The sequence below is a fragment of the Onychomys torridus genome, chromosome 8, assembly GCF_903995425.1.
Source record: "Onychomys torridus chromosome 8, mOncTor1.1, whole genome shotgun sequence".
Taxonomy (NCBI): Eukaryota; Metazoa; Chordata; class Mammalia; order Rodentia; family Cricetidae; genus Onychomys; species Onychomys torridus.
This window is the reverse complement of record NC_050450.1, coordinates 61,447,003-61,509,393: the sequence shown is the minus strand read 5'-3', so window position 1 is coordinate 61,509,393 and position 62,391 is coordinate 61,447,003. Positions and strand designations below refer to the sequence as shown.

General features: G+C 51.3%; 1 protein-coding gene across 2 annotated transcripts; it reads right to left on the bottom strand.

Annotated features, from left to right (window-relative positions):
• Window positions 1–1,922: 1,922 nt before the first annotated feature.
• On the bottom strand, window positions 1,923–33,278 carry Atp2a3 (ATPase sarcoplasmic/endoplasmic reticulum Ca2+ transporting 3). 2 transcript variants are annotated; one of them, XM_036197137.1, is made up of 21 exons: window positions 32,958–33,278; window positions 24,731–24,748; window positions 24,390–24,472; window positions 22,948–23,052; window positions 22,654–22,792; window positions 22,301–22,381; window positions 22,124–22,209; window positions 19,920–20,384; window positions 18,272–18,360; window positions 18,014–18,116; window positions 17,084–17,215; window positions 16,606–16,731; window positions 14,942–15,160; window positions 14,510–14,845; window positions 13,179–13,399; window positions 12,276–12,478; window positions 11,572–11,657; window positions 7,402–7,535; window positions 6,884–7,001; window positions 6,339–6,456; window positions 1,923–3,383 (listed from the first exon to the last, which is right to left on the bottom strand). In XM_036197137.1, exons 1-21 carry the CDS (start codon window positions 33,073–33,075, stop codon window positions 3,364–3,366), a joined length of 3,000 nt encoding a protein of 999 aa, XP_036053030.1. In that variant the 5' UTR covers window positions 33,076–33,278; the 3' UTR covers window positions 1,923–3,363. The 2 variants fall into 2 exon arrangements, with proteins under 2 accessions (XP_036053030.1, XP_036053031.1); XM_036197138.1 differs by having other exon boundaries at window positions 24,426–24,472.
• Window positions 33,279–62,391: the final 29,113 nt, after the last annotated feature.

The window sequence follows — 62,391 nt, the reverse complement described above, 5'->3', positions numbered from 1 at the left end:
CGATGATTATTTCTTTGTTTGAGAGAGGATTTCACTTTGTCGCCTAGGCTGGCCCAGACCTTGCTGCAATGCCCCTGCTCCAGCCTTCTCTAGTGCTGAGATTTTTAGATGTGCACTACCATAGCTGACTTATCACAGTGGTTATAAGCTACGTGGTTCTATATGTATATGGTCATGTGTGCCTTTGTTGCTGAAGATTTTCTGTTGTACAGACATATTATGGGTGGTTCATCCATCTATAGATGGACTCTGTAGTCCTGTAGTATCCAGCCTTTTGGGCTCAGATCTCTGGATGTCTATATTCCCTTCTCTGCTCTGTCTTTCATTTTGTTCTTCCATGTCTCGTAACACAGCTCCAACCTGCTCCCTCCCCTTGTAGAGGGGGCCTGGAGAGCACAAAGTCCTGGTTTCCAGAGAAGCAAGGGGACCCCGGGGCATCTTGGCAGCTGCCACCTTGGAGCCAGAGAGGAGTATGCCGGGATTGCCTGGGAATTCCCTCCTGGGTGAGGTGAGGAAACCTCTCTGTTTACCTTGGCTGCCCAGACTTGGGTTGTAGACTCCATGCTGTGTGCTCAACAGAGATGGATTTGGGCAGGCCCTGGTGGGGGTGGAGGCAAAATGGACCAAGCTACCATGCTCCAGAGATTGCTAGGGACTCTGGAGCCACACACTTCTTCTGAAAGTACCCTTAGGGCTTAGGCTATCTCATTTCCACATCCTGTCACCATGATGACAGCCAGATAGGCCCTCCCATGGGTTCCTCATTTGTTAGTTGGAGCCCCAGCCCTCGGCCTGCCCCTGTCATGGGCCTCCTTTAAGACCCTAGGAGTGCAGGGTTTTATATTTGAGAGGCCTTACAGAGGTCTGTGTGGCCAAGGATACTTCTAACTATTCTGCTGGAAAAATAAATCCTTGGGAGCTCCTCAGGGCGTGAGCTGTCTCCTCAGTCACAACTAGCTTCACAGATGTGTAATTTGGATAACTGCACCAGCCCCGCATGTAGAAAATCCCTGCACATGTAGAAAATCCCTGCATTCAGCACTGGAATTCTGGGATTCTTCCTTCCCCGCAACCCTAGGGCCTCAAACTGCTCTACCACTGGCTTCTATTCCCATCCCAGTAGTACCTTGGGCTTTTATTATTATTATTATTATTATTATTATTATTATTATTATTATTATTATTTGTTTTGTTCCTGCTGGCTGGAGCCCAGTCCAGTTCAGTGAGTAATCTGGGAGCCCCAGGTTTTCACCTTGCAATGGGCTCTGCAAATGATGTCCTGCCTCCTTCCCTGTACAACAGGGCCCGGGTATCTGGGTCTCCATCCCAGGACAGCCAGATAGAGGATAGATGCTAAACTTTCATGGTGAGCCTTCCCTTTAGAGACATGGTTAGTCCCTTCCTACAGCTTCTTCCCAGGACCACTTGCAGAGGCTGGTTCATATTAGATTGCTGGGGGCCTGAGGAGATAAAAACATAACAAGCAAGAAAGCCCAGGGAGAGTAACAGGAACCACAGCATTGCCAGGGCAGGCATTTGCCCAGGGATTCGGAGGTACAAGGGCTCCTGAATTGCAGGCCCAGCTCTGTCTCACCCCACCTCCAGCTCCTTTTCCTTTGAGGTGACATGTTATTCATAAAACATGTGATTAAACTGTTGAGCACTGTTCTTAAACTGCCAACCAGTAGAGCAGTAAGCAGGCTGCCCATTAAGGTTCAGGCTCGCCCCACTTCTGCTACTGGGGTGTGGTTCTGGTCTTGTGATTCCAACTTAGTGTTTCTCAAAGTCCCATCTTCGAGGAAGAGGTGGACTCTGGCAACGTGGGGATCCCAGACTTTGACTTTGCTGGTTCTGGGTGGATGGGCCCCTGGTAGCCACAGAGATAGAAGGCCACAGTTCAGACAAGATGCTGACAGCTCCAATCCCTCAGACACACATCTTTATTCCTCTACCAGAAGAAAGCATGTCAGCAGGTGGGCACAGGGCTCTGTCCCTGCCAAGCCATCCCTCCAACTCTGTTTCTCTCTAAGGCCCCTCCAGAACCCGCCAGAGGGAAGGGAGGATGTGCAGGAGAGTAGGCTGCCAAACATGGAGTTCATCTGTCTGCAAGGCAGGCTGAGGGGGCTTTTGTTACCGGGGGGTTAGGACAGTGACGGGAATCTTGATTTACATATAAAATAATCACACTGTACACACTCAAGGGAAGAGCTAAGTCACGCAGATCAACACTTCCTCTGTTTTCTGGGACACCTAGCTAGTTTTTGTCAAAGGAGCGACAGCAGTGTTAAGAGGAACATCAACAACAGAAAAAAAATAAAACCAAGTAACACCCAAACCAGTCCTTCTGATAGATCCCCATGAGATGCTTTCTTTCAGTGGGGAGGTAGGGGTAGGCAGTCCCTCGTGGAGTATCCGTCCTAGTGACGTCTCTTTGACTCAAAGATGTACAGTGGGAGGAAAGAGAGAGGCAGAGTAACACCAGCAGTTCAGGAGATTCAGAACCACCCAGCCCTGCAGCAAGTGACATGGCCTCCCACCATGGGTGGCAGAACACGCGGACACAGACCTAGGGGTGTCTGGAGTCTTAGGCACCAGGGACATGGACAGTAAAGCTGGCCTCGGCTTCACAGACCTGGTCACCCTAAGCCAACCTGAGCTGAGGCAGTAAGCCGAGAGGTGGGAATAGGGCTGAGCCCAGTCAGCTAGCCCAGGCTGCCTCCTGGGAAAGGGAGTCCTAGTCCGGCCTCTCCTCCTGCTTCTTGAGTTCCTATCTGTCTGTGATCCCTCAATCCCCTAGGGCCGGCACATATATAAACAGACACAGGCTCCTGCTCTCAGAAGTGGACTTGGTGGAGGCAGAGCCAAGTGGAAGGGGCTGCCCCTCCTTGTGGTCACAGCTGGGCCCAGATGGTCCCCTCCAAGTCCTCCTTCCCACAGCTGATCAGGCTCCAGACCCAAACTAAGCAAGAGGTCAGAGTCCGTAAGAAGGCCCCCGTGAGTCCTCCATCAGGGCAGAGGCACCAGTTACCAAGCAAACCAAGTGAGCAAAACGTCCAGCCTCCAAGCAGGGAAAAGGTTGTAGAGCTGTGGGGGAATGTGTGGTGGCCCTGCAGCCAGCTCTGGCTTCTTAGCCGCCCCTCCTGGGCTCAACTTCTGGGCCAGAGCTGTAGGGAGGTATGGAAATGGAGACAGGAACCTGGGATTGGGCCTAGAGGTGGTCATTCTTGTTTCAGGCCTGTTATGTCCAGCAGGGTCCAATAGACAGGTGGCTGAGTGCGGTTGGCAAGGGGTGGGAATGGGGACAAATGCTTGGACACTATCAGTCTGACGGCCATACTGGAGACTCCTCTCTGATCCCAGGACTTACTTCGGGTCCTTTTTTTCTGGAGGAAAAGAAAATGAGAAATCATATTAAAACAAAGAGTCAGATATGTAGGCTGCTCTTTTCAGCTCCCCTTTCAGCCTCTTACCCTTCATTTCTCCAGGCCAGCCCCCACTTTCCGTGGCCTGGGACCTTCCATACCTGGTCTATCCCTGGCCTCACTGAGTCCTAGCCCCAGGAATCTGGCTGCTCTCTCTGTGTCCCCCAATACTCCCAGAGAAAACGCTCATATTTCTTTTTTTGGAAAACGCCCCTATCACTGTTAGGTCCATAAGCGGGGGATCCTCCCTGCCTCCTCCCTAATCCACGTGGTCCGATTTCAACTGAACACGCTCAAGCTGACCTTTACCTTTGCAGCCCATAGAAGGACTGAGGCCCCACTCCAGTCTGTCCTGCTTAACTACCTCCTTCTGTTGTTGGCATCATACAAATGCCCCAATCTGGCCCCACCATCCTTTCCGTGGCTCCACTGTCCTTAGATGAATTCTGGATCTGCCTTGGACTCTCCCAGATCCATTCCCTCTCAGCTTCTCCATCCCAGCCTCCGGGCTTCCTGACAGCCCCTCAGTCACACCTGAACAGCGCCAAGGGTGGAGAGAGAGGACCCCCAGTCCCAGGGCTGACCCTACATCCACAATTCTCCCCAGGACACATCCTCGTAAATCACAGAGAAACCACAAGAGTCAGGCCTCAGCAAAACTTCCCTAAAAGGCCACTCAGCTGGCTTGGGAACGTAAAGGGTCCCCTCTCTCACCCCCGCCCTGTCCGGCTTTAGGAGGCCCAAGGGATTGTGGCCGCCTGCCGGCTGAAGGCAGAGCCGTCTGGACTTCCAGCAAGCACATCAGTCCCCAGGGGCAGCCACAGGTGCCCAGCCCAGGTCCCTCCTGAAGACCTGTGGTCACTCCTTTTCAAATCAAACTTCTCCGAGACCATGGTGGTCAGCATTCCGGGTCAAGAAGGTTGGTAAAGGTATGGCTTGGGGCCGTTCACTCTGGGTTAGGATTTGGTTTCTTCCTCAGACCACCTTAGCATCCCTTTTGTTTCTATTTCAGAATCACTTCAGTATGTTTCTAGTTGTCAGAGCCCTCCCAGATGCTTACACACCTTTTGTGGTCCCCACTCCCTGAGAATAGCCAGGGCCTTGTCTTGGCATTCCAGGCTTTCCGCATCCTCTGGGCTCCCTTTCACACTCCGGGTACCAGCTCCATCACAGACACCCCCAGCTGCCAGATTCTACTCTGTCTATGGAATCTCATCTAGAATCTTCTAGCAATTTCCCTTAGCTCCAACTGGGCGGCCCTCTAATCTCCCCCATCTAGCATGCCCCCCTCCCATTGGGCCCAGGAATCCAGTGTGGAATTGTATCCCAGACACAGGGTTTCCCCCAAGGGAATGAGAAATTTTAGCCATGGGGAGAAAATTTTCATTTTTAAATTTCCTCAAGAAAATATGCTGAACTCCATGGCTGCTGTGGTCACCAGGGATGAGAGGTGTCTCACAAGACAAAACAGCCTCCAGATGCTCAGATGTCTAGGGAGCAGGCTTCACAAGTGAGTTTTTGTGATTGGGGCTGAGTGCGGAAGGAGAGGATTCCTGGAGACTCTCCTGTGCTGTCTGGCCACAGCTGGATTTCTTTCTTTCTTTTTTTTCCCCCCCCTTTATTTTTGGTTTTTTGAAATAGGTTTCTCTGTGTAGTCCTGGCTGTCCTAGAACACACTCTGTAGGCGAGGTTGGCCTCAAACACAGAGATCTGCCTCTCTTTAGGATCTTTCAGAGAAAACCAAGATAAAACATTATGTAAATATTTTAGAGAAGAGACAAGCTTTCATTGCATTGCCCAAATGGGTCTTGAACTCTTGTTCAAGTGATGCTCTGGTTCAGTCTGGTATACATGAATACAGACAGCTGCCCTATGTCTAGCTGATATGGTCTACCTGGCACATGTGGTGTGGGGATGCTGGGATTAAAAGAGTATGCCACCCCTGCATAGACAGAGCTGGAATTCCGACATTCTAGTACCATACCTATTTCTTTGAGGCCTCTCCCAGGTCTACCCAGGGTGAGCCCGAAAGAACCATATATGGAGGGGCAGAACGGCCTAGTCCAGCTGCCCTCAGCCCCACTCATGGGCTCTTTGAGGGCACCCATTCCCTGTACAGACCTCTGAGAGGCCAGCTTCTCTAGAGAAGAAGGAACGGTTCATGGAGACCCTTGTAAAAAGACAATTATTTTCAGTACCCAGTAGATTTGGTTAGCATGGGGGTGTAGGGACCTTTATGGAATGACAGGCATGGGATTTATTTATAGCTTCCACTATTTCCTGGATCAGGGGTCACATTCCAGCTAGAAGTGGCCCCCAAAGTCCCAGCTGCCCAAAGCAAGTCTTAGCTGGTTGCTGGGCCCAACCTCTCCACAGCAGCCTAGCTTTCTTCTCTGCACCCAGCCCTGCTACTGTCCATCACTCCTGGATGAAGACAGACCCTCCCCTTGTTCCCACCCATAAGGTGACCCCAAGAAGCCAACCCGGTGTGGTATGGGGTCCTGGAAGTGGTCGGCGGCTGCCTACTCTAGGCCTGCCCAATTGTCCTGAGAATACGTGGATAAAGACAACAGGCCAGTACAGGAAGGTCAAAGGCCAAGGCCAGTACTACATCAGCACCTTCTCCACATTATATGTGTGTAAGACGGTGGGGGTGGAGTGGAGTGGGGGGTTATAGCAAGTGAGGAGAGTGAGGCAGCGTGGCCCTGAGCAGTGTTCCCAATAAGCCTGGTGCGAGACACCTCCCAGCAAGACCTTGGGTTCTAGCCACCAGGACCCTGTATGTCCTTCATTTCATGATCCAAAAACAGCTCTCCTCCCACGCACCTTGCATCCACTGAAGCATGGGGTCGAGGGAGCAGAGGCAGGCTGGAGAGAGCTGGTGAGGATGTGGAAGGGTCTGGGCCTCTCACTTACCATCCATGTGGTTCCTGGACAGATACTTGAGGGCCTCGTCCAGCAGGATGACAGGCAGAGACATTTGGAGCACCACCCCCCACTGCCGACCACTCAGTGGGGTCACCTGGAAAATGAGCTGGTGGGGGCAGGGAGGCCTGGTTACAGGGTGCCAGCTGTGTATCCATGTCACCTACCTAGACTCCAGTGGGCTCTTCATGGGCATGTCCTTGGAAGCCCTCCTGTCACACCTCACCCACTAGGTTCCCCCAAGATAAAGTGCTCTCCTCTGCCCACCTAATCCTTCCTAGGCCCTGACTAACACTCAGGCCCAGGCAGTATCTTCAGTGAGAGGGCTCCACCTTTTCTGTCCCCTGAAGGTGGGGATCTATCGGGGGATGATGGCTAGCCACATCTCTCCCTGTTGTCTCTCTTGTGCTTCAGGTGGCTTCCATTAGAGAGACCTAGGAAGGCCCAGCAGCCAGTTGGTTTCCCTAGTGTCCAAGGACTGCTTGATGCCCATAACCCAAGAAACTAAGGAAGGAGGAGGCATGGGAGCAACTCACAGGCAGGGGAGGCACCAGAAGGATGAGGAAGTGCAGGGCCATGGACATGACCACAGCCCCCAGCAGCCAAGGGTTCAGCCAGGGTGGCATGCGCAGCAGTGACTGGTTCTCTGAGACGCTACCAAAGGCACAGGGATTCACTCAGGACAGGATGTCAGGCCATGGTGGTCCCACCCACCTCAGCAACCACCTCTCTACCTAGGCTGTAGAGCCAGCGTGGATATTTCTTCTGTACACCCCATTCACCCTAGAGGCCTGTCTCAGGGCTTGGGTCCACTTTCTCTGTCCCTCAGATTCAGTCCTGGACCTCCATTTCATCATGCCCCAGGCCTTTCTCTCCTGGATCCCAATTCTGGCCCTACTGACTCTCAGAACCCATTATGGGCCTCTATGATCTGTAGACCTCAATCTTCAATCCACTTGGATCTCAATCCCGGTCCCTTTTGACCTTAGTCTCCAGTCTGTCTTGGACTCCTCTGACCCTTAATACCAGCCCAGGATCCCTTTGCCCAGCTCACCTGTTGAGGGCGTTGCACATTTCAATGGTCACAAGCACAGACAAGGCCATGGTAGTGGGGAAGCGGGACTCAAAGACCTCACAGTCGATACCAGCAAAGAGTGGGTTGTCTTCAGAGCACTTCAGGAAGTTCCTCTGAGGACAAGGTGACAGGGCCCAGGAGAACAGCTGTTACTGAGGTGCTGGACAGAGGAAAGGGAATCCTCGCCCCAACTTTGGACACAACTGGGGGTGAGCACTAGTAAGACAGAGAGCACTGCCAGGGACGGGTCCAAGAGTGACCGTCCTGGGGTGGTTGTTGTGGATCACGGGAGCAGCTGGCATTAGGCTGGGGAAGGCACTGGGAAGCCAAGGGGTTGGGACTCCTGGGTCTCTGAAGTGCAGGAGGTGGGGGCGGTGAGTGATCAAAACAGACCTCGTAAATACACAAATGCATGTCAAGATGGATACAACACAATTATGCTTAAATAGAACTGACCCCAGAAGTAGACAAAACCCATGTGTGCCCTCTTCCAATGTCATTACGCAAGGCTCCATTCCTACCTCACTCCCTGCTCCTTGCTTTCTGCTTATGACATAGAGAATGAATTGCCAGGGCTCAGCCCTAACACACACTTCCTCTGAAATTAGCAAACTATTAGCACCATAAGAAAGCTCCCCCCACCCCACACATTTCCAGGGAGCTTTCTTTCTGCTCACTGGCCTTGCTCAGAGTCTCTTGTAGTAAAATGCCAAACTGAGGATGTCTGGGAGAACCAACTTGTTCTCTCCCATACCACAGGGATAAGTGCAACCATTCACAACTGTTTGTTAGTCTGCCTGGGTCTCTCACACTCCCACAAGAACAATTCTACTCTTACAAGTCTCCTCCGAACCTGAAGATCTTTAAGGCCAGGGCTTAGTAATAGGCATTGTACTGTAGAGATAAATCCTTCAAGAGACCTCTGTCTAGGGGCAGGTGGTCTGACCTAGCAGTAAATACAATGTTGTTGGCTCTGTTCATAAGCCCCTGCCATCACACAGGAGAGAAACTATTGACAGCTATGGCTTGCCTAGATCCCTCCTAAAAGCTGAGATTACATGCATGTGTCCCCCACACTTAGTTTACAGAGTGCTGTCAACCCAGAGTGTCATACATGTTAGGTAAACACTCTACCAACTGAGCTACACCAGCCCAGCTTTGGAAACTGAGTTGGACCCTTTATGGGGTCACATGAGTATGGGTGTGGTTGTTAATTTTAACTGTCAACTTGACGAAACTTAGAATTATCTTGAGGGAATCTGTAGACCAGGTTGGCTTGTGGATATGTCTGTAGGGTACTGACTTGATTATGTTAATTAATGTGGGAGCCCCAGCCTGAAACCAGGCAACATCATTCCCTGGCTCTGGGTCCTAGACCATATAAAAGCAGAGAAAGTGAGTGCCTCCAGCTCATTAGCGTGCACTTCACTTTCCTCTTTAGTGGTGAAATGATATGTATACCAAAGACATGGGTTTTGTTGCTGGTTCTGATATATATATAATTTTATGTGTATGGGTGTTTTGCCTGCATGCCTGTCTGTGCACCGTGAGTGCCTGATCCCTCAGAGGCAATCAGATCCCCTGGATCTGGAGTTACAGACAGTTGTGAGCTGTTACACGTTCACTGAGAATCTGACCCAGGCCTCTGCAAGAGCAATCAGTGTTCTTAACTGCTGAGCCATTTTTCTAGCCTGTTTTTGTTTTGAGACAGGGTCTCACTATATGTCTCTGTCTGGCCTACAGCATGCTATATAGACTAGACTAGCCTTGAACTCACAGGAATCCACCTGCCTCTGCCTCCTTGGTGCTGGGATTAAGGTCCCATCTGGTAGAATTGTTTTAAAATATATTCCTTAAGATATATTATTAATAAATAATTGACTTGTGAATGTATTTTAATACCTATATACTTGAGGTCATATATAAATTTCTTGGGTGAGAACAGGCTGCAAATAGAAAAAGTTTAGGAAGTCATGAAACAGGGGGCTGGAGGGATATCTTGGTGGCTAAGAGCACTTGCTGCTCTTCAGAGACGCTAGGTTCGATTCCTAGCATCCACAGGAGAGTTTACAATTGTAACTACAGTTCTAGGAATCTGACTCCCTCTTCTGGCCTTTGCAGGCACCAGGGACACATGTAGCATACAGACAGACATACAAGCAACCAAAACACTCCTACACATAAAATTAAAAACAAACAGTGCCAGGTGGTCATGGAGCACACCTTTAATCCCAGCACTCGGAGGTAGAGGAGGCAGAACTCTGTGAGTTTGAGACCAGCCTGGTCTATAGATCAAGTTCCAGGACTGCCAGGGCTACATAGAGAAACCCTGTCACAAACAAACAAACAAACAAACAAACAAACAACAACAAAAAAAACCAACCCTTACCCACTTCCCCCAAAAAATAAAAAACAAACAAACACTTTTTTAAAAGTCATGAATCAGAGTGTTCTCTTTCAGGAGCTTCCTCAAGGATCCCTCTCCTGAAACTTGACAACTTGAGGCTAAAAAGAAGGCAGAGACAGGTAGATCCCTGGAGCTCAGTGGCCAGCTAGCTTAGCTGAATCTATGTATCTGTGAGCTCCAGGTTCAGTAAGAGACCTTGTCTCAAAAAAATAGAGTTGAGGGTAATCAAGGAAGACACCCAATGTCAACCTCTGGCCTATACATACATGTGCACATGTACCACACACACACACACACACACACACACACACACACACAGAGAGAGAGAGAGAGAGAGAGAGAGAGAGAGAGAGAGAGACAGACAGACAGACAGACAGACAGACAGACACAGAGAGAAACAAACACAGAGTGGGGAGAGACACCAGTGACTCTAGCCTAAAGTTCCACCTAAACCTCCCACTAAAGCACTTCCCACCCTGAATAGGATTCCCCATTCCCACAGCCCCTCCCCAGACTGCCAGTTCATAGAGACCCCCTGACCAGCAATCCCATAGCCTCAGTAATTCGTGCCCAGGCCACAGTGAGTGTTTGGTGGATATTTCCTGACCAAGTGGCTGGATGAGGAAAGGAATGACCTAAGGAGAATCGAGAAGAAGGCATCACACCAGGCTGACGAAGTTTAAGGAGATGGCTAATGTGACTCCTAGGTGTCAGCTGGAGTGACCAGGCAGACAGTGCATCTAAGATGAAAGAGAAATCAGTGGGGGGGAAGGAGGCATGGTGTGGGCCTTATGGTTTGCATGGGACCTATGAAAACTGCAGAGGAGGTAAACAGCATTTATGAGGTGGGATCTCAGAAGAAAGGAAGGAAATCCCTGGAAAGCTAGGAATCCTTGGCCTAAAGCAGTGGTCATGACCTACAGGTCATGACCCCTGGCCGAACAGCTCTTTCAAAGGGGCCACCTAAGACCATCTGCACATCGGATATTTACATTATGACTCATAAGAGTAGCAAAATTAAAGTTATAAAGTGGCAACAAAAATAATTTTATGGTTGGGGGTCACCGCAACACGAAGAATGGTATTAAGGTGTCGTAGCATTAGGAAGGTTGAGAACCACTGGTCTAAAGGATGGATGTAGACACAGGGATGGGTGGAGGCACAGTCCCATGTTCTAATCCAAAGCTATCAGGGGAGCCAGAGGTGCCGAGGTGATCAAGGATGATCCCTGGCTGAGGACAGGAAGGGAGGGATGTTAGCCTTCGAAGGAGCCTGGACTATGTTCTGTATTATGGTGAACTGGAAGAGATGGTCTCTGGGCTTGAGAGCTGCTGGGTGCCAGAACATGGCCCTGCGGCTACCTCCTCTCCAATAATGCAGGTGGCATCCATCAAGGAAGGGCCCCACCTCCCTCAGCTACCCTTGTCCACGGTTCTGTGATGTCTGCTGCAAGCTAAGGGCCAAAAGGACAGACAGCAGCCGAGAGATGGTCTGGCTTGTTTCCAGAGTCGAACTAAGCTAAGGTTGTTCCACACTGTGCTGTGTAGTGTTTCCTTGAGCTGGGGGCCATACTGGCCCCTGTGGGCTTCCAGGGCCAACCAAGCTACCTCCCTGGAGGATGGTATTCATACCTGAGGATGGGAAAGGACAGCTGCAGGCCAGCCATGGAGGCTGAGTCTCTCTCTGGAACTCCCTCAACCACAGAATCTGTAAGCCCACCTGCCTGGCCTCTACTTGCTCACCAGCTGATAGAAGGTGACTTGAGGTCCCTCAGCGTCATACAGGAACCACCAGGTGGCGGCAGCCACCGTAGCCAGGCCTACATACACTGTGGGCAGAGGAAGAGGAGACATTGCAGCCCGCAGCTGAGGTTCTTAGCCATCCCTGTCCCCTTCCCAACCATCCCTGAATGTTCCCCTCCCTCCATAAGCCATGGCCTACTAACATCTACTCTGTGCCAATGGTGCCCCTGAGTGGCAACCTCATCTGCCACACTCTTAGGCACAGTGACTAATCTAATTTGTACTAATAAAAACAGGCCAGAGATTTTTTATAAAAAATAAAATCTCCCTGGGCTGTGGAGATGACTCAGTGGACATAAGCATGAAGATCTGAACTTGGATCACCCATGTAAAGGCTGGATGTGGCCGTATGTGTCTGTAGTCCTAGCACATGGGGTTTGTAGGGATATAGACAGGAGGATCACTGGAGCTTGCTGGCCAGTCAGTCTATCCAGTACCTCCCCTCCCCGCAAAAAAAAAGGCAAGCTCCAGGTTAGTGAGAGACCGTATCTGAAGGGAATAGGCAGAGTGATAGACCAGCCATACCCTGTGCCTAGTCTTTTCTGTCACACAAGCCCACAGAATCTGTTAGCAGAAGCTGATTGAGTTGCACTGTCTGCAGTCTGCAAACCTAGGATGCTCCTGAGGGCTGGAGCCCTGCTCACCTCCAATAGCCAAGTACCGGAAAAAAAGCCAGCCACTGATGAGAGCCTCACGGGGGTTCCGAGGCAGCTTCTCCATGATGTCCAGATCTGGTGGGTTGAAGCCAAGTGCTGTGGCAGGGAGGCCATCTGTCACCAGGTTCACCCAGAGCAGTTGCACAGGGATCAGGGCTTCGGGCAGGCCCAGAATTGCTGTGAGGAAGATACTAAAACCAGAGTCACGGGCTCTAGCCTGAGCAGGCCAGCCACCAGCAGAGAGCCCAGCTCCACCTCTCACCCCAGGCTGGAGGAGGGGCCCTCCACAGCTTCCTCTGCAGCCCAAGAGTGATGTGAGTACACTGGGTACTTTTGTCCTTTAGGTATAACAAGGACAGTTGGGTGTGTGCACACATACCACATGCCCAAGCATCAGACATGGGCAAACACCTGACACCTGTCACACAATCACATAAACACACAGACACAAGCAATCACCCATGTGCTGGCCCCAATGTGTAATGGTGCAGAATCCACATGCATTGAGTACATACAAGCTCATAGCATCCAACAGGCATCTCTCCCATGCAAACAGAAATGTGAACATAGGCACACTCCAGTATACATTCTGTTTGTGTTTATGTCCAATGACTCTTAAAAGCACACGTGCATTCCTAAGCATAGACCTTTCACCTGAACATACTATACATACACACACAGATCAATGCATGCATACATATAGACACCCTGTTGCCCTGTGGTGAAGCAGCTTCTCCAGTCTTATGGGTCTCAAGGTTGAAAAGTGATGAAGAGAAAAGACCATGACTGGAGGGATGGTAGAGGATGCCGAAATGGACCACAATTCAGGAGTAGCCTTCTCAGGGACATAGAAGGTACAGGGGCTTGGGAGGAGGGAGCATGGAGCCTCACCAGACAACCTCGCCAACATTGGAGGAGATGAGGTAGCGGATGAATTGCTTCATGTTGTTGTAAATGGCCCGGCCCTCCTCTACTGCAGCCACAATGGAGGCAAAGTTGTCATCGGACAGTACCATCTCTGCTGCTGACTTGGCCACAGCGGTACCTGAGCCCATGGCGATGCCAATCTCTGCCTTCTTCAGGGCTGGTGCATCATTCACCCCATCGCCAGTCTGTGGGCCGGGCCAGGTAGGACATACCTGAGAAATCTATTTTCCTCTTATCCCAAGCAATCCTACTATTAGGGGATGGTCCCAAGGACTCAGACAGATAGACAGAAGAAATGGTGGAGTTAAGAATGAGCTTAGAGAGCCTGTAGTCCCAGCCACTCATAAAACAGAAGCTGGAGGAATACAAGTTCAAGACCAGCCTTGGTAACTTATGGAAACCTGTCTTGAAATGAAAGTGAAAAAAGGGGAGGGGATGTGGCTCAGTGATAGAGTGAGGGCCCTGAGTTCTTCTACCCCCTGCAACAGCATCCCCAAACCCCCATTCGAGCATGCATGTGTGTGCGTGCGTGCGTGCGTGCGTGCGTGCGTGCGTGCGTGCGTGCGTGTGTGTGTGTGTGTGTGTGTGTGTAAGGAAGGAAGGAAGGAAGGGAAAAATGAGCATGATCTTATATATTGGGTTAAAGATGAGATTAGAGAAGACAAGGGATGTGGGCTAGGGTAAAATTGGACAAGACCAAGCCTAAGTCCCGAGAAGATGATGAGGCAGCGACAGAGATGAGGTGGACCACACCAAGGATGGGTGTGAAATTCAGGTTGGATACGGAGTCGACATCAAACTGAGATTAGGGAGAAAGCTGATGTCAATTCAGAGATGACATCATGGTTGCATGCAGCCCAAGTCAAGGGCTGGGTACATACTAGAGTCAGGGTGAGCACAGAATCTAGATAGGACTCAGGCTGAAGGTAAACAATACAAACTAAAGTAGAGGCCAGAGTCCTCATGATCAGTGACATCATAGCCACGTTTGGAGTTGTAAGGTCAGGATTGGAGACCAGGTTAAAACTGAAATCAGCATAAAGTTGAACAGTGTTGGAGAATCAGAGTCAATGTCTGCAATCCGTTCTGGACGGGGTCAAGGCTTAAACGCATATCAGAATTAAGCCCAATGTGAACAAATTAAGAGGGTCTCAATGGTAAAGCACGTGATTAACGAAACAAGTTGAAGACCAAGGTCAGTGTAAGAGTCGAAGGTGAGGGTACGAACACGGTTACAGCTGTAATCGATTTAAGCAGCTCCCAGGCTCTACCCTCCCACTCGCTAGTAGCCTCACCATGGCAGTGACCTCATTAAAGGACTGCAGGTTCTCCACGATGCGAGACTTGTGTGCGGGTTCCACCCGCGCAAAGCAGCAGGCAGTGCGGCAAGCCTGGCGCTGCTGCTCTGGGCTGAGGTCATCAAATTCACGGCCTGTGTAGGCCTTGCCCAGCACGTCCTCTGTGTCCCCAAAGATGCCAAGTCGACGACAGATGGCCACAGCTGTGCCTTTGTTGTCTCCTGTGATCATGACCACCCGAATGCCCGCCCGGGAGCAGCGTGTGATACAGGCAGCCACCTCCGGTCTCGGTGGGTCTAACATGCCCACACAGCCCACGAAGGTCAGGTCTGTCTGTGGGGTAGGGGCAGAGGCAAGCACAGTGTGAGTCTATACTTGAGCTCGTTTGTACCCAGCCACTGCGAGAAGAACCTGGCTCTCAGCACCCACCTCGTACTGTACAAACTGACTGCAGTCATCCAATCGCATGTCCTCCTTCCTTGGGGGCGTGTCCCTAGTGGCCAAGGCTAAGCAGCGCAGTGTGTCAGAGCCTGAGCCCCAATCCCGGATCTTGGCCAGAATATGTTCTCTGGAGGTGGTGTTCAGGGGTACTGTACGGCTCCCCACTCGGACTAAGCTACAGCGCTCAATTACACTCTCGGGAGCTCCCTGCAGAGGGAAGGGATGAAGAGTCAACTCTGCCAGCCAGGACCCTGGCCCTCCTTGCTGCTGGGTAAAGGAAAGTGCAAGCCTCTGTGGAGAAAGGCCAACCAAGACCTCAGATAGAAGGGAAGAGCCATTCTTTGTAAGCTCAGAGGGGGAAACCTGGTGGGCTTCACTGTGAGAAAACCTGAAGGGATGGGAAGGTGAGGTCAAAGACACACACTGGGTGGCTCTACCAGCCCCCAACTGAGAAGGCTTGCTGCAACATTTGGAGGTCTGATTGGGATCTGCATCTCCCATGGGGACCCATGTCCCTCCCTGCTTGCCTGGTACCACTGGAATTCCCATTTTATAACGGCTCCACAGTAGCAAATAGGCATGCTGAGCCCCACCAGGGAGGGCACTAGAAAGAGGCATGCAGTGTGGCAGGTGTGGCCCTGGCAAGGTGGCTTTTGGTGGAGGGGTGACTGACTCATTTCATCAGGGTCTCACCTGGGCCTAGGATTGGTTTCTGGCTAGTGCATCAGTGGCAGGCATCTTCCTCTCCCTTAGCCTAAAACCTCAGGAGCTACCTTCTCTAAGAGGCCAAGGTTCCCAGGATCGAAGTCCTGTCATTTCATAGGCACTAAGATCTCCACTGTGGGATAAAGCTAGGGATGGGATTCCTGGAGAGCTGGGATGGGAGCTGCTCCTTTCCCTCCTCAGGTTTCAGCTTCCAAAAAATAGGAGCACCAACCACATCACCACCAGTGATCAGAAGCACAGGACTTCTGAGAGCTTTTAGCCCAACTTTGTCATCCTCATGGGGTGCCCAAGACCACAGAGAAGCACCGATGACCCCAGAGTCCTGTGGCAAGACAGTAACCCTCAGGCCAGAGTAGGGACCATGGTCCCTTAGATACTGGATGCTGCTCTCAGTGTCCTATGGGTGTTGACCAACCTTGCTCCAGAGCCATGGCTTTGACAATGGGCCTCCCAGCTTCCTGAGCCTCCCTACTACTGCAGTCTGTGGGGCTTTTATTTGTTTTTTTGTTCATCTGTTTTTTTCTTTTCTTTTTTCTTTCTCTTCTTTTCTTTTCCTTCCTTCCTTCCTTTTCTTTCTTTCTTCCTTCTTTCTTTCTTTCTTTCTTTCTTTCTTTCTTTCTTTCTTTCTTTCTTTCTTTTTTTTTTTTTTTGAGTTAGGGTCTCATATAGCCCAGACTCATGAACCCAATCTCACTTACATAGCAGATGCTCCTATCTCTACTTCCTCAAGAGCTGAGACTAGAAGCATAAGCCAATACACCTGGTTTTTGTCATTCTAGGGAACAAACTTATAGCCTCTTGCACTCTAGGCAAACACTCTACCTGGTGTTCTAGAGACTGGAGACCAGATAGCGCCCTGCTCCCTGCCCTTCCCCCCCCCCCCAGATCCCAGAAATAACCCCCAGGCCTCACAGGCAGGCCCCCACCTTCACAAACATCTTGCTGCCCTGGGCCTTGGGATCAGAACGAGTAGGTGTGCAGTACACAGACATGGACTTCCGGTCCCTGGAGAACTCGAGGGTAAACTCCTTCCGCATGAGTTGCTTGATGACCTGCAGGGTCCAGGTAGGTCAGGGCATGAAGGACAGAGTTCACAACTCTTGCCTGCTTCTCACTAGCCACTCAGGAGAAGATTCTTGTTCCTTGTGGTCTACTAACCTATACTCCTCTGACTCTGGCATTCAAGGTTCCCACCTTCTTCTCCCAAGACGTATTCATTTCCCATCTGGAAGCCTGTGCCTACATTCAGCCGTTTCCTCTCTCTGCTCCATGGATACATCTTGCAAGCTTGAGTTCCTCCATTCTTCTTTGAAGCCCCCCCAAGCCTATGCTTTTGTCTTCCCCATCTGCAGATACTCCAGAACTCCTGGCTCTGCAGCCAAGGCTAAGCCCCGTTCTACTCACCGAGTTGCAGGCGCCAGCACGCTCCACCCGGGACAATGCTGCCAGGTCCGTGTCAAACACATTCATCTTCTCTACCAGGCAAGTCAGGGCTGTCTCCGTGGCCTCTCCTACCTTCTCGTACACGCCCTTGGACTGGGGGGTCACAGTGCATAGGGAGTGAGGGCCTTCTGCTGTCTTTATTGATTACTTTTGAGATAGGATCCTGCTATGAGCCTAGGATGGCCTCAGATTCACAACTGACCCTCCTGCCTCAGCCTCCTAAGTGCCAAGATTATATGAGCACTTCAGCACACAAGGCTTCCGGGTTCTTCTTGCTGAGCCTCAACCCTGTTCCTTCACCTCATAGGGCTCCCTGGCTCCTGTGTTGTTATCTGTCTATGCTACTGTACATACAGAGCATCTTTGGGGGAGGCAATGTAGTCACACTGGTCCCCTGTTCAAAACCCTCTGGTGGCTCTCTGCTTGCCCTTGGCTTGGCAGGAGAGCTGACTTGGTCTGGCCAAGGGGTCCTGGAAGACTGGGGTATCCTCCAGTATGTTCCAGTTTCCTGCTTCAGTCAAACGAATAGCAGCATTCAAGGTGTGTCAAATCTAGCTTTTGCAGGATGAGCCTTTCCCACATCATGCCTTCTGCTTTAAATGTCCACATTTGCCCTGTCCCCCACCCAGTGTCTTCCCAAAGCATCCCCGGCCTTCTAGCTTCTTACATGGCAGTCTCTCAGGGGGCAAGGTTACACAAACGATCTGAGCAGAGTGAGGAGGAGGGTTGGAAGGGAGGGTGTACACAGTACAGGGTGTACCATGCTCCTGAAGTGTGGCTCTCTGAAGCAGCAAGGAACACCAACCTGAAACAATGAGACTCTGGACAAAGGAAAAGGGTCTGTCCTCAGAAACAGAACCTAGGGAGGCCATGGAAAGGAGGGGGGCCCACCTCATTGTAGTCCAGTGCTGAATCATTGCAAAGGGCACAGATGGTCGCTAGCTCCACAAGTCCATCAAACTGCCCACAACGCACAGGCTGCTCCCTTTGTCGCCTACAGAGAGAAAGTGGTCAGCACAGAGCCTGGCCCTGCCCCTGAGAGGCGTCCTGCATTGACCCCTCCCCCAGGAAAGCACCCCCATGGACCCCTCTGGTATCCCACGGAGCTCCACCCACTGGACCCCACAATACCCTTGCTCCCACACTCACACTTCGCCCTCTGGGGTATACGTGGTACCCGAGATGGTGAATTCATGCAAACGACAGGAGCCTGCCTCTGCTTCAGCTACCACGAACATCTGCAAGCGAGCGCAAGGGCGGGTTCAGGCTGCTGGATGGCTTCCTTTCTCTCTGCCATCAGCTTAAAAATCGTCTGCCCCAGGAGGATATTTGAGGCACCATCCCCGAGAGTCACTGAAGGGCCTTCTTTCCCCACTAGAGTGAAGAAGTGAGCCCAGGCTAGGTCCAGGCTAGGCACCCAGAGACTCTGCTCTGTCCAGTGGCATCTGGCACTCACTGGCCGTTGCTCAGGACTCCTGAGGGTTCTGTAGCCCATTTTTCGGTGCCTGAGATGTCTGCCAAGATGACAGGGCCCTGAGTTGAGCAGGATACCTGGGCCCTTGTTCATCTCTCTGTGTGACCCCTTTCAAGCACATAAGCCTCAGTTTCTCTCCTGGTAACAGAGGGAGAAAGTGAGCCCAGAGCCCAATGGCGAGGGTTGAATTCTCTGTCTTCAGGGAAGAAACCCATATCTTGCACTGAGGCAGTTCCCTCCAACCCAGAGGTGACCCTAGAGAATGAGCTTCTGCTCTCAGGGCCTGTTGGGTCATCCAGCCCCTACCTGCACTCTCCCCTACCAGGGAAGCCCATTTCCTAGTCCATCAGCCCCACTGAAAGCCCACTTCTTACAGCTCATTCTTAAGCCAGTGGCCAGTCTAGCATCCCAAAGGTACTCCGAACTAGCTCTTCCTTCTTGTCCTTTCTGTTCTGGGGCAGTCTTCCAATGAGCATAGTCCATTACCCAGCATGCTTAGCCACCGCCACTTCCTCACACCACGCTTTTCAAATCTTTAGTTAAGGAACACTGAACAGATACAATCCCGCTAGGGATTTCACCAAGTCAGAGGATGCAGGGCAGCAGAGCTTGCCCATGCCTCTCCCCTGCGTCAGACTCTGAAGCACTTCCAGGGGGCTGTAAGGTCTCAAGAACCCTAAGCCAGCTCCTAGGGCCTACTAGGCAGACTGTGGGAGCAGAGGCAAAAGGGGCATGACAGGGGCCTGAGGTATGAAACCCACCGCTGTCTCCATCTCCCCAGCTACCTCTCTGCTAAGGCAGAATGGGCTTTTGTCCCTTGGAATTCCAGCCAGAATCCCTGGCACATGCGGACAGTGGACCCAGGATGTGGGATCAAGTGCCCTGGAATGAATAATTGCTGCCCTAGCCTTTCCCAGGTCACTGGAGCTAGCATATCTGGTGACAGGCGTCAGGTGAACAGTCAGGACAGAGCAGGATAGAACTTGGGTCCAATGACATGGGGACTACACTTGACCCTCTCTTGGATCCCATAAGGTAGTTACTGGCAGGGCTCATACCTAGCTTTCAGATGAGGAGACTATGATTCACAGACTGGAAACAACCTGCCCAGGACGCTGAATGACACTGGGCCCCAGTGATGTTTCTAGACAGGCACTGATGCAGCCTGCTTTACACACGGAAGACCTCAGTCTGCTGCTCCCCACTGCCAACTGGGAGACAGCACCCAGGTTCTCCATTCCTTACCGAGAAGGAGGTCAGGGAGCCAACCCAGCCACCCAGCATCACCTAACACCAGTGGGCCCCAACCCAGCTGCCACTCACCCTGCAGACAGACATCTGATTGGTGGTGAGGGTCCCTGTCTTGTCAGAGCAGATGACTGAGGTGCAGCCCAGGGTCTCCACAGAGGGCAGGCTCCGCACAATGGCATTCTTGCGTGCCATACGCCTTGTGCCCAGTGCCAGGCATGTAGTGATAACTGCTGGGAGACCCTCGGGAATAGCAGCCACAGCCAGGGCCACAGCAATTTTGAAGTAGTAGACTGCACCACGGAGCCAGGATCCACCGTGGGCTGGGTCAGCAAAATGGCCAATGTTGATGACCCACACAGCCACACAGATCACAGAGATGGCATGGGACAGCTGCCTCCCAAACTCATCCAGCTTGCGCTGCAGTGGCGTCCTCTCAGGTTCCACAGCTGCCATCTGGCTCCGAATCTTGCCCAGCTCTGTGTGCAAGCCTGTGGCCACGGCCACACCCAAGGCTTTGCCTGATGCAATATTGGTGCCCTAGCCAGAGAAAGACAAGGAAGTACAGCTCAGCCTCTGGCCAGGGTCGGGAATCCCTGACTCCAAGCCAAAAGAGGCTCTTCTGTGTGGCCAGTGTTTCCAGACTTACATAGTCTGGTATTTATTGGATTGTTGTTCAATAAGGCAGGGATTTAGAGGATCACCACATGTCCTGTGCCTAGCATAGTGCTTGACACAGAGGAGGCGTCAGGACTGATATCAGCCACATGTCTCAAGTCCAACCCATAAACCCCATCAAAACAGGACTCATAAACAGCCACTATGGCCACACAGGAAGGAGTGTGGCTGACAACGATCTCAGGCAAGTAGTTTGTAAACAGTTACTGAATCCACAAAACCTGAGACTCGGCACTCCCAATTCCCAAGGCCCCGGGGGGCAAAAGACCCAACTCCTAGGGTAGAGGACAGGTGGCCTCATACCCCAGTGTCCTGGTCTGCAAAATGTCCCCACAGACCCAAGATGCAGTCTCCTTCCAGGCTGCCTGGTGTCCCTTCAGATGGGTGTGGAGGGGAGCTGGTAAACATGGGTGCTAGTGGCAGCTCTGCCTCTCCTTCAGCCAGAGCAATGTAGCTTCGCCCCCGCTAGCTGCACCCCCAAACTGAGGCAAAGGCCCACAGCAGGCCACCTCCCTTCCGTGGGTGTCATGCCTCCCTCCCCACCCAAAGCAGCTCATCTGCCCATGCACTCAGCAGGGTTCTCTGCAGAGGCTCCGAGGACTCATGGCATTATCCGTTCCGTTCACTTCCAGGGAGGCTCTTCAGCCGCCTCTGCCTGGGTGTGCTGGGGCATGGTCTAGCTGAACTGCAGCTAGCTCTACCACTTCTGTACCCTCTCCTGCCTCCCATCTTCCAGTGAGTGACCTAAGGCAAGCCCTGTACCTCTCTAGCTGGAAGCACAGTATCCTAGCAGGAAAGAGAAATCCTCAAGACCTAGATGTCTGAACTTCCATCTCAACTCTGCTGCTTGTTCACTGTGACCTTGGACACTTGACTTGACCTCTCCTAGCCTGTTTCCTAACATAGATAACAAGATATGGACAACCTTATTCAATGGCTTGTTGTGGGGATTAAATAAACTATCAAGTTTAAAGGGCTTAGACCAATGCCAAGCAAGCAGTCCTCAGAAAACACAAGCTATTATGATTACTAAAAATTTGCATGTATTATTGGTAACCAAAAGACCCATTCCCATAGGACTTTGAAAATGGTAAAAAAAAAAAAAAAAAAAAAAAAAAATTTACATGTCAGGAGTTGTGGTACATGCCTTAATCCCAGCACTCAGGAGGCAAAGGCAGGTGGCTCTCTGAGTGAAGAGGCCAGCCTGGCTTACATAGGGAGTTCCAGGCTAGCCAGCACTACACAGTGAGACCCTGTCTCAAAAAAGTAAATAAAAATAAATTTTTAAAAATGACAGACAATAAAGGTTTTTTTTTAATTACATTTTTGTGTGTGGAGTGGTGGTGGTGGTGGTGGTGGTGGTGGTGGTGGTGGTGGTGGTGGTGGTGGTGGTGAGCATGCATATGCCACCATGTGAGTGTGGAGGCTGGAGGACAACCTATGGGAATCAGTTCTCTCCTTTAAGACTGTGAGCCCTGGGGACCAAACTCAGGTCTTCAGGCTTGGTGGTAAGTACCTTTATCAGCTGAGTCATCCCACCAGCACACCTATAGGACTATTATTACTATCCAGGCTGAGCCCCGAGCATCCCAAGAACTTACAGAAAACAGCATATTCTTCTTGTCCTGGTTCACGGCTCTAGGGTCTGGGATGGCGTCTGTGTGCTTGGTCACAGACACAGACTCCCCTGATTACAAGATGAGATATGAGTCAAGCCCCACCTGGAGACAAGCCCATCACCTGGACCCACCTACTCTACCGGAGCCCTTGGGCCTCACCTGTCAGGATGGACTGGTCCACTCGAAGTGTGGTGGACTTGATCTCAATGAGGCGGAGGTCAGCAGGCACCTTGTCTCCCACTGCACAGGGAGAATGGCAGGGCTGGCTGAGAGGGGCCCTAATCCCAGCAAAGCCAGAAAGGCTCCCAGAGGCAAGGCTAAGACTAGAGGCAGGGTCCTGAGCTATGATCCCTCAGGCAGATCCCAGCCACTCTGGCCACAGTCTCTGGATCTGTCCAACAGGGCTTTGGAAGGTTCTACTCTCAGTCCTCAGTAGCACAAGATAGAAGCAAAGAGAGAAACAAGGCTCCCTGCTGTCACAGAGTGAAGGAGAAGGGCCTGGACATACCCACCTGCCACTTCCACAATGTCCCCAGGGACGATGTCCCGGGCTCGGATCCTCTGCACGCCCTTGCGGTCAGAGCGGATCACCTTACCCATCTCAGGCTCATACTCCTTCAAGGCCTCAATGGCACTCTCGGCATTACGCTCCTGCAGAACGTAAGTGGGCAGGTGGTCTCCCTTTGCTGCCCCAGGTGGCCTCTCCTTGAGACTAAAACCTTTGGGACTAGGATGGACCCAAAAGCAGAAAGCACACCTAGCAGATGGGAGACCCCAGGGACCGGCCCACCCCCAGCACCTCCCACCTGCCACACTCCCACGATCGCATTGGCCACGAGGATCAGCATGATGACTAGGGGCTCCACAAAGGCAGTTGTGGTCTCTTCACCCTCCTCGAACCAGGCCAGGACCTGCAGGGACAGAGCTGGTCAGCCTGGCTGTGCTGGGGGCCCCCTGAGATGAGCTCCTTGCCTTTTATACCATGCATTCTGTCTGTTCCCGTGGTGGATCCTGGGCTTAGAGAGAAGGCCTTGGTGGAGGAAGGATGCCCACCTTCTAGATGTGTGGCCACAGCCCTCCTCCCACCCAAACCTCTGTCTCCAAGGAAACAGAGGCAGCTGGAGACCTCTCTCTGCCTTCCCTGCTTTTCACCCTGGTCCTCAATCAGCAGCCTCAGATGTTCCTGAGAACTTGTTAGAACTGAAGTTCTCGGGCCAGCCCAGACATCCCGAGCAGAAACTGCTAACCAGCTTTCATGATTCTGGTGAGTGTTCATGGTGAGGGTCCTCTAGTCAGAGGACCATCATTCCCACTGCAGAGTTGAAGCCTTATGGGGCTCAGGACAAGTCCCTCATCCACCTCTTGGCCCAACCAGGGACTTGTCACCTCCTTCCAAAGTCCTCACTGTCTCCATCTGTTCTTTGAAGGGTAAAGGTATTCCTTTGGCTTTGCCAGTTTAGACATCTGCATGGATAGGTTTTCCTTTATTGTTTTTCTTTTCTTTGGTAAGAGTTCCAGTTTTCACAAGGACAGTGACCAGGAGCGCCAACCACCACTGGACAGGAAAAGCTAGTCCCAGCCAGTACCATGGGGCTCTACATTCTGAGTCACCAAGATGAAGTCTTCTCCCCAGAAGCAGGAATCATACCTGCCTGCCCTTGTATTAGCCTTGTGTTTGCTGCTCAGACATGGAAGACAGTCATTGTCTTCCTCGCCATTCCCTCTCTGGGCCCAGGACCTGTGGTCCAGAAGGAGCCCAGATAGCAAGAATGAGGAGGGTACAAAGAAAGAGAAGCCAAGACAGAGAGGCTAAAGTCTGTTTGAGGAACCCAAGAAGGGACCAAGGGCCTTTAACTGAAGGGAGTTTGGCCCCTAAACAGACATCTAGCAATGTCGGAAGACATATTCGATTATCACTGGGAGATGCTGCTGGCACCCAACAAGGAGGCCAGGGATGCTCAACATATCAGTCCACCATCACCCCTATATCCAGAGCCATCTGGTTCAAATGTCAAGGGTGCTGAGGCTGACAGACTCTTGCTAGGGCAGGGACAAGACAGGCAGGTTTGAGGTTTCAAAAGCCCCCCTGAACCAGGGCATAAACGGGTTAGAGGAGTCCAGGTTGGAGCCAGGAGTTCAGTGTGGGACAGCTGCAGACTGAGGATGTCCCTGACTGATGGGAGAGCAGCCAGGGGCTCTGAGCACTGGCAAAACCTGGCCCACAGGGTGGCAGGGAAGGCTTACTTACAAAGGAGACCAGGGCTGCCAGCAGCAGGATGCGTACCAAGAGGTCATCAAACTGCTCCAGCACCAGTTCCCACAGGGACTTCCCTGGAACAGAAGAGTGTGTGAGGTCCAGACCCCTGGTCATCACCCCCTCCCCACCCTGCCCCCATCACCCTCTCCACTCAGAATTAGGGACTTTTAGGGACCCTCTCCCTATTGATCAGAGGGAAAGCCCAAAGTCCTGAAGGGTTCATCTGAGGGTTCAACAAGACATCTGTCTGGGATGGGGTGTTGCAGCCCGAAGGTGTCTAGCTTGGCGGAGGGTATTATAGCCTGCAGCCTCCCCAATCCACTTGGCCTCACCTTCCTCAGTAGGGAGCTCTGCAGGATCCAGGCAGCCACAGGAACAAGATGAAAGACAAGAGAAAACTGGTTACTAGTAGGCCCTTCTGGAGTCTGGAAGCCCTTCTGGAGTCTGGAAGCCCTTCTAGAGTCTGGAAGCCCCTCCCATGGAGCGCATTGGGGCCCACCATGGTGTCTCATGTGTCCTCCCGGCTCTGAGGGCACAGAATCGATGTTCAAGCTCAATGGCTACCCTTTAATCCACCCAACTCTATTAAGGAGTCTAGTATGGCCTGGCTCACCTTAGGATGAGACCAGAGGGGAAGGGGAGCGTCCATCCCCACCCCCTTTCATAGAAATGAAATTGAGGCCTGGAGAAGAGAAGGAGCCTGAGGTCACAGAGTCCACAGTTCTTGCAACCCCATCGTACTGATCTGAGGAGGCCAGAGGCTCCCCGCCTTAGCAAGTCCTCAGTGTTCCTGTTCCCCAGGAAAAGGCCAGCTGGGAATCCCACCTGCCAACCTCCCTGGACACCCCTAGTACTTCTAAACATCAACCAACCATCCATGTTCAGGTCCTTCTTGGGGTCCCTCTTGGAACTCCACTCCAGACACACTCAAGGAAGATGGCCCTCATGTGTCCAGTCCCATACAACACCGTGAAGAATACTTTCTCTAAACACCAGTAGCGCCCGCCTCAGTTTACCCACCAAACTTCTTTTAAAAGTTCATTTTTTTTCATTTTTATTTTATTTTCCTTTTTTATGTGTAAGAATGTTTTGCCTGCATGTGTATGTGTACCACATCCATGCCAGAAGAAGATGTCAGATCCCTTGGAACTAGAGCTACAGACAGTTGTGTGCTGGGAACTGAACCTGGGTCTCCTGCAAGAGCAGCCAGTGCCTTTAACTGCTGAACCATCACACCCGCCAAACTTCGCCACCACCTACAATTCTCGAATTAATTTCGCACCCGCTGTAAAATTGCTGGCTGGCTGCTCTGGGTCCCTGGGATCTTTAACTTGCCCTCTAGCAGCCTCCAGCAGAAGCATGTGGCATGCCGAGCCTATCTCACATCTGTAAGGACTGTGGATTGGATGGACAAGCAGCTGGAGCAAAGTTCCACAGCAAATCGGTGTCTGTGTGGAGCTGTGCAGGTGGCAGGGCTGAACCCCAGAGTTGGCATTCTGGTAGGCTCCCCTCTTTGCCAGAGTCCTTCCTTTCCCTCCTGAAGCTAACTGAAGCCCCCATGTGGCCAGTCTTTCTGAACTGTGCCTCCTCCTGTCCTCAAAGGCAGCTCAAAGACCAGCAGCCTCAGCTGCACCCAGGACCCACTCCCAGCACAGATTCGGAGCCTCTCACCCTCCCCTTTCCACTCCCTGACCAGGGCCCAGTTCCTCACATCTCTCCACCTGTTCTTGGCCCAAAGACATTTTTTTCCTGTGGGAACTCTTTCCCCAGACCATGTGCTGGGGAGGTTTGGGGATTGCACCTGCCAGCTGAACCACGGACAGCAGCAACCACTGGCCCTCAGGGCTCCAAGAGGGAAACATATAACCTAAAAATATATTTTCTAGCATTTTCTCTAAAGGCCTATTTTAGGCAATGGCTGACATTTTCCACGGAAAATGTAATCTCCAGTGTCCTGTGTTGAGATTAAAATCAAACAGCCTTTCCTTTCTGATCTGTTTAACTGAAGAGAACAGGAAAGGTAGGGGGAGGTCCAGGCCCAGTTTCTGGGCCAGTTCTCCAATGGAGCAGAGTCCCTTAGAGGTCATCTTAGCTACGCCCCTGCATCAAACAAAGCGGTGCCCACCTCACAGCACATATCAGCAGCTTCTGCTGGGCTCTACCCAGGAGTCTCTCACCTTGCCAAGACTCATGGCCAAGAGAAGGGCTGTCAGTCTTACCCGACTCCCTCATGCTGCTTCTCTGGTCTTCGGCTCTGAGGCAAGCCTCCTCACCCCTACCCCAGGCTCCATGCCCTCTGTGATATAGATTGGGCAGGATGAGGCCTGGGGTTAGCACACATGTCACAGGCACACAGGTTCTAGTCTTCAGGTTGCATTCTGTCTGCCCAAGGGGTGTCTTTCCAGTACACCTTTCTACCTGTCTACCTGGCTCTCCCCTCTGGCTCCCTGACCCTCAGTGACCCACTCTTTGAAAAGTCATCCTATTTCCCCAAATACTTCTCCCAGCTTGAGACCACACTGCAACTGTGCGTTTCTCAGCCCATGAGAGTTTCCAAAAAAAGGATGTGTGTTAGTTCCCAGTTGACAGATGAGGTTTTTGGTGCAGGGTTCCCTGGAAGGTCACTGTCCCACGGACTGCTCTGTGAAGATGGACGGAGTGTCTGTCCCATCTGGCTTAGCTGTCACTTGCTACATGTGGACACTGAAACCTGGCCAAGTGGCTAGTGTGCCTGAGAATGACATTTCTTATTTTATTGACTTCATTCATTTAAACTTAAGCAGCCACATGAGGCAGTTAGCTGTCTGTCACCATGGACGGCATGGGCTGGGATACTGACCCTCCACTATAGTGGTGGTAATGCATGGGTATACTAGCTGCTCTGCTACCCTTTATGAGTGCATGCTATTCTCTAGAATTCTCCTCAGCTTGAGGAAATCCTATTATTATTTCCATTTTATAGCACCTGAGCACAGATAGTCTGAGTCACATCTTTATGACCACACAGCTGGGAAGTATCAGGAAACATTTCTATACCCAGGCCATCTGACCCTCGACCTCTGCTCTGGGCCTCTTGTGCTAACCCCCAGGTAGTCCTGCCTTCCTTCCCCTGGTCCCTTAACTGCCCAGTCAAAGCTACCTGAAAGACCTTGGGATCCTGAATATTTACCTGGATGCCCATTCCTTTGTAGTGAACCCAGATCCACCTGCCCAAATTACCTGGTCCAAGAGGATCTGCTGTCCTCACAAGTGGGGTTTTGGGGGCCTCTACATCCTGCCCATTCAAGTCTGGTCTACTTCAAATGCTGATTCCACTAAAACCCTGAAGGGCCTGATTCTCTCTTTCACATGAGTGAGACACAGGGTCACAGAGGAAGCCTAGGTCTGGAAGAGTCCCCAGTGAGGAAAAAGCTAAGATGCTGGCTCTCCTACCTGTCCCTAGCTGATCCTAAAGACTGATGTGGTGCCAGGCCTGTCTTGGTACAGACATCCTATTGCTAAATGGAGGGATGCCTGGTCTCTACTACAGTGTTGACAGCTACACAGGGCAGAGGCCGTAACTTGGTAGGATCCTATCCCCACTGGACTGGCCCAGGCATGGGACCCCCTGCATCACACACACAAAGAGACTCAGAACATGGAATCTGGCCCCGAGGGCATGAGTCATACCCCACTCAAATTGTTGTTATGCCAAGGCCACTGGCAGGCCCAGGGGCCCGGTCTGTTTCTCCATCTGCACAAAAGCTGTGGTGATAGGGATGCCTCTTGAGGCTGACTGAAGGCCGGGTGATTGGCAGAAAGCTCCTGAGAGGGACAGCATAGTCATCAGGCATCGGCACAGTGTTAGCAATGGACCATCAGCTCCACAGCAGGACTTGGTCAAGGCAGCATCTCCAGCACCTGGAACAGCGCCTGGCACACTGTATGGAGCCCTGCCTGCCTCTGCCCCACTGTAAGCATCAAAGCCCAGGAACAGCCTCTGAGGCTTTCCCTGATCTGTGCAGCCTGCCCTTCCAGAGTCACCCCTATCTTATGTTTCTCTACAATCAAGCAAGAGGCCTCATGAGGGCTACCACCTTCGTTTTCCTCCATATACCCTTCTCTTATCACCTCATCAAGACTCCATGAGGCCAGGGGCCCTTTCATCCCAACCTTGTCCTTCACTACTCTTTCCGCCACTAGACGGGAGCCCAAGGCAGGCTAAGCCATCCCTGGAGCCACACTGTGTCCTCCACCCCCAACCCCAGGGTCATTGTTGAGTCAGTTGCTCAGGCCTACTGCCCATACCCTAGAGCTATGGAGCAGAGGGTACAGAGCCAAGCACACCACTGGGCTGCACAACCCCCCCACCGGTCCACACCCCCACCCTGGGCTCCATGCACCACCTGCTCCTCCAATTTCCTCCTCCAACTCTTTCCTTCTCTCAACATTGAAAACTGGAATTTCGGCTTCTAAATGTCAGTTCCAGCTGGGAGAGGCGGGCACTCACCAAGGTCTTCCTCCAAGGCAAATTTACAGAGCAATTAAATTGTCACTTGTGGAAGCAGGGAGAGGCTCTAGCTAGGCAGGGCCCGCCCAGCCCACCTGGCTCTGCCCTGTCTCCAAGGTCCACCTAGAGTGGATAGCCTGGCCTGGCTCTGAGGGGGACCACTCAGGAGGCCAGAGGGAAGTAGCTCCCATGCTGAAAGGTTTGTCAACACCTGTGGGTCTTGCCACACCACAGGGCAGACCCCACCTTGCTCACTGCGATTCAGCTGGGTCAGGATTGACACCACTGTTCGGCAGACCTCAGGGAGGGCCAGGAGACGTGACAATTAGAGGGAAGTCCAAAATGGCTACCAGGAACATGGCACCCAGCAGAGGCAGTTTCGGATCCTGAAGGGCGCCTAGGAGATGGGGTTGGGGGTCCTATCTGTACTATGCTGAAGAAACTGGGACCCAAAATGGGGAAGTATGCCAGAGGTCAGCCAGAGTGTGAGGCCACACCTGCCCTGTCCTCATGGTTTCTAGGGGTCATGCATATGGGTTTCTCCTGTTTGGTGCCAACTGGGGCCTGGGCTGAAGGCAGGAAACAAGGTCACAGTCAAGGAAGGCACTGTTGAGTCCTCCTGGGATTTCCGACCCCCACCCCCCATCCAACATCCTTGGCTCTCCAGGGTCCTCAGGGGTGGGTGTTTTCGTCAGGATGAGCCTAGCACACAGTCTAGCCTTGGGCCTTGGCTTATGCTGTTTAAGGACATAGAGACATCAGATGGCTTCTGAGCAACCCAAGATGCCAAACCTGACTTAAAAACAGAAAAAATGCAAGGAAAGGTCAAATGTGGGCTTGGGCACCACTAGCTGGGTGGCGGAAGTGGGCAGGTTGTCTGCATCAGCCTGTGGACAATGACTCAGCCACAGCCCCTACATGTGAAAACATTCCTGGTTTTCTCACCAGCTCCACTAGGTGACATGATGTGAGGATGGGGGGCTCCTAGTAATGCTGTGAGGAATCGCAAAGGAACCACCCAGGTGGGAAGTGGCGTAAAGAAACTGCAGCCTGCCGTGATGAAACCCTGTGAGGATACAGCAAGCCCAGGGGCTACTCAGGAGATGCATCCAAGAGCTCTAGCCAAGAGGACCATCACACCTAGGCTACTTCCCTCCCTGTTCAGCACATCCAGGCTACCCCATTCCCTGTAAAAGCAACCCTGGACCCTAGATCCCCCCCCCACATACACACCAGGTGTGTATTCAGGAAGGAGACTGGTGGCTGGGAATGGCATTGGGGAGTCTTTACTATATACTTTTTGTACCCTTTGAAAATTATACTTTGTATAACATTTTATTAAAAAATAAATTTAGAATTAGGGACGTAGCTCAATGGTTAGAAAGTTAGCCTGGCCTGTGTAAGGCCCTGGGTCAATCCTGAGCATAACTAAAGCAAAACAAAGCATCACTCAGGCTGAGCATGGTGGCACAGGCCTATAATGCCAGCACTCAGGAGTCTGCAGCAGAAAGATTGTAAGTTCCAAGCTAGCAGGGCTATGGAGGCTGGTGGTGTTTTCATGTGTGTTGGACCTCTTGGCTAGTCTGTTAGTAGCTGTGTGAGGCTTCTTCTATCCAGCTCTGAGGTTTTCTATCAGGGAAGGGAGGGGGGAGTCAGGAGGGTGCCCCCACCATTTCTCCGCCCCAGGCAGAATTTGCAAACTTTGAGGAGTTAAGCAAATGACTTCCTTGTGGTTTCCAGCACTAACGACTTCGCAGGTGCATAGCTGACTAGGGTAAGGGGAACACTAGTCCCTGGGGTGTCCCCTTTGCCTGCAAGCCCTGACCATCCTATCACCCAGCTCCTGGCCCAGAGCCCAGCCCCACCTCCTGGTTACAGGGCAGGGTGACTCTCTGTTAGTGACCTCACTAACTATGCACAAACAACCCCGACATGGGACCTACTGTACCCTCCTAACCCAGATGCCGAGGCAGAGCGTCCAAGTGGCCTGCTTAGGACAGAGCAGAGCTAGGGTGCTCACCCCTATCTGCTCCACTCCAGAGGCAGAGCAGAGACTGGAGGACACCCAAGCTCCCCACTTCCCGCCCCCAGGCAGAGAGCAGGAGGCAAGGAGAGGCAGCTGGTTCCCCTCTGCTCACCTGACAGCTTCCAGAGCCCTGGACAGCTTCCTGAGGAACAAGCCAGTGATGGGAAGGACCCGCAGGGCTGAGGAATGAAGCAGGGTTGTCTGCTGCCCAAACAACCCCGACACCTGGCACAGGCCCTGGCACTGGGGGCAGACGCTGTGTCTGTCTGATGCAGCCAGAAAAAACCGAGGCCTAAAGAGAGGCCCCACTCTACCAATGCCACCACTGACTGTGGCCTCGGGGGTCACTTGAGCTTCTGGTGCCTCGGTCACCTCTGTGAAACGGGCAACAACGTCCTCCCTTCAGCATGGCTCAGAAGAAGGAATGAGTTAATGGACAAAAAGTGCTGAGAGCAGAACCTGGCATGGAGGAACCGCTCAACCAAGTAGGAGCTTCTACTGACACCCTCCAAACAGTCACCGAAACACCCCTGCCAACCTTTCCTACCATGCCCTCGCGTACCATGGCAAGCCAAAATCCTCTCCCATCCTCACACTCCGACACCCCAAGACTCCATCACCAGGCAAAACTGCTTGGTGTAAGGGGGCCCGGGGCACCCTCTCTCCTAGTTATCTGCTCTGCTGGACCAATGAAGCATGAGCCAGAAAAGACAGTGAACTAGGCCAGAGCCCTCAAGGGACAGAGTCTGTGTGACCTGGGACAGAACTAAAGGCTGAGTCTCCAACTTCGTATGAGAACCAAGATTCCTAAGCTGAGGACCACAGTCACATCGAATAGACCGTAGACCCCGGACCTGCCTTCCACTCCCTCAGGGTCAGGGGAAGACCCTGCTCCTCTGTCTTCCTTCAGCAAAGGACACCCTCACTGCCAAGTCATTAATGGGAGATATTAAATAATATTTATCTCCTAGTTCCTCCCACAGCTCAACTAAATATAGCAACTAATTTTTTTTGAAAAAGGATTTCTGCTCCAGAAAGATAATATTTACATAAGAGGTGGTTTTCATAAACCAATACAAACACCAAAGCACCCTTTCTGACAGCTCTTCCTAGTTTCCAGCCTGCCCTGAGCACAGGGACACCCATGCCAGAGTATGGTTCCCTCAACTCTGAAAGGGTGAGGCCCTCTAAAAAGATACAACTTTGGGGTGGGTAGGGTCCCCCCCCCTCTCTCTCCTACAGGTGCTATGTCCCTAAGCCAGGAGTGACAGGTCCTCTCACAAGGACACTTCAGGGAACCTTTATATATTCACTCCCACGCTCCTAGCAATGTGTGGGCCACATCTGAATGCAGGCTACTGGCACTGGCGAGACTTTTGGCCGGAAGGAGAACCCCATGCTCTTTTGAGGGAGGTGAGGAAGCCATACCTCTCCCAGTAAACTGCAAGGGTGCATGGGCTCCCTCCATGCCCAGAAATGGGCAGGTACCACTCCAGACCACCAGCTGGGGAAGAGACTCCTTTGGGAGCTCCTCCAGACCTCCGACCTGCCCCTCCAGGAAGGTGGGTCTTTGCCCCAGCAGTTCAAACCCACATCAACGCCCCGCCAGCCACATCCGCTTGGGGTTGCAGAAAGAGGAAGACCTGGGGCTGGCAATAAGCACCAAACATGACAGCTGACAAGATGCACCTTCTCAGGCGTCTTATTAAACCTTCTGGGGAAACATCGGAGCCAGCTGAAAGGCTGGGCCCCTGAGACCCTGGCTAGCGTGTCTTAGAGTCTGCACCTGCTGGGTGCCAGCGGATCGCACAGCATTGCAGGCACGGGCATTCAGCGAGGCCCTCAGATAGGATTGGCTAAGACTTGCAGGGGTGCACAGTGACAGGGAGTCGGGGACTAGATCCTCCGCTCCCCACGAAGGAGCCCGTGAGGCCCCGCCAGGTGCCCCACTAGCATCTGCGAAGGCTTACAGAGCCCTAGCTTCCTGCCGAGGGCTGGGAGGGGGACAACCGCTCCCCACCGCGGGGCAGGGACCCGCGCTCACCGTTGGGGCCGTAGCGCTCCCGCGCGTCGGTCACCTGCTCCGGGCTCAAGCCGCCCTCGGCTGTCACCGAGAAGCGGCGCAGCACGTCGGCAGCCGGGAGCAGGTGCGCCTCCTCCATGCTGCCCGCCCAGCCGTCCGCGACGTCCCAGGCCGCCTCTCCTCGGGGCTACTGCGCGGGGTGCTGAGGGCTTGGGCCGGGGCGCGCACCTCGCGAGGCCATGACCGCGCTAGGACCTTCCCCGACGGCAGTGGCTGAGGCGACCCGGCCCGAGCCAGGATGCTGCGCCCCGGGCTCCGTCCCCTGGGCGGGGCGGCGAGGGACCCGCCCCCGCACCCACACCCCTTCCGGCCTCCCAGGCAGCCACCGCCCCGCCCCGCCCCGTCCCGCCCGGCTGCGGGGACGGAATCCCCGCCAGAGCTGGCACTGAGGCTGCGACCTGGGAGCCTCGAACTCGGTCTGCCGGGTTGAGGGGCGTGCAGCTACCACGTAGCCGCCTCTTGGTGCCCTAGGGGCGGAGCGGGGCTGTGCAAACTGCAGCTGTCTGTTGGGTGGTGTCCTCTTCCTAGCTCTGCACAGCGGACCCCGGGTCTGGTGGGAAGCAGACGATGTGCATTTGTGGGTCTCCTGCAGAGGAAGCCACCTGGTGCTTTCCTCGGGTGCTGAATGCGTGCGCTTTATTCTTTCCCAAAGGTCCTGCGATGAATGGTCATTGCTCATGCACCCACATCTTTAAGACCCTAAGAGCGGTCCAGTGTGGAAGAAAGATAAAGAGCACCAGGCTGTTTGTTACCTAAGCGTTCTTCCCGCTGGTGAATGGAGATTCCCCTGGGAGCAGGAGCTAGGCAGAGTGGTTCCGGCTTAGGGTGCCCACCGGAGTGACCTTGACTGAGGGGAGGGGCAGGGACAGAGGAAAACCCTCTGTGTCAACATTGCCAGGGAGTGCCAACAGGTTGCAGGCCCCAGAAGGTGGGGAAGGCAGAGACCACTCACCTTCCAAGAGGGGGAGCCAAGAGAACAGTGTGATCTCATCACCGCCCTCCCATTCTTGGACTCAGTGCGATCTCTGGATCACCAAGGCTGCCAGGATGGTGCTTCTTGGCAGGTGGGTCCACAGCGCCCATGCAACCTGAAGTTTCCGGCCCGCCTGACCTGGACACCCCAGAATCGGCATATTTTCATCCTCTGCTTCCACCTCTCTATGCCTTCAGAATATTGACTAGTGAGGACAGGGACAAGTTGCGCCTTTTAGTGGCTTTTGGAGGGCTGTCCAGACTCTCTGTGACATCAACTGGGTCTCAGCTGGCATAGAGATAAAGGAATGCTGTTTTTATGGCTGTGTCTCCTTCCAATTGACAGTTTATTTGTTTACTTTGGATTTTTTTTCTTTTTTGAGACAGGGTCTTGCTACATAGTCCAGGCTGTCTTCGAATTCTTGGCAATCCTGCCTCAGCTTCCAGAATGCTAGGATTATGAGTATATGCTACCAGGCCTGAGCTCCTATTCTGACATTTTAAGTTTTGACTCCAATATCCCCAGACATCTTCCTCCATCCCTTTCCCTCTGACCAGGACAGTACACAGACAGTCTCTCCATTTGTGAGTTGCTAGGAAACTTGTTAGGACTCTGCTGGAGTCAGAGCCATCCAGGGATGGTTCCCCACTAGAGACCTTGCTCTCTGAGACATGGAGCTGTAGACATTCGAGCAGTAGACCTCCCTACTTCCTCCCAAACACACACATCCAGGGGGTCTGATACCTCCTCTGCCAGCCTCAGAGACATGAACCCCAACCTCTCCCACTCTCCCCATCCATAGCTGTGAGTTGGTGTTTGCTAGAAGGCTGGGCCTGGAGGCTTCATTGTTTGCTCTGGCAGCCCTACCCCTTACTCCAGTCCACTCCACCCTGTCTTCAAACCACCAAGGGTAGAGCCAGACTGTGGCTCCTACCTCACAGGTGGATACACCTGTCAGTGTGCCCCACCTGCTCAGCTGTCCTCTTCAGGACTTCTGAGCACCCCTCCACACTTTCCCCAAGTCCCACACAGTCATCACACTCCGACTCTCTGTCCATCACTTCTATGCTCTCAATCATGTCCTCTGCCTGCACTTAGATCCCTGGAGGCTAGGGCGACATGGTCACCAGCAGGCTGTCCAAAGGGTGGCTCTGATCTCCCTACTCCCCAGCAGCTATCAGGGTCTCACAGCTCCAGGCCTAGCTAGTCCCAGATTTTTCTAACTCTCCCACAGGGCAGATAGTGGCCATTTGCCAGCAGGATCTTGCCTGGCTGCCTCACGTGAGGGGCCAGGACAGTCAGGAGGAGGCAGGTGTTCCCTGGGAGGGTTTGGACACCTGAAGAGGGTGTTGCAAGCAGTCACAAGCTGTTTGAATTAAATGCAAGAAACACCAGCCTTGTGTTGCGGACAGAGATCCAGTTCCAGCACGGCTGCATCATGGGAGCAGAAGATGGATATCTGGAAAATAGATCAGGAACTTAAGCTTGGACACCAAGCCTTGAATACCCTGGTCCTTATCCTGAAGGCTTTTAAGCAATGAGAGATAGGATCAGATTTGCCTTCTAGAAAAATCTTCCATGGAGCTAATATGGGAAAGCGACAGATGGGGGCAAGGGAAAGTGGAGTCACCTGAGCCAGAGTTCCTGCTTCAGCTTGCTGGGTAGGGGTAGGGGTCAGGCCTGGGAGAAGGGCAGGAGGTTGAGGTAGAAAGAGGAGTTGCTGAAGGACCAATGGATGTTCGGGGCCTGAAGTATGGCAGGGGAGGTGTTAAAGAACACTTCTCTATTTGGAACTAAAGAGAAATCCTGGGAGGCAGCCTAAGCCACCTGTATACAGCCCCACACATAAGCCACCTGTATACCACCCCACACATAAGCCACCTGTATACCACCCCACACATAAGCCACCTGTATTACACCCTCCCCCCAAGCCACCTATATAACCCTCTCCCCCAACATGCACACCAAGGGGAAGCCACCTGTATACCCACACATACAAGCCACCTGTATAACCTTCCCCCGCCCCCAACACATACACCAAGGAAACAAGAAGCCCAGGCCCAACAGTACAAACAGGGTGAACTGAGCCTAGCAGCTTCTCGCCTTAGGCTGGAGGTCCTACTGGAAGGGGACCAGTGATCAGACCAGAGTTCACAGCATCAGGTTCAGTGTTGTCTCAGGTGGAATGGCAGGGGAGCAAGGGAAAGTCCAGTGTGGGACAAGCAGGGAGCAGAGCCAGGGAGAGGGAGTCAGGAAAAGAGAGAGTTGGGGAGAGAGTTTCTGCCCTTTTCATGGTGCCTAAAGTGATGTTCCCCTGTAGACGTGCCTGTATTTGAACAAATTTCTGGAGGTTTGTAGTTCTTTTTTGGTTTGGTTTTTGAGGCAAGGAGCTGTGTGTGACGATATCAGTCCAGCTTCATCTCTGAGCTCTGCCTATTATAGGCTGTGTGGGCTTGGGCAGCTTCTCCCCTCTGAGCCTCACTTTGCTCACGGGCAATTGTCAGGGCAAACCAACTGCCACCACAAAGTCAGCCCCAAATAAATACGTCGTGGTTGCAGTCTACAGAAGTTTACTACTGATGGTGTAGTGGTGCAGCCTACGGAAGACTTGACGGGGAGGTGACCCTGAGACCCAAACTCTGTCCTTTTTGTGGCTCTGCTTTCTTCACTGGGGTGACAAGGTCACCACACTAGCTTCATGGAGCAGGGAGGGACATGGCCCCAGTCATAGGGGGGCTTTCATGAGCCAATCCTGGTGGTGATGTCATTTCCTCTTATAGTCAGTAACAACAGTTTGGTCACATGGCCCCACCTGTCTGCAAGGGGAGCTGGGAAATGTAGTCCATGCTTAGAGAGAAGGAGGAGGAGGAAGGAGGAGGAAAACACAGTGTTCTTACCTACACATGGACATAGTAGCCCACTCCCAGGGTACAGGAAATGGACCATAATCAACGTTCTGTCTTCCTCCGTTTTAATTCTGGGACTCTTCCCTTTTCCATCCTGGCTGCCCCTAAAATGATCAGTTTCTGAGATCCAGAGGCTGGTATATGACTGTTCTAGAAAATAAGACAACCTGTAGCTCCCTGGCCACAGGATTGGCTCAGAAGTAGCATTGACTAGAACTCAGAAAACTGAATATATTGACTTGGATTTTTGTTAAAATATTGGGGAAAATATCTCTACTCTGTCAGCTATTGATGCCTGTCAGCCATCTTGTCACCACAAGGACAGCATTTGGATTTTAGCGGGGAATGGCGGCACAGACAGACTCATAAACCCAGCACTCAGGACACCTGAGGCAAGACGATTGGGAGTTTGAGATCAGCTGAGTTATGCAGAGTGCGGTGAAGGGGGGCAGGAGACAGGAGGAGGAGGGCCCCAGTGGTGAGGAGATGGAGTACTTCTGGGCTGAGCTGCACTGCAGTGGTAGGGCACTTGCCTGGTATATACAAAGCCTGGCTTTGATCCCCAGTGCTGCAGAGAGTTTATTAACTAAGAGCTGGGTTTCTGATGGATCCATAAGAGCACCTTCATCTGCTAGAGTTCAGGAATCAATAAAATCCCAGCTGGGGGTCTTTTGGAGTTCTGTTATTTGAAAGTAGAAGGTTTGTTGGACTTTGGTAGCGTTAGAGGCTAATGGTTGGGTTGGGAACCAGGATGCGTTTAGTAGAGACCTAGTGAGGTTAATTAACCCAAATTATGATGGGAATTTCAGAGGGACCTGTGGTGGCCATCAGTGCAGAGCCCTGCGGATAGAGATGGAAAACATGTTTCCCGGAGAGAATGGGCTTCCACGTAAGCCCTGTGGCTGGCACTGGGGCCACACTCCAGCCCCCTAGTTTCTCGTAGATACACACAGTAGACCTGCTTCCCGCCACAAGCCCTAGACCCATGGCCTGAGATGGGAGGAGCTTCCATACCAGGCAGGGATCTGTCTGTCGTCAGAACAACCGAGGAGGACCTACACCGAGAGCCAGGATCTGCACTAAACTCCTTTTAGATCTGCTCCTTTTCACCCAGGCGGGGTAGTACATTTTTTCAATCCCTTCACTCAGGAGGCTGGAACAGAGGGTTCTTGAGTTCAAGACCAGCCTCCTGCTATGTCCTATAAAACCAAACCAAACTACCCTCAGGCTTGTAGGCTTGAGAACCTTAACTGCTTTTGGGGGATCAGAAGCATCTGGTTGCAGGCATCTCTGGGATCCTCAGCCTCACAGCTGAGCCCTGTTCTGAGACTCTGAGTTTATTGTCTTTTTTCTTTGCTTTCTTCTTATTTGAGATGGAGTTTCTCTGTGTAGTCCTGGCTGTCCTGGAACTTGCTCTGTGGACCAGGCTGGCTTTGAACTCACAGAGATCCACCTGCCTCTGCCTCCCCAGTGCTGGGATTAAAGGTGTGCGCCACCACCATGCGGCTGAGTCTGTTATCTTAAGCTCCCAATCCTCCCCTTGGATAGCCACCTTTGGGGGACAAATGGGAAGCCCTTTGCTTCCAGCTGTTCAGAGTGGGAGATCCCTAAGTCATCTGGTACCCGACCCTACCCTAGGTGTGTTGTTTGAACATTCGGGCTAGGGACTCTGTACCAGCCCCTAGCACTTCCCATCAGTCCTCCAGGGATCAGCCCCTTCACACCTTCTTTTTCTGTCTCTGAGATGGTCCTCCAAGAAGCCCCCACATCACCTATCCCCTCCCACTTTGTCCTCATCTCTCCGAACCTTTCCTAACCACTGCCTGCCTCCCTGCAGCCCTGAGTTCACACCTGGTCCTCTCCTCCCAGCAGGAGGCTGGCCTCTGGATTCTTGCTCACTCTGCCCCTCAAACACCAATCCTCTTGTAGCTGTCTTATTCCCGGGAGTTCCTGAGGCCACGAGGGCTCCATGTGACCCCCACTAGCCCCCTTACTGTTGTTTGTCCCCTGCTCCTGGTCCCTCTTGAGAGTGGCCACCTGAGCTTTCCCACAGAGGGTGCTAGGAGGTATCCAGAAGGCATGCATAGAATGACTGTCCTCTGTGGAGACACATGATGCTTTTCCTAGAAGAAGCACGCGTCACCTACTGGGCCACAGAAATGGGGCTTGTCGTCAGGGCACAGAGAGAGAAGCACACAGGGTACCCAGGCCAGCCCAGGCCAGGACACTTGTGCATTTTGTGCCAAGTGGACTTTCTGACATTCTGTGCCGCTTCCCCTCGCATCTCGGCTGGCCCTGCTGTGGCCAGGCCCGGGACATCAGGCCATGCTGCTAACTCCTTAAGGCAACTTCCTGTCCTCACCCCCTTATCTCCCCAGCCAGACCAAGGAAAGGAAGTGGTCCTCTCCCTCCAGAGGCACCCCTGGACCTCAGGAAGAGTAGCATGTCATGAGAGGGTTGGCCTACTTCTAAGGCCCTCCTCTTCCTGTGTCTGCTGTGACTACAATCCTCTTGCTAAGCAGCTGCACAGCCTCTCCCTTGCCAAGAGCCTTCCAAGACCCTCTATGGTCTTCTCCAGTAGGATCATGGCCAACTTGTCATGCTTCCTGCACCTCCACCACCTCAGAGTCTGGTCACATCAACCCATCTCCATTCCTTCTCCAAGATTTGCTTTCCCCTTGTCCTTATCCACACCGTTACCTTCTCTGGGAAGGCCACTCTTCTCTGCCACCCAAACCCTCTTAGGACATCCCCAGCCAAGAGGGTGATTTTGTAACGAATGACCTTTAGCACAGGATGCCCCGAAACAACCTTTAATGGTTCAGATGGTACTCATCGAGGAGGGACATATCAATTGGAGGCTGCCTGTGGGAATTTGGGCAAACACAGAAGCCCGGGGCACTGGTTAATTAGGAGCCCATGAGGTGGGGGTGACACTGTTAGAGCTTTGAAGGGTAAGGAGGGTTGCGTTAGACTCTCAGTGATATTGGTTAAATACAGTTCTTGCCAGTGCAGTAGGGCAGGCAGGAAAAGCAGATGAGATGCCAATAGGGGAGGAAGAAAAGGAACGAGCATTGTGTGTATCAACGTTCATGTCGTGCAGTCAGGGGTTTAAGGTCCAGAGAGGAGCTGGAGTCTGCCCATGCCCACACATCTCTTGGGCTTCCCTTGTAGCCCCACATTACTTTACCTACCACAGTGTCTGGCACAAAGGCACAGTCTCTTTGCCAGTTGTGTGCTCTGACTACCAGCACCTTGGCAATGAGAGGAATGGGCTGGCCGGCTGGCAGGGGGCACATGGGGCCAGCCTGCCCGCACAGCCTCCGCAGGAGGCCGAGTTAACAAAGAACCCTGATTTGCCTTGGAAATTGTATACCAGCCAAGCTTGTATGTGGGCCTTGAGTCAGGGCTTTAAGTGGGATTTATCCCCAAGGAACAGAGAAGAGGCCACTGAGGATCCTAAGAGCCAGGCCCTGTGTGCATGGTTGGGAAGGGGCTTAGGGTGGGTCTTACTCTGGGTTCTTCCAGGCTAGAGCTGAGTTCAGGTGGCTGGTCAAGTCCTCAGGCCAGTCTGGACTGCCCTGGCTACAGAGTCCGGGAAGGTCCCTGCACTCTAGACCTATAGCCAGATAGTAGTGGGATAGACCTATGTCCAGTTCTAAGACGGCTGGTGGACTGGAATCATGGGCCCCCCCCCAGGAAAAAGTGGTGCCTTTGGCTTTCAGAATGGAGCGGTGGAAACACTCACATCTCTATTTGTGGGCACCCGACTTCCTCTGCTCACTCTTGCTTATGGTCACACTTTCCATGACAATGCTGGGCCATTCACTGCCTGGAGGGACCAGCTGTCCTGACTTTCCCCCTCCATGCCCTTTGGGGCCTTGAGCCCAGCTATGCCAGGTCTCCACCCCGGCGTGGCGTTCCCTGTGTGGGCAGCCAGCCTAGCTCCCTGGGGATATCCTGTCATTGTGGCCCAGTGCCTGGGCTCTGCTTCTGCCAGGTCACCCCCAGTGCCCTGGGTCCTTTCCAGGTCCCCAGGTAGAGCCTGGGAGTTCAGAGATGCGGGCAAAGTTGACAAAGGCAGCCAGGTTCTCAGCATGACAGCTCTTGTCTAAGACACTTGATGGCCTGGGTTCTGGCCACCTCAGAGCAGATGCATGGAGGACTCTCTTACCTGACCCAGAGCTGGTCCTGTGGGTGACCTCAGAATGTCATCTACCTCTTTGGGGGACTTTCCCTGATGCCACAATTTATGGCTAACCCAACCCTGGCTCAGGAGACTAGGGGAATCTGTTACCACTGAGTAGTGACTCCTGAAGTGGTTAGCCACTGTGGCTGTCACTGGACCTTAGGGTGGAAGGGAATTTCTGTGGGGCTGTGTTCCTTGGCTTCCAACAACTGCACTCCATGAAAATACTAGAATTTGCAAGCTGAGTTCTCTTTGCCTCCAGTTTCCTGGAGCCACACCCCTCAGTTGCATATTCAAATCAGTACAGGCCCTCCTGGTTGATTATTCACAAAGGTGGCTGCTGCAGGTGAGGTGGGGAATGCAGCCAAGCTAGCTAGCTCTCAGGGTCGGGAAGAAACAAGAGCTACCAGGGCCTGACTCTAAGCCGACGCAGGTTGGCTGGTTAGTTAGCTAACTAACTACCTTGTTGTGAGATAGGTTCTACTTAACCAGGCTGGCCTGAAACCTGCCATTCTCCCACCTCAGAAGAGCTGCCGTCATACCACGTTCTTCACTGTATCCTTCGAAAGACAACTTCTCTACACCAGAGGAGGCAAAGGCACACCCTGGTGAGGAGCAGGGCAGGGAGTTCGCCCGGCCTTCTGTAGCTGCAGTGCTGTGGATGGAAACATGTGCCTCAGAGAACTGGGGTCTATGAGGCTGGGCTGTTAACCCAATCTGCGTCAAATACCCTTCTCTCTTCAGCCCCGAGTCACAGCCTGGGAAAGCGCTGAGGCTGGGCTCCCAGCAATGTCCTTGGCACCCTCTTTGAGGTTGCCAAGAATCCTACCAGGCACCCTTGACTGGGGGAGGTGCTCCACCTGCAAAGACCATCGCCGGAACCCTATGGTGTGACCTTGAACAGAGGCTTTGTGTCCCCGAAACCCCAGTTTTCTCTATGCGAAGTGAGAAGTGCAGGAGTTCCCTGTCATAGTCACCCTGGAGCTGACTGTGGGGATGCCCACAGAGGGGACCAGCCTGTTGCTCCTGAGCAGTGACCCCCTGGCTCCAAGTCTATTCTCAAGAACCCAGCTTGGCTCTGGCCTCTGTTCGCCAGACTGTCTGTGATCTGAGCAGGAAGCTGGCCCAGGGTAATACCCACCCAGATCCTGGAGGCAAGAGGCCAGCAAGTGGGAACAAAGAACTTTCCATGGCTCCAGAGTTAATGAGGAACTGACACTCTTGGGCCTCGACTGGTCTTTCACCCTCCTCTCCTTCCCCCAAATTTCCATCATTGCTGATATTTATGTTGGAAGTGTGCCCAGGACTTCAGGAACCTGCAGGAACCAGTGGAAAAACAATATGGAGCGTGAGCGTGGATTACTAAAGGTGGTGGCAGGTTTGTGGGCTTTCAAATACATTGCAAGGCAGCAAGCCTCAAAACCGACGGGTGCTTAAATCACCTCGGCGGAGCTCTTCCCAATTTCAAGACACTGGTGAAATACAAAGACGAAAAACCAACGAAGCCCTTCCTTCAGGAGGGCCACAACTGTGAGGGGCCCCTGTATAGCAAGCAGCGTATCTACCAATGAGAGTTAGGAGCATACTGGATGGGAGACAGACCCGGGGTGAATCCCCTATGTGCCTGTGTTACCTCAGGAAAGTTTCTAAATATCTCTGAGTCTCAGTTTTATCATCTGTAAAATGGGAGGAATTACAGGTACCACCTCCGTGGAATGTCGCCTTTAACTGAGGAAATGAGAGCCATTGCCAGCTGGCCCCCCACTGAACAGGGATCACTCCCACTGACAACAAGCACACCTTTAGTTGACAGGCCTGAATTGGCTTCAGGTAGCAGAAGTGTCCAGGCCGAGTGCATGAGTCATGAATGGTCTCAGCCAAGTGTCCTTTCTCTCTGCCAAAAACTGCTTTTCCCAGTTTCCCAGCAGCCCAGGCTGACCATGTCACTAAACTCTAGCCAATGCGGTAGAGCAGTACGTTTGCTGGGGCATTTTTTTTTTTTTTTTTTTAATACTGAGAATGAGAGAGCTTTGATTTTGATGCTTCCTGCTGGTGACATGCTATGATGTCTGGGGCTGCAGCAGCTGTTTTGTGTCTGTGAGGCATCCAGTGTGCGGCTGTAAAACAGACTGACATTGGTTGAGGGAGGAGTGGGGTGGGGTGCTGCTGGATGGTGGTAGAACAGAACCTCCTGAAATGGCTAACCTCCGAGTTTCTTTCTTCTTTTCTTTTTTTTTTTCTTTTTTCTTTTTTTCTTTTTCTTTTTGGTTTTTTATGGAGACAGGGTTTCTCTGTGAAACAGTCCTGGCTGTCCTGGAACTCACTGTGTAAACCAGGCTGGCCTAGAACTCACAAAGATCCACCTGGTATGCGCCACCACCGCCCGGTGACCTCCAGGCTTCTTATTCTGCCTGCTGGTCCTCATGCGTTTATTCAAAGCCACAAGGATCTGCAGGGGCTGTTTCTCAGCACTGTGTGTTTGGCCCATGTCTATGCCTGATGCCTCCAGCTGTGATGTCACTTGCCTGGCTGCTGTCCAGGCCAGGAGGCAGACAGGACACACAAGCATGAAGGCCATGCTTTTCCTGGCCTTTCCACTCTGTCGGTGAGTATGATAGGGCTAGGGACCAAGTGTCGCTCAGGACCTCAGGGTGGAGAGATGGAGAGGCACTGGAGACACTGGACCCACCCTGACATGGCAGGAATGGTAGAGGCTGGACCAACTGACAGGCAGAGGTATCTGTCATCACAGGTCTGGGATAGTCTCAAAGGTCATTTTGCCCATCGTGATTTTATTATGATTTTATTTGGTTTCTTCATACAAGATCTTACCATGCAACCCTGGCTGCCCTCAAAGTCACAATCCTCCTGCTCCAGCCTCCAAAACACTGGGATTCCATCCTGATTTTTACCTAATGCCCCAACTTTGAAGCCCTGTAAGGAAGGAGCACAGTGGGCCTGTGTATGAGCCAGAATTTTAAACGTGCGCATAACCCTCGCTGGAGGGAAGCCACAGGCAAGAACAACCCCACCAGAGGGTTCCACTAGAGGGGTAGGCCTGCAAGAGACAAGACCGAGGGGAAGCACAGCCAGCTTAGAGCCCGAGTGCTTCCCGTGGCCTGTGTGTGTGAACAGACATGTGACTTCGAGAGATAAAGTACAGTGGAGAGCGGGGTGTATGTGTGTGTGTGGGGGGGGAGGGAACAGGACCTGCCAGGCTCTATACTGAGCATCAGTGGAGAGAGGAGAGCATGGAATTGAGCCTAGAGGACCAAGCCCATGTACGGCTGCCATCTGACCCTTGCCCCTCCCCACACACCTGTCTGTGTGTCTTCCTGGGTTGGTTCTGCATTCTGTATTTGCCTGCTTGCCCTCCCTGCTTCCCTCTCTCCTATTTATTCTTTATAGTGCTGGGGGTTAATCCAGAGCCTGGCAGACACTATGTAAATGCTCTATTACTGAGCCACATCCCAGCCCAGATGAAGCAGCGTGATGTGAAAATGTGTGTGTGTGGCAGGGGAGGGGAGAGTCCATGTGATGTTGCCTCAAACATCAGCCCTAGGGATTCACAGTAATGTGGTTGCCATAGGCCAAGTGTGGACACTATGGGTCCCGCCTGGACAGCTCAGCCATGGCCAGAGCATTGTGAACTATATACTAGAGTGTTAATTCTTTGTTGTTGTCGATGATGTTTCGTTTTGCTTTGTTTGAGAAAGGGTGTGCTGGCTGGTTTTATGTCAACTTGACACAGGCCAGAGTCGTCTGAGAAGAGGGAGCTTCAGTTGAGAAAATGCCTCCATAAGATCGGGCTGTAGGCAAGCCTGTAGGGCATTTTCTTAACTAGTGATTGATGGGAGAGTGCCAAGCACACTCCTGGGCTGGTGATCCTGAGAGTTATAAGAAAGCAGACTGAGCAAGAAATGTGAGCAAGCCAGTAAGCAACACTCCTCCATGGCCTCTGCATCAGCTCCTGCCTCCAGGTTTCTGTCTTGAGTTCTTGCCCTTGCTGCCTTTGATGATGAGCTGTTACATGGGAGAGGAAGTGAAATGGACCCTTTCCTCCCTCCCCAAGTTGCATTTGGTCACGGTGTTTCATCACAACAATAGAAACCCTGACTAAGAGGTTTTAAGTTGGTGAGACTGAGTTCTCACTGTGTAGCCCTGGATGACCTGGAACTCACCATGTAGACAAGGCTAGCCTCGAACTCACAAAGATCCACTTGCCTCTGCCTCTAACTCTGCCTCTCGAGTGCTGGGATCAAAGGTGTGTGCTGCCATGCTAGACTCAGTTATCTTGCATTGTTTGGACAGAATTCCTGACAGAACAACCGGAAGGTTGAAAGGTTTGGTTTCAGAAGTTTCTGCCTGTCATGGCTGGGAAGGCATGGGCGGGAAGCTCAGTTCATAGAGGCAGGAGTGCATGTTAGAGGCTGCTCACGTCACAGTGGACCAGAAAACAGAACGACAAGAAGCACTCAGGAATAACATACTAAGGATCAATAGGCCCTACCTCCCAAAGCTTTCAGAAAAGCCTAAAAGAGTGTCACCAGCTGGGGACCCTGTATCCAACCCAACTAACCTCAGCCAGCCCAGACATGGACAACAAGACAGTAAGGAGAAAGCCACCAGGGGCTTCTCGGCCTCTTCAGATGAACAGAAGCTAAGGAAGATGCAGCTGTACCTGCCTGGGAAGTGCCCACCCTGCTTTGCCCTGCCCTGCCTCTGGCGCCCTGGAGTGGGCACCTGCAGGATGCAGGACTAAGAGGCTGCTTCTTGGGAGCTCAGCCTGGATGGAGCAGCAGGTGGGGGGTGCTGAGGGGTTTTAAAGCATCCTCTTAGTAGTTTTCTAAGTTAGGCCTGTGTTCACAGTCATCCCCCTGCCAAAGTCTGCGAATCCACTCACAGACTCCTTGTCTTGGCTCTTCATTTAGAAGGTTCCCTAGCAGGAGACCTGGAGGGACACACCCAGAAGGTAGGGTTGTGAGGGAAGGGGGGATGCCCACAACAGTCCCACCACCTTGCCCTGCAATGGGATGGGAGACTCAGAGCCTGTGAAGGAGCTAGTGAGCTCCGGCCACAGCACAGACACCCACCTGCTCTACGGCACTTGGCTCAACACATCCTGCCTGCCTTGGGGCCACCTTCCTTTTAAGGTACCTCCTGCACCTTGGGAACTGAGAGCTCTTGTCAGAGTGTTCAAATCCTTTACCCTGGCTGAGAACAAGCACACTAGCATGTGATAAACACACACACACAGGCAGTCCTTGGCCCCTAATCGGGGCAGCTCCTGTAGCCATCAGTCACCATTCTCCACTGCAGGCCTCAGGAGTGGGCTTTGCTGAGGCAGAGACTGGCCTAGGACCCCAATCCCTGCTGCAGTCACACCTCAGGCCACAGCAAATTCTGACATACGACTCCTCTCTAGACCTCAGCTTCTCCTCTTGCATGGCGGCCCCCGGGGATGTACAAACAGAACCAAGGGCCTCTTGCTGCATTCAAATCGATGAAATTCCTATGTTTTAGGTAGAATCTTTGTCCAGGGGAGGCTTCCTGGGGAAGCAGCCCACTGCTGTGGCTGAGGGATCTGAGTCAGACACTTAGGCAGGAGAAGGGCCCTCATTTATTTCCCTGTACTTGCTGAGTGGACAGAGCCTATCTGATTACTGGGTCCTGGGCAATGCCTGTCCCTTTGGGCCTCAGGGACCAGTATCAGTGCAGTAGGTGCTAGACAAGGTAGGCTCACCAACCCTGTGAATCTTGCTCAGTTTGGGCCTCAGGAAATCTACAGCTATATTTGGACCACCTCAAAGAGCACCCACCAGCTCCCAGCCTCCACCTAGCTGCCAGGGCTCACCTCCCTAGCTCCCTCACATCTTAGTGTTTGCAAACCGGCCAGAAACTGGCAGTCTTCCCACAGAAAGGGCCCCCTGGGTCCACCTAGGGATAGAAACCCTGTTCAAACCGCTGACAGGCCAACAGGAGATCACTGGCTCATTCCACTGAAAAGTCCTGGGCACAAATTGCCTCAGTAATGGCTGAATGAAGAGTTCTCAAAGAATGACTTCAAGAATCCCCTCCCTGCTCCCTCTCTGACTGCAGGCTTCATCTTCAGGAAGACCCTACCCTCATGCTGATAAAATGGCTGCCAGCAACTTCATTTACTGTCTCACCTATGTGACCACCTCAGAAAGAGGAGATTCTCTTTGCCAGCTCTCTCGCTCTCTCTCTCTCTCTCTCTCTCTCTCTCTCTCTCTCTCTCTCTCTCTCTGTGTGTGTGTGTGTGTGTGTGTGTTTTGTTTTGTTTTGTTTTGTTTGCTTTTTTGTTTTTCAAGACAGCCCTGTAACAGCCCTGGCTGTCCTGGAACTAGCTCTATAGACCAGGCTGGCCTCGAACTCACAGAGATCCACCTGCCTCTTCCTCCCAAGTGCTGGGATTAAAGGTATGTGCCACCACTGCTCAGCCTCTTTGCCAGCTTTTAACCAAGAGCCACCAGGCTTTCCAGGTGTGGGACTGATGCCCTTTCCTGCTCCAGCTGGTACAGGGAGGCTGTTCTCTGAAAGCAGAGGTGGGGCTCCCCAGCAGACAACCCAAGATTCAGAAGATAAGGAAGGACTATGAACATGCAGGGACACAGTGGCTGCCCGCTGCTGGCTGGAGACGTCGGGTCAAGACGAGGGTTCAGCTCTTTCTGGTCAGCTGTGACAACCCAAGGAGGAGGTCAGGAGGGCCCCGAGTCCCCGGCCAGACTCCAGGGAGCACCAAGAGCTACAAGTGGCTACAAGAGTCCGGAGGAGACTCAACTCAATGTCACAGCAGCTGGGGTGCACGAGGCCTGCGCACAGGAGTCCTGAGCAGCTAGGAGATCCTTGAAGCAACACTGTTTACACTTATTCTTAGAAGCAGGAAGTGGGAGCTTCCTGAAAGCGAGCTGATGTCATCTACAAGCCCCAGGGTGGCTCAGGGGCCCTGCCACTTCCAAAGGATTATGGCTAACACCTCATGCAAAGAGACAAAATCAGTCTGCCGCTTGCCTCTCCAGCCTCCCTCTCAATTCTCACTGCCCTTTTATCCTCGCTGTGAAGCACCATCCATTTCTACAAGGCTGTCCTTGACTACAGGCCCTCGGTACTGGTGGGTCATAAGCTCCATTCATTGAATCTTCCCGGTTCTGATCCTTCCCATGTGCTTATTCCTTATGTAGCGGTGTTTTCCAAGTTCTAACATCTTCCTGGGAACTCTGAGGGGTTTAAACAGCACAAAGCAGTTCTTAGAACGAGCACAGTTTCATCTGGCTATTGATGCTTGCTTCTTTCTTTGGGCAGCAGCCACAGCCAGAGTCTAAAAGAGGAAAGATATTGGCTGTCCTCAAAATGATAATTCAAAAAGGAATACTGGGGCAGGGGGCGGGGCAGAACTCAGTGGTTAGAACACACCGCTGCTCTTTCAGAGGGCCCAGATTCAATTCCTAGTACCCACACACAGTAGCACATAGTTCCAGGTGACCCGACACCATCTTATGGCCTTAGTAGGCATTGCATGCACATAGTGCACAGACATACATGTAGGTAAAATACACATATAAAATAAAAATAAATAAACCTATTTTTTGGAGGAGGAAGAAATGCTTCTGAGACTCTAAAGAGCTGAGAGGCCTGGGTGCTGCCCTTAGCTCTGGCCCTGCTTCACCAGATAACCTTGGGGAATGTGGTGGACTTCTGGCCTCCTTGGACTATCCCACAGCCCTCTAGGTCAGTGTTGGCAGATTCTTCCTCAAAGGTTAAACCGAGCTCAGCCCTGGCACTAGCCTCTACAGTCTTACTGCTGTTGACCGCCCTGTCCCTGCGGATCGATTTGCTTTGTTCTCTGTGTGTGATTTTTCCACAAGTGGCTGTTGACAACACAATCGCAGCTCTCCCTCAAGGAGGTACACACAGCCAAGCCCACATCCCAGCCAAACAGTAGGTATGACTCTCTAGCATGGGTCAGAACCTAGCAACACGCTTTGGGCTCCCACGGCTCCGGCCTCCCATGGCTCCTGGGACTTGAGCCTACTAAGGGATGAAGCAGAGAGCCAGGGCTGCTGGGATTCCAAACTGAAAAAATAAATGCATGAAAATGGGCTTTCCTTTTCAGATATCCAGGGGCTGTCAAATGAGCGAGACCCATATGTTAGTCCCCAAATCCACCTCATGGAGGGACTTGCATGCCTGTTCCCAGAGAGGTACTCCTGGAAGCCCTTGTCCTGGCAACACAGACACAAAGGGTCTGGGACTCCCAGCAGCAAGTGTTTCCTGCCCAAACCGGCTACAAGCCAAGCACAGCATGGCCATGCTCAGGTCAAAGCAATCTTGTGGCCTTCGCCCTCAGCTTCCGGTCCTGCAGTGGGAACAAAGTCGGGATTTAAAGCACCATGTGAATCTAGAGTTTCACCAGGTTCTCTCACAAATGCATGTATCTCAGAGTAAGAAATCTAAATGTACAGTTAGATACCGTCATCAAGCTTTACAGACACCTGCCCCTAGATTCCCTTGGGCACGTGATGGTAGCGGGACCATGGCATATAGTCTGTGAGAGGCACATCCTGATGTTTCCTTCCTTAGACAATTTGTCAGAGACTCAGAGGTCAGATAGGCAAATTGAGACCAGTCAGCCAGTTGCTGTCACCCTGTGGGGGGTCACTATCCTCAAGGGCCGTTCTGGGGTGTGTGAGGGACCCTAGGCTCCAGGGTCTTCCTGTCTCTGCCTCACCGCAGTTCCAGGCTCTGGGTTCTTGGGGGTTCTGTCAGTAGTGGGCACACCTCTAAGGCAGCTTGCCTATGATGTCTCCTGGTGTTCAGTCCCATGTCTGCTCCCGTTTATTTCCCCTCTTGCTCTGGTGTCTCCAGTCTCAGGATATTCTTTTTTCCCAGAGCTATGGAAGTACCTCTCCATGACCTTGACTTTGACAATGGTTTCTTAGGACGCTGAAGTCACACACCACAAATGAAAGACTAGATAAACTGGACTTCTCTAAAATTGAAAACATTCTGTGTTACAAAAGACATTATTGAGGGTTGGGGATGTAGCTCAGTTGGCAGAGTACATGAAGCCCTGATTTTGACCCCCAGCACTGCTTAGACCAGGTGTGGTGGCATGGGCCTTTAATCCCAGTGTTCTGGAGGAAGAGGCAGAAGGAGCTGAAGGTCAAAGTCATTGTTAATTAAAAAAAAAAAAAAAAGACAGTATCAAGAGAGTAAAGGACAGGCTCAGAATGAGAGAAAATACCTACAATCCATATTGTAGATAAGTCTTGTTTCTAATCCTTTGAAAAGGCTTTTTAAAAATTATTATTATTATTATTATTATTATTATTATTATTATTACTATTACTACTACTACTACTACTACTACTACTACTACTACTACTTACAGTTTCCTGCTGTGTAGCCCAGGTTGGTGTTGGCCTTGGCACCTTGGCATCCCTAATGCTGGGATTACAGGTGTGCGCCATGACACGGGGCTGGAGGAAGCATTCTCTAAGTGTTGCTGCATACTGGTAGAGAAGGGAGAAGTTACACGCAGGTTATGCCATAAGGAGAAACACGGAGTTTGGAAGAGGAAGCCAAGCACTTCCAGGGAACGTTAAGTCCCACAGTTTGCTCTTCTCTCAGTGACAGACTTGCATGGGGGCTTTAAAAAGTCTGCAGGGGCCGGGCGGTGGTGGTGCATGCCTGTAATCCCAGCACTGGGGAGGCAGAGGCAGGCGGATCTCTGTGAGTTCGAGGCCAGCCTGGTCTCCAAAGTGAGTTCCAGGAAAGGTGCAAAGCTACACAGAGAAACCCTGTCTCGAAAAATAAAAAAACTAAATAAAATAAAATAAAATAAAAACTGCATGGACTTTGCAGAGGGAAAGATCAATAGGGCTGGCTTACTGGGTGGCCTGGGTGGGGAACTACAGGCTCTGGCCAGTAGGAGGCAGTCTGGAGATGGCCGACCTGTGCCTTCCACTCTTCACTTCTGTGGTTACTGGAGACCTGTGGGCCTCACAGGGGACCAGGCTCCAAGCTCATTTATCAGTTAGATCTCGTTTAGTGGTAAATGAGAGAAACTCAAAGAGATGTTCATCATCTGGTGAGCAAAAATGAGGCCATCTTAACTCATGCCACTGTCAGACAGGCTCACTGTTCCGAAGACAAAATGTTGGTGCACTCTGGCCTTAGGCTCTTACAGGCCTGTGGACTTAGAAACAGCTTCTCACGTGCATAGGCCCAGAGGCTCTGTTCAGCTTGCTTGGGGGGCGGGGTGCTGCATGGGTGCAGAGCTGTCGTGTGAGGCTGGGAGTCCAGGGCTGTGTGTGACTCAGACCCAGGGGGCTGCCCGGTGAGAAGTGGGCAGCTCCTGTTTGTTCCAAACCCTCAGCCTCTCAGGCAACCTGGAAAAAAACAACCCTTCCAGCAGGAAACGGCCGTGTATTCCAGCCTGCAGCGCAGAAAGCCAAATCCTGTGACAAGTGTAAAAACAGAACTTGCGAAAGTAAACTCTCACAATAGAGCATTAAAAGAAACACACACACACACACACACTTTTTATTTCTACAAGTAGCACACATTACTGTAGCCAAGCTTTAAAACACAGATAAGTGAGAAGGATAAAATGTTCATGATCTCACTCACTTCCAGGAACAACCGATGATAGGTTTTACTGTCTGTTTCTCAGGCTTTTCTCTGTGCTGACAAGTCTGGTCAGAATGTGGACATTATTTACAGATGTTCACTTTGGAGTGTTCAGTGGACTTTTTTCCCCCTATATCCATAGGTGCACATTACCATGGTCCATTGCTATTTCCATTGCTATGACAGACTACCTGAGACTGGGCATTTCTAAAGAGGAGAGGTTCGTTCGCATTGGCTCACAATTCGAGTCTGCTATGGCAGGTGGACAGCTCTTGTCCTTTCCTTTCAGCTCTTGGTTCAGCCCAGAGGGGTAGATAGGAAAGAAACATGGGCGTTAGGTTGCTGGATCCAGCCTCCCTGTCCTGGGATCTCTAATGTGCTCAGTGGCTTGCCTGGACGGGTCCCAAACTCTGCATCCTCCTGTTTCAGCCTAGGGGTCTAGGTATGCATCATCTTGCCTAACTTGAGGAAAGAACATGAAGGCAGGGAGAAGAAAGGCCTTTGTGTTCTCTTATCTCTCTGTGCTGTGTGAATCCCTCACCACAAGCAAATGTTATTTTTATAATTGAAATTCCTATGGAAACAAATAGTTTATAAAATCACGAATAACAGACAGAGGGCAGAGTGGAGGAGGCATCTGTACCATACACAATAGCTTGTTTTTCATAGTCTGTAGGGAACTCTTACAGATCAATAAGATTAAAATCAACCTGCCAATAGGAGAGAAGGGAGAGCCAGAAGCCGACAACCCCCTCCCCAAAAAAAAACCCAAAAAAAACCACAAGCAGGTGACAAGTGTTCATTTGCATAAATAATCAGAGAAACATACATCACCTACCAGACTGGCAAGGGTGGAAAACAGGGCAGAGCCAAGCACAGTGGATGGGACTTGCCAGGCACCAGCTGGGCAGCAGGAAGGAGCCAGGGTGTCCAGTCCCGTCTCTGGAGTGGCACTGGCCAGGTGATCAGAGCCTTAGATGGGCAAGCCCTTCACACCACCCTTCCCCTGATAAGAATTTATCCATAGAATAATTGTCCATGGTGCTGGGAGTCAGAGAACTCAGAAAAGAGCCACATTAAATACTTCATGAAATGTGGTGGTTCTCTGCAAGTGTTTAACAGAACGCTACACCTGTGCTGTGGTTTGAATGTGACACCCCGCCCCCCACCAAGGTGGGTGTTCATGAGGAGTTTGGTGCTCAGTGTCATAGTGTAAGAGGCTGGTGAGGGATCCATCCTCATGAAAGGATTAGGGTGGTCTTGTGGGAGTTCTTCATAGTCTCATGGACATTAGATCTCAAAACAAACAAACAAAGAAAAAAAACAAAACAAACATCAAATCACAAAGTGCTCTGCACTTCCTTTCCTACCCTACCAGGAGTTTTCACTGTGTGTTCAGAAATCAATGTTTATAGGGATGGGACGTAGCTCAGTGGTAGAGTGCTGTCCCTGGGTGGGCTCCCTGTCACTGTAAAATGTATAATTTAATTTAGAAAATAATTACAGGGCCAGTGAGATGGCTCCGTAGATAAAGATGCTTGCTGCCAAGACTGGGAGACTCAAGTTCAATTCCTAAGACCACTGAAGTGGAAAGAAAGAACCAGCTTCTAGAAGTTGTCCTCTGATCTCCACATGTGTGCCATGGCGTGTGTGAACACACACACAATCAATAAAAACACCACACACACACACACACACACACACACACACACACACACACACACACATTCAACTACCATTTGGTTGAGTGGCCCATTACCTGTGTGTGCAGGAAGCTTACAGCTCAACAGGAAGATGCTGACAGCAAATGAAGTCAGATGCCTGCATCCGTACATCTGGACACCCTGGCTGTGAGGAGAGGAGTAACAGGTGTGTCATCAAGGGTGGCCTATGATCCCGCTCTCCCAGAATTCAAGTGGACCGCAATCGAGTAGGGGAGGGATGCCTGACTTGCTTAGAGTCAATAGTGAAGTCCAGGTGATGAGATGACCATCGGAAACTGGCTCTGCAGCAAAGACAAAACAAAACAAACCTTGTAGAAATATTCCTCCGAGCAGTAGTGGCGCACGCCTTTGAGCCCAACATTCTGGAGACAGAGCGAGCGGATCTCTGTGAGTCCGAGGCTAGCCTGGCCTACAGCGTGAGTTCCAGGACAGCCAGGGCTGCCTACTGAGTGAGACCCTGTCTCAAAACAAAACAAAATGGCAAACACTGAGTCCATGGCTCCTTCTCTTGAGTGACTCCTGCTGGGCCATGCAAGCTCCTAGGCTGTGAACAGATCTGGGGAGAAGTGTGGCTGGCACAGGAAGGACCTGAGGGCCTCAGTTTAACAGTCAAAGAGGAGACAAAGCCTGCCAGTCACTCGCAGGGCAGCCAGAGGATCGTTTTGCTCTGGCCAGATCTTGAGATGCCAGTAATCCATGTGAGACCTTGAGCTGCAGGAATTCAGGGCATCAGGAAGTCCTTGGGTGCAGGTCCAAGTGCACAGTAACACCATTCTGACAAACTCCCCCGGCCAACACGTGCAGCCCTTTGTCCATTTCCCCAGTCTTCAGTTTCTTCGAGTGTCCTGTTTTGTTTTCACACTATAAGGTTTGCACTTCTGTAGCAGGCTTTCTTTTTGGGCCAACCAGCTCCCAAATAAAAGCACAGAGACTTATTATTTGTTATGAATGCTCAGCCTTATCTTATGCTTGTCCCATGAGCTCTTGTAACTTAATTTAACCCGTTTCTCTTCACCTTCGTTTTGCCTCGGGGCTTTTTACCTTTCTTTCATTCTGTATGTCCTACTTCCCTGCTTCCTCTGTCTCCCCCCCCCCCCCCGCACCCCCCCACAAACACACTCTGTCCTCTCCAGAGCCTGGATTCCTCTTCCTACTTATTCTCTCTGCCCTCCAGCCCCGCCTGTCCCTTTATTGCCTAGCTACTGACCGTTTTTTATTAGATGAATCAAGTGCCTTAAGCCAGCAAGGTAACACAAATGCAACACATCTTTACATAGTTAAACAAAATGCAACACATCTTTACATAGTTAAACAAATGCAGCATAAACAAATGCAACACATCTTTCCATAGTTAAACAAACATTCTATCACACACTTCTTTTGATAATTTACTCTTGAGTTTTTGGAGACTTGTTATTGTTTTGCGATGGAGTTATAGTAAGTAGCCCAGCTGGCCTCTCTCTCCTGCTGCTTCCCCTCCCAGTGAAGGTGTGCCACACATTTCTGCTAGATTTTTATAAGAACTGTGTAGACTGCAATTTGGATGAACTCATTTGTGGTTTACTGGGGGTTTTGTTGTCATAGTTGATTCTTTAGCATCTGACCCGTGTAAGACCCTGATTTGTAAATGGATCCTTCCCTTTCCAAACTGGGAGCTCCAGGCTACCATTGCTTGCCCAGCTCTCTGGCTGGACTCCCTGTGTAATGCTTGGTAGAAGTGGTGTGGTATACACCTGCTGTGGCTGCGGCTGATTTAGGAAGGAAACACCCATTTTCTACCAGTGAGTGAGGTGTTAAGTGGGTTTTCCTAGACCCCTGCATCCCACTGGGGACCCACCCTCTGGTCCTCCTCACTGTCTTCAGAGGAGTTTGGCAATCTTACCAAAAGCTTGGTCTGTATTTTTTGAAAGGAACAAGACGTTTTTGTTGCTTTTGTTCTTTTTTGGGGGGAAGAGGGGGGCTGGATTTGGATGTTTGGAGACAGGGTTTCTCTGTGTAGTTTTGGTGTCTGTCCTGGATCTAGCTCTGTAGACCAGGCTGGCCTCGAACTCACAGAGATCCATCTGCCTCTGCCTCCCTAGTGCTGGGATTAAAGGTGTGCGCCACCACCGCCCGACTGACGTTTTTTGTTCTTACTGTGTTGGTAATATGTGTCAGATCAAGGTTGGTGGAGGTGACATCTGATATGGAGATATTGAGCCTACCTTGAATTCCTGTGGCAAATTCCACTGACCTTGGTCTCAGTGTAGAAGAGTTCTGTGGTCCAGACCTGGTTTACTAGGATTTTAGTAACCACATGCATGGAGGTGTGGGCTGTGGTTTTCTTGTTTCTGGGGTCTTCTGGTTTGGATATCAATCTAACATTGGCCTCAGAAGAATAAGTGAGAAGTGCCTCCCTCAGCTGATTTTGGAAGTCTGAAGCAGTGGCGTCACGCACTCTTACTGGTCTTCTGGAGTCCGCTCCTGCAGTCATTTGGCCGGGCGGGACATGAGTGGATTCCTGCTTCAATCTCTTTACCTACTGTCGATTAGCTAGACTCATATTCTTCCCCAGTCAGTTTTGACAATGTCTTCTCATTTTCATAAGTTTTCTCTTCTGTTGTCATATTTATAGTTTATTTCTTTAAGGATGGTGGTAACCTGCTCTTCTGTCTTAGTTACTTAGTCACCACTGTCCCCAAACACCTGACGGAAACAGCTTAGGAGAGAGGGTTTGTTTTAGCTCATGGCCTGAGAAGGTTCAACCCATGAGCCCTCAGCTCCATGTTCCTAAGCTTCTGTAGGGCAGAGCATCATGGGAACAGGCAAGTGTGGAAGAGAAGCCTGTTTACCTTAGGAAGCAGAGAGGCCTGGAATTAAAAACAAAACAAGCTGGGCAGTGGTGGCGCACGCCTATAATCCCAGCACTCGGGAGGCAGAGGCAGGTGGATCTCTGTGAGTTCGAGGCCAGTCTGGTCTACAAAGCGAGTTCCAGGACAGCCTCCAAAGCTACAGAGAGAAACCCTGTCTCGAAAAACCAAAAACCAAAAACCAAAAACCAAAAACCAAAAACCAAAAACCAACCAAACAAACAAAACAAAACAAAAAACAAACAAATAAAACAAAACAAAAAACAGCCCTAAGGTCCCTACGTGACTTACATCCTTCAGCTAGGCCCTATTTTCAGAAGCTTCTAGGACCTCCTAAAATAGTGCTACCAGGGAGCCAAGAGTTCAGTATATGGGCCTGTAGAGAACACTTCAGAATCAGCCAATTCTCTCTCTCTCTCTCCTTTTCAGATGGGGTCTCACATATTGTCCAGGCTGGTCCCAATTCCTGGGCTAATCTTCCTGTTTCAGCCACATGTTCGGATCATAGGTGTGAGCTGCCCCGCCCCGCCCCCATTCACTTGTGGCCATTTGAGTATTCTCTCTTACTTTCTTGGTCAATACAGCAAAACATTTTCAGTTTTCTTCCTTCTCGTGCACACATGCCTGTTCCCATGATCCTCTACCTCACAGAAGACCAGGAACATGATGCCAGGCCTATGGGTTGAACCCTCTGAAGCCATTAGCTTGATTGTCACCACCCCAGGCATGGTGACACAGGTCTGCAATCCCAGAATTCCGATAGGAAATGAGGAGGAGCTCAAGGTCATCCTTAGGGACGTAGTAAGTCAGAGGCTATCCTGGGCTACATAAGACCGTGTTACAAAATGTAAAGTGCATCAGAGAACCAACATTTAGTTTCTTTGATTTTTCTTCGCATTTTTCTAGTCTTTGTTTTTCTTCCTTTTCCTTTTTCTTCTCCCTTAACCCTGCCTCTCCTCCTCCTCTTCCTTTCATTTGTTCTCTCTTCACCCACCATTCTACCCACTCCCCTCTCAGGATCTATGTAGCCCATGCTGGTCTGAAACTCATGAGCCAGCTACTTCAGTCGCCAAGCACTAACCCACAGAGCCCAGCTTTCTGGTTCATTGATTTACACGCTAAGTTGTGCTCTGCTTCTCAGGATATTTCCTAACTTTTCCTCTTATGCTCTGGTTATTTGGAAATATTCTCTAAAAACACTTGTTTTTTAAGAGACAGGGTCTGCCTTGTTCAGACTCGCTCCAAACCCCTGAGCTTGAGCTGTCTACTTGGGGTTACAGAGGTAGGTGCCGGTATATCCGGCCAGGATAGCACCTCCTCTTCTCCTCCTCCTCCTCCTTTTTTCTATTTTTCTTAAGAAGTGTTCTTACAGGATTAGGGATTTAGCTCAGTGGTAGAATGCTTGCCTAGCAAGCACAAGGCCCTGGGTTCGGTTCTCAGCTTAAAAAAAAAAAAAAGTGTTTTTACATCTATGTATTGAGTTTCTTAAATTTGGCCAGTGTATGGGACATCTGTCTCATATCCCAGTCAAGGCTTAGGGATCATTGTTTCTACAGGAGGTTGCAGGAAGATTTTAAGAATGGTGGTTAGCCAGCTGGTGGTGGCACACGCCTTTAATCCCAGCACTTGGGAGGCAGAGGCAGGCGGATCTCTGTGAGTTTGAAGCCAGCCTAGGTACAAAGCAAGTTCCAGGACAGGCTCCAAAGCTACACAGAGAAACCCTGTCTCGAAAAACCAAAGAGAGAGAGAGAGAGAGAGAGAGAGAGAGAGAGAGAGAGAGCGCCGGAGTGAAGCTAACAGCAACATTGACATTGCACTCAAACTCACAGCAACTGTGGGTGCCTGTCCAAGACCAAGCCAGTCATTATTCAAGCGTGGAAGGGGAAAGGGAGTCCCCACCCCTCACTGAAGAGTTATGGACAGTTAATGGCTTCTCAGTGATGGAGAGTTGGTTTTCTTTAAGGGTTTGGTAGGTTGACCACACTCCAGTGAGTGGTCCCATTTCCAGGAGAATATGGACAGCAGAAAGTGGACTGGATGGGTTATGAGAAGAGGAGACAAGAGGAGCATTAGGGTTTCAATATGAAATGTCCTTCACAGGCCCAGGTGCCCAAGGCCTGGTGCTTAGTTGCTGGCACTGTTTTGGGAGATAATGGAAACCTCAGGACATGAAGCCTTCCTGTGTGACATAGGCATCATAGTTACTTTTCTCTTGCATCATGATCAAGGCAACTTTCAAAACAAAGAATTTAAGTGGGCTTATGGCTCCAGAGGACGAGTGTCCATGATGGCAGACCAAAATCAAGGAGGCAGGAAGAGTGGAGAGCTTACATCTTGATCCAAAAGCAGGCGGCAGAGAGCACAGTGGGGAGGGATGGTGGGAGGCGTTCGAAACCTCTTTAAGTCTGGCCCCAGTGACACCTCCTCTAACAAGGCTACATGCTCCTAATTCTTTCCAAACAGCCACCACCTGGGAACCAGTATTCAAAGGCCTGAGATTTATGGGGGACATCTTATTCAAACCATCACAATAGGTCACTGGGCACATGCCTTTGAATGTTCTGCCTCACCTCTGGACCCTTCCTGTCTCTTCCCAGCCACCATGAGGTGAGCGATTTCACAATTCAACCACAGCCATGAGGCTCCGAATAAGAAGCCAGCCAACCAGGAGCAGGAAACTCAGAAGCTATGCGCCAGTCTTTCCTCTTGTAAGCGGTTTCTCTGGAGTACTTACCACAGTGATGAAAACTTTGACGAATACAGAATTTTGGTACCTGTGAGGTGGTGGTGTTGCCAGCTGTCCGGCCGTGTGGTTCAGAAACCTCTGGAACTGACTTGTGGAGGGAATCTGGAAAAGTTTGGAGATGTGGTGCTAGAGAAGCCCTAGGATGCTGTAAGCAAAGTTTAGTGGGTAATTCTATTGGGAGCTCAGAAATCCAGAATGCTGACAGAACTGTGAACAATAAAGAGTGTTCAGGTTTCAGCAGGAACATGACTCACTCCGCACTAGAGGCCATTCATGTCTGTGGTGGTTTGAATGAAAATGGCCCCCATAGGCTCAGTGTTTGGATGCTTGGTCTCCAGTTATGGAACTATTTGGGAAGGATTAGGAGGTGTGGCCTTGTTGGAGGAAGTGTGTTACTGGGGGTGGGCTTCGAGGTTTCAAAAACCCTCAACAGCCCCAGTCTCTCTCTCTGCCTATGACCAGTGGATCAGGCTGTACAGTTCTCAGCTACAATCCCATGCCTATCTGCTTCCTGCCATGATGACCATGGACTAACCTTCTAAAACTGAAAGCAAGCCCCAATTAATTTCTTTCTTTTAGCTGGGTGTGGTGGCACACACTTTGAATACCAGCACTCATGCAGAGGCAGAGGCAGAGGCAGGTAGATCTCTGAGTTCAAGGCCAGCCTGGTCTACTTAGTTTCAGGACAGCCAAGGCTAAAAGAGAAACCCTGTCTTGAAAAAACATAAATAAAAAAATACAATTTAAAAATGCTTTCTTTTTTTAAGAGTTGCCTTGGTCATGGTTTCTCTTCACAGAAATAGAACAGTAACTAAGACAATGCTGCATTGTGGCAAAGAATTTGTCTATATTTTGTAGAGAGCTAATCAGATGGAGAAAAAAAGGTTTTTTGAGGCAGTCTTTCTAGCTGCCCAGGAATTTGCTATGTAGACCAGGCTGGCCTTGAACTCACAGAGATCACCTGCCTCTGCCTCTCAAGTGCTGGGATTAAAGGTGTGCGCCATCACACCCAGCCCAGATGGAGAAACTTTTATGACAGCTTGGAACTTAGGCTGTTGCTGGCTGCTTTTAGCCAGGTTTACAGTAAGAATCAAGAGCAGGAAAAGCAGAGTGGAAAGACTTGAAACACTTGCAATTTTGTCAGAAAAGCTGTTATGGTTAAAGTTGCCTCCAAGGAAGAGATGGTTAAAAAGACTAAAAGAAAACAAGTACTTTGTACCTGGACCACAGGTTCCTTGGCAGCACCTCAAGAGTTAGCCAGACACCAGCCATCAGAGGCTCAAAGGCTCAAAGGTGTAAAGGAGTAAAATCATATGGAAAACTTTGTTTTGACAGGAGCACTGGCTTCAGGCCCTCAGAGGCCACAGCATCCATGTCTAGTGTGCCTGGCTATTGCTCAAGTTGGCGGCAGAACTTGGTGTCATCTGCATGACTGGTTTTTGTAGGCATGTAGAACATAAATACTGTGAGCCTTAGAGACTTTTACCCAGGTTCCAAAAGCAAGTTTAGGAGACTCAATACTGTGTTCCAGTGTCAGAATCCCTGTCAACAGCCCAGGAAAGAAGCGTGTGGAGCTGCGAGAGAGAAACCTAAGCTGCAGCAGAACTCAGGAAGCCGAGGATGCCGGGAACATGGAACATCTGCTCAGGAAAGCTGCAAGCAGTGAGCAGAGCCAGGCGAGGAGAGGCCACATGTGCTAAAGCCAGCATAGCCAAGATTGCCTGAGCCCTTTAGGACTCACATCATCCTATCATAAGCTCTAGATGCCAGAGGCACAGGATTTAATGTTTTTCCTGTTGGGTTTTCCTTCCCCTTCCTTCTGGGATGGGAATATTTAAACTGTGCTACTGCGTATTGGAAGCATGTCTTTTTTAGTTTTATTGGAGGCTCACAGTTTGTTTTGAATCTTTGAAGATGCTTTGGACTTGGGTTTTTGAGCAACACTGGGATTGTTGAGATGTTGGGGTGTCTTAAAGATGTACTAAAGAAAGTTTTGCATGAGGAGATGGGCATGAGCTTTTGGTGGACAAGATATCTCAATGTTATGAACAGTTTGAGTATGAAATGTCTCCCACAGGCTTGGTCCCAGCTGATAGGACTGTTTGGGGATATGGCAGGAACTTTAGGAGATGAGGCTGAGCCGAAAGAAGGAGATCAAGCTGGGCGTGGTGGCCCATTGGCTGTTCTTGGTGAGTGAGGGCCAGGGTTTGGTTTTCAGCACCCATATGATGGTTAACAGCTCTCTGACTCCAGTGCTGGGGGGTCTGATGCCCTCTTCTGGCTTCTTTTGGCACTGCACTCTGGCAAAGCACTTTTTTTTTTTTTAAGTCTGGAAAGGGGGAGTTGAACAGAGTTGTCACCAAGAGGTGAAACTGTACTAGAGAGGGAGTGTCTAATGTTCACTAGTACAGAATCACAATGGCTGACAGCTGATTTCTGAAGACAGGGTAGAGACCATTTTTTTGAGGAGGTACTGGATACTGAGTCTGAGCTAAGCACTTGCACACCCCTGAGCTATACTCCCTAGAACGATTCTGAAGGCTCCCAACGAAATGACATGTTAAGTAGGGTCTGGAGGGACAGGGCTGCAATAATCTTCACTACTTGGAAGGTTGAGGCAGGAGGATTGCAAACTCCATCCTGGAGCCCTTAGACCTTAAAATAAAAAACAGAGAAGCTCAGTGGTTGGGTGATTGTGTGTGGGAGGCCCTAGGTTAAATCCGTAGTACTGTAAACAAAAGATGAATATCACACTGGGCGGTGGTGGCACATGCCTTTTAATCCCAGCACTCGGGAGGCAGAGCCAGTTGGATCTCTGAGTTCGAGGCCAGCCTGGTCTACAGAGTGAGATCCAGGACAGGCACCAAAACTACACAGAGAAACCAAACCCTATCTCCAAAAACAACAAAACAAAACAAAAACCACCAAAAAACAAAAACAAAAACACACCCAAACCGAAACAAAACAACACCAAAAAACAAACAAAACAAAACAAAACAAAAACCCAAACCAAAACAAAACAACAAAAAACATGAACACCACCTATGCCTGATAAATATGTATAATAATATTGTTATCAGTTTAAAAAAGTAAAATAAAAATGTAAAAGGAACTTTAGCTGTCTCTCCTCACTCCTGCTGTGATTTTCTGCCCTAATAAGCAGTCTCTCCACCATGTTTTAAGGGTGTCTCACCTGATGGAGTGGCTGAGCAGCTGTGTTGACAGGCCTCATAGTGGCTGTGTGGGGATTTCCCCAGGCGGGCCATCTGCCCAGTTGTCATGGATGCACACTGCTCAGCAGTTCTGAGATGACAACCGTAAGGACACGGGTCTCCCAAGCAGCTTTTTAAACATG

Bases quoted from the DNA above. Each gene is read 5' to 3' on its own strand.
- Atp2a3 (XM_036197137.1), bottom strand. From the start codon at position 33,075: ATGGAGGAGGCGCACCTGCTCCCGGCTGCCGACGTGCTGCGCCGCTTC. The intron at 15,161-16,605 runs GTGGGGGCCTGC...TTCCCTCTGCAG, and splicing joins GCAGCAAGATGTTTGTGAAG to GGAGCTCCCGAGAGTGTAAT. The intron at 12,479-13,178 runs GTGAGGCTCCAT...CTCTGGTTTTAG, and splicing joins AATGTTGGCGAGGTTGTCTG to TATCTTCCTCACAGCAATTC.